The following is a 72,089-nucleotide window of genomic DNA, read 5'->3' on the forward strand; positions in this document are numbered from 1 at the left end:
AAGGAGGCTACAAGGATGCTGAAAAAGGACTCTTCATCATAGAATCATAGAATTATAGAATCATAGAATCACAGAATCACAGAATAGTTTGGGTTGGAAAGGACCTGAAGATCATCTAGTTCCAACCTCCTTGCCATGGTCAGGGTCACCTTGCAATAAACCACGTCACCCAAGACTCCACTCAAGCAGGCCTTGAACACTGTGAGGGATGGAGCACTCACAACCTCCATGCACAACCTGTGCCAGCGCTTCAGCACCCTCACAGTAAAGAACTTCTTTCTTAGATCTAACCTGAATTTCCCGTGTTTCAGTCTGAACCCATCACCCCTTGTCCTGTCACTACAGTCACTAATGAAGAGTCCCTCTCCAGCATCCTTGTAGCCCCCTTCAGACACTGGAAGCTGCTCTGAGGTCTCCATGCAGCTTCTCTTCTCCAGGCTGAACAGCCCCAATGTTCTCAGCCTGGCTCCATACAGGAGCTGCTCCAGCCCCTGATCATCCTTGTGGCCTCCTCTGGACTTGCTCCAACAGCTCCATGTCCTTTTTATGCTGAGGACACCAGAACTGCACACAGTGCTGCAAGTGGGGTGTCACGAGAGCAGAGTAGAGGGGCAGGATCACCTCCATCGATCTGCTGGTCACACCATGCTTATTTTAATGCAGCCTGGAATCAGAGACTATAGTGTTAGGACAAGGGGTGATAGGTTTAAACTGAAACAGGGGAAGTTCAGATTGGAGATAAGGAAGAAGTTCTTTATTGTCAGGGTGCTGAGGTGCTGGCACAGGGTGCCCAGAGAAGCTGTGGCTGCCTCATCCCTGGCAGTGTTCAAGGCCAGGTTGGACAGAGCCTTGGGTGACATGGTCTAGTGTGAGGTGTCTCTGCCTGTGGCAGGGGGTTGGAACTGGGTGATACTAAGGTGCTTTCCAACCCAAGCCATTCTATGATTTTATGATTCTATGTGGAGGTCACAGCTCTGAAGAGCTCCTCATGTAAGGGTTCAATCCTCTATCTGTGAGGGTGGTGAGGTACGGGAATGGGTTGCCCAGGGAGGTTGTGAATGCTCCATCCCTGGCAGTGTTCAAGACCAGGTTGGATGAAGCCTTGGGTGATATGGTTTAGTGTGAGGTGTCCCTGCCCATGGCAGGGGGGTTGGAACTAGATGATCTTGAGGTCCTTTCCAATCCTAACTATTCTATGATTCTATGATTCTATAAAGAATTCCACTAATGGTAAATACTTAAACTGAAAACAGATGGAAAATGTCTGTTTTGTAAATTAGAAATTATTCCTGAGCTTTTATTAGTTTCACAAATTATTTGCTCTCAGACAGACAAAAAATCTCAGCAGGAAAAACAAGATCCTCAGAAGCAAAAGCATCTCATTTAAAAATAAAATCTTTTGATTTGCAGATTAGAAATGACATTTGTACAATGAAAACTGTTTTTTAACAGAAAAAAAATAACTGAGCACTGAATTGAAACATTCCCTTTGAGTGAAAGCATTATCTCCTCTTCAGTTCACCACAGAAAAAACAATGTTTGATCAGACCCTATATGAAATATGTTATTGGGCTTCTTGTTGCCCACAAATGCTGCAGGCCACAAGAAAAACAACAAATCAATTTTCCACACAGCTCTCACATTAAGGAGGTTAACATCTGTTTGCAATAAGTCTGTATCAGAAATGAAGACGCAGGATGTAAATCATAGAAGCATAGAATCATAGAATGGTTTGGATTGGAAAGGTCCTTAAGACCATCCAGTTCCAACCCCCTGCCATGGGCAGGGTCATCTCACACTAGACCATGGTACCCAAGGCTCTGTCCAACCTGGCCTTGAACACTGCCAGGGATGGAGCATTCACCACTTCTCTGGGCACCCTGCGCCTCAGCACCCTCACAGTAAAGAACTTCTTCCTTATCTCCAAACTGAACTTCCCCTGTTCCACTTTGAACCCATCATCCCTTATCCTATCGCTACAGTCCCTGATGAAGAGACATCAGTCTGTCTAACTTGTAGTGTTGGGTCTTTAAGAGTTACTACATTATGGATAAAAATATCTCATCTCTCAACTGCCATCAAAATATGCCTTAGTTAAATTTGTTACCATGCTAAATTGGACTCAGGAATTAAAATCTACAGTCTATGCTCTGCCCTTAGTAAGCTCCAGTAAGTCTTCGATAAGAAATCTTGCTGCAACATGTTCTTCGTTCACTCATTTCTCTACTGAATTTGATCCTTTAATTATGAGTCTCTTCATCTGGGGAGGCGTAAATGGGAATTCAGTTTCTGTTCTGTGAGAACTGAAGGCAGAAGATGGGTGTAAAAGGATAGATAGGTCTGTGATTTACACATACATGGTCTCCCAAGTAGTATGTACACTCAAGCTACAGTCCAGAGATATGATGTGATTCTTATAGATCTCTGTGATTCACATTAAAGCCAGATGGCTCAACTCCCAGTAGCAAGTTGGCTATACCATTGTGAACTCCAGCATTAAACTCATGAATAAACAGTCTATATTCCAATTCACTGCAACTGAAATCTGCAGCTTAAATCTAGCTTTTGCAGCTAGTTGTCTTACATATGGTGTTTTTCTAGTGCCCTTAGCTTTATGTCAATTGAGTTAATATCAAAGAAGGATCATTTGGAGAGTCTTCTAAATGTAATTTATCTGCTGTTCCAGCTTTAATAGAAATTCTGTCGTCTGATTAGCAGTTGATTGCATTAAACAGAACGGACTCAATCCAACCCTACAAGCAGAAAGGACATACCAAGTTAAAGAAACAGCTTCCAAGTTCCCTTGTTAAACTCCTGGGACTCTCTCTTTATAAACCCCAGGAGGAATATGGTTCTGAAATAATGGCTATTGATTGCTGTTTACTGATAGGTTTCTAATTCCTCCTCTGGACAAAGAGGACTTCTCCAGGAACAGGACTGTTGCCTATGATTCTTGTACCCTAAAATGTGTCTGGACTTTTAAGGCAACCTTATAGCATCAGACTTCTGTCCTGTAACAGAGAAGGAAGGCAGTCACAGCAGTTTTTTGCTGGTATGTGCCTGGCAGAAGCTGTACAACTGTAAGTAAAGGTGGTGATGTTTAAGGTGTCTCTGCATCACTAACATCAAGGGGAGAGGTATATTTAAAACACTCGTCAATGGGAGGGATTCGTTGTCTATGTGAAGCTATCCAACTACATGATATTTATTCTCTGCTGGTCCTGTGGTCTCTCTTTTAATTCAGCAGAGGGAAGCGACTGTGAGATGATCAACACTTTCCTAGCAACGGAATCAAGCTGACCAGTAAGTGCCAGTTCTTTCCCATCAAAGCCAGGAGCTCAATGGTTCACACACTTTGTTGTCCAAAATGGAAGAGTTGCTAGAAACACTTGAACTTGGACAACCAGACCACTCCTTCCTTTCTCCCTCCCTCCCTTCTTTCCTTTCTTCCTGACCTATAAATCCTGAGAGCTTCTGATTCAGTAATGAACTCTGATTTTTAAGGACTTTATTGTTGCATGTGCAACAGCTCAGTTTTTGGGCTCAGTCAACTGTGGCAGGCGAGAGAATCAAAGGTGCATAAGTGCAGATAGCTATACCAAGCATTTGCATATCCTTAGTTTTACAGCCAGGCTAGCAGACAAATGACAATGACGGGACATTGCAGACATTACCCTCTGATCTAGAGTTTAAAGCACTTTGGTCTTGGCAGGGGTTTGTGCCATGCAGCTGGAACTTCTCAGCCTGAGCAGGATTTCACCCACCTCTGTCTTGACTTAGTTTGCATCCAGCCTACATAAAAAATGAAGAAATGGGGAGCAGGGGGAACATTTCTGTCTTTAGGGAAGGCCATAACTTATTTGCCTGTTGTCTTTTGTATCTGGACAGTCATACTCTTAGGGGTAAAATGAACAACAAGATCCTTGCTGATGGAAATCCTCTATGAGACTTAAAGTTGCTTTCTAAGCAGTCATCTGGCACCTTTTCAGATGTTCTTCTGCCTTTCTGCAATATAATACAAGAATCAGGATGGACTATGTCCCTGGAATTAATAACTTAGAGACACTTGGACTGGGATACACTTTGTCTCATGTTGGAGAACTCCATCTGAGGTGATCACATTGAATATCTCCTTTATAACAGACTCGTAGAATAATAGAATAGTTGGAGATGGAAGTGACCTTTAAAGGTCTTCTAGTCTACCGCCCTGCAATGAGCAGGGATATCTTCAACTAGACTAGGTTACTCAGAGCCCCATCCAACCTGGCCTTGAATGTGTCCTGTGATGTGTCATATACAACCTCTCTGGGTAACCTGGTCCAGTGTTTACCATCTTGTAAAAACTTCTTCCTTATATCTAATCTAAATCTACTTTCTTTTAGTTTAAAACCATTCCCTTTAGTAGGGTCTTTTTGCAACAGACCCTACTAAAAAGTCTGCCTCTGTCTTTCTTATGATCCTCCTTTACATATTGAAAGGCCTCAATAAGGTCTTCCCAGAGCCCTCTCTTCTCCAGGGTGAACAGCCTCCACTCTCTCACCCTTTCCTCATAGGAGTGGTGTTCCATCCCTCTGAAGGAATAAGAAGAGAGACATTTTTAGGGTGTGATTCCTCTAACCTACATCAGCTATCTGGTGAACAAAGAGATAAATTGTGCCTTCAGTCCTGTGGCATCTCTCCCTATTAACTGTAGAAGAAGCTAAGAGTGACTGACTCAGAGATACTTACCTTGGTCAAGAGCAGAGCTAAGATTGCTCTGACTGCAATTACCCCAGAATTAGGAAGGTTGGAGGTTCTGATCCAGAATCACTCAAGTATGATGCACTTGGCTTAGCTTGATCAAAGATACAGTCATCCTATGGGCAGTTACTGCTTTAGGAGAGCTAAAATACCTCAAAGAGCCCTGTCCCAGCGGCCAGCTAATGCAGCCACAGCCTGGGAGGGTGAATTTGCAGTGTTGTACTGCCCCATATGCATTTACCAGCACACGTCTCCAGACCTGGGTGTTTTCTACAAGCGCTGAATTTCACCACTGGTCTATAACCAAAATCCACCTGCAGGTTTCCAGTAGCATTAGTGCCTTTCCAAATGCACCAGCTAAAGCACTTACCTATGGGAAAGACCTTCCCCATCATAATTCAGGCTCTTGGTATGCTGGGAATCATATACGTCTCCTCCATATTCTGACCCTACAATGTTCTTGCCCCAGAATGAGCTGAAGGAACCATGTAGGTGAGAACTGGAAGGAATCCATTTAATACCCAGTTCTGAGGTTTACAGACTCATCTCTTGTTTCTTGTCCTAACACACCGGGTATACTTAAACAACCTCGAAGATAACAGTGTCTGTTAGACTTGCTGAAGCTTCAGAGGGAAACACTTGTCAGTCACCCACCAGGAAGGTTGCCCTCGCACAACAAAGCAATGTGCCATGCCCTACATCTCATGTACCCACCTACACCACTGTGTGGGCTACGTCTTCTCCTGGGGGAAGCCCAGCAGATGCGTGTGGGTATTATCCCAATTAGTTTTCACATTGTCACAGTGAGTGCGATACAGAGACGTGCTGGCATGTCCTGCATGACAGCCAACAAGAGACTCCCCCTGGTAGAGGGAAAATATCATCTCTCCACAAATATGTCCACAGCTTTACAGATAATTGTGTTGTTTCGTGAAAAGAGTGAGTTTTATTTTAGCTATAAAATAAAATGCTGCCTCCAAGCATGTGTAACAATATCCCTCTCTACATACAATACTTGGCTGGCATTTTTCAGATTCAGCCGCTTCAACAACAGAAGGTTGGTTCTTTATAATCCGTATGTGTCATTAGATAACAGCCTGTATCCTGCCATTTTAGAGAGGAAAAAGCTCCCAGTTGAAAGCCCAGTCCCTTTCTCACAGGCTGAGTCAGCAGGAGATTGCTATTTTTGTGTTGCTGAAGGGAGAGAGTGGACTTGTACTGCCCATGCCACCCAGAGGGAATCACAGAATCCCAAGGGTTGGAAGGGACCTTGAAAGATCATCTAGTTCAACCCCCCTGCAAGAGGAGGGTAACCTGTTCACACAGGAACTTGTCCAGGTGGGCCTTGAATAGCTCCAATGTAGGAGACTCCACAACCTCCCTGGGCAACCTGTTCCAGTGCTCTGTCACTCTTACAGTAAAGTTCTTCCTAATGTTAACGTGGAACCTCCTATGCTCCAGTTTACACCCATTGCCCCTTGTCCTATCACTGGATATCACTGAATAAAGCCTAGCTCCATCATCCTGACACCCACCCTTTACATATTTGTAAACACTGATGAGGTCACCCCTCAGTCTCCTCTTCTCCAAGCTAAAGAGACCCAGCTCCCTCAGCCTCTCCTCATAAGGGAGGTGTTCCACTCCCTTAATCATCTTTGTGGCTCTGTGCTGGACTCTTCCAAGCAATTCCTTGTCCTTCTTGAACTGAGGGGCCCAGAACTGGACGCAATGGTGAATGCTCCATAGAATCCACAGTATCCTCACTGGGTATGCTGGGTCATTCCCAGCGCTGCAGAAACAACACCCTGCTGAGGACAAGGCCCAGAATCCCAAGTAGAGTTGGTCATGGTTTGTGGGTTTCACTCTTATACTTTGCCATCCAGGGGAGATATAGTTGTCGATAGGAGCTGACAAATCTTCTGGCCCTTAGAGCCTTAATGGACAAAACTACCCCCTGCCAATCACTTTTAATTGCATGAGGATGGTAGGAAAATTAGGGGCTTTCTACATCTTGGAGAGACGTTAAAGAACACAACTTAAAAGGCTGGCTAAAAAAAGCCATGCAGGCAAAGTTCTGCAGTTAGTTGGGGCCTGTTACTTAAGACTGGGAACAGAACGAAACACGACAGCAAATGCAGTTCCCACTGCAGAGAGGAGCAGATGGGGAAAGACTCAGCAAAAACAGTTTCTTGTTTCCAAAACTTTTCAACAACATCTTTTTTTCCTTTATTTATCCATCCCCTCTGGCTGTTTCTGGATGATCAGTAGTTACATGTGAAGTTGTGGATGCCCCATCCCTGGCAGTGCTCAAGGCAAGGATGGATGGAGCTTTGAGCAACCTGATCTAGTGGAAGGTGTCCCTGCCCATGGCAAGGGGCTGGAACTCAAGGAGCTTTAAGGTCCCTTCCAACCCAAACCATTCAATGATTCTATGATCTTATGTTTGGCATAACTTTACAATGTAATACACATGCAGATTTGAAGTTCGTGTGAGTTTGGGGAGAGGGTATTTCTTCCCTTGGCTCTGTCCTGTTAGCCATCAGGAGGACATTTATTGGGGTTACAATTGAAATTCACTCTTTAATCTAGGGCAAAATACTTTACCAACAGAAATACAGGGTTATATATAGAAATATAAGGTTTGGTGCTGAAATAATTAGCAAATTTAGACTGAGAACAAAACATTCCCCCCCAGTTTAATATATATTAAAATAAAAACAAACCCTTTGCTTCATAACCCTATATTTACACTCCTTTTCCTAGATATGGGAATCCTCAGTTCAAATATTTTCCTTTCTTTTAGGGAAGGGGTGACAATCTGAATTCCTATGTGACACAAAACAACCCTTTGCTACCAGCTCTAAGGCATTTCAATGGGGACAGCTCTCAATATGAGCCATGGGTATTAAAGGAGGCACAAATAAACCAGGGAGAAATGGAGATGGACAAAGGTTGTTCACAGATTTAGCTCTGTCTATTTGCATAATAGTTCTCAGTGATGTTGGTCTGTAGCTAAAGCCCTGAAATCTCCCCCTCACACTGCTCTTGGGTTGACCACTGATCCTGAAATAACTTCTATATAGGGAAAAACTGTCGATGCATCAGGAGGTCTGACCACCCTCTTACCAACCTCAGGTGGATCAGGTTTTTGTCAGAGTATCATAGAGTCAGACTGGTTTGGGTTGGAAGAGATCTTAAAGCTCATCCAGTTCCAATCCCCTGCCACAGGCAGGGACACCTTCCACTGGAGCAGCTTGCTCCAAGCTCCTGTGTCCAACCTGGCCTTGAACACTGCCAGGGATGGGGCAGCCACAGCTTCTCTGGGCACCCTGTGCCAGCGCCTCAGCACCCTCACAGTAAAGAACTTTTCCTTGTATCCAACTTAAGTCTCCCTTGTTTCAGTATAAACCCATCACCCCTTGTCCTATTCCTATATGCTTCTGTAAAAAGCCCCTCTCCAGGTTTCTTGTAGCTCCTTTAGTTACTGTAAGGCTGCTCTAAGGTCTCCCTGGCACCTTCTATTCTGTCTGAACAAGCACCCCCAAAAGGACTCTGTATCACAGACTTCCCAGAGCTGCAGAGACTGATGTGAGCTTCTTCCCCATGTTTCACCTCTCTAAAACCCTGCTGGGATAAGAGATCGTTTGCATGCCAGATGAGCAGAAGCCGGCAGGTGGCTTTACCTCCTATATGGGGACATTTCTAACTCCTCGGGGTTTCCTGACTCACAGGCAGTGCCTGGGGGAACCGCACAACCCACCTCCTCTGCGGGGGAAGGAAGGTGGGCAAAGACAGAGCCCCGGCCCCGCTGGGAGAGAGATGCTTTTAGTCGTGACTCATCCGTGTGCTGCCTTCGGAGGGAGAGGCAGCAGCTTCAGTGAGTGGGAGTCGCTGTGCTATTTTCTGTTTACAGGTTTTCTCTCTGTCTTTTCCCACCTGGGGGTAAAAGACACGTTTTGAAAGCCACAGTGCAGTTGTTTTGTGGTTAGAACAACACTTTATGGCTTTTCTTCCCCATTTCCTGATGAAGGTTGCAAGTTTGGTGTCTGCAGGAGAAACTGGGAGATGGAGAAGGGGAAAGGTGGAAAGGAAAACTCACAAAGCAGGGATGTGCTATGCACATTCTTAGTTTACATCCAGCACATCCATAGGGTTTATTGGCACTAGAAAGTGGTAACATGTCAACTTGAGAAATATAGAGAAAGGTAAAGGGAAGAGCAAGGCTTCTTTGCCTCCAGATGTTTGATCCCAGACAACACAGCCAATGTCAGTCCTGCCACACAGATAATATACCATGAATCCTTTTGGGTCAGTGCTTCTATGCCTTAACCTGTCAATCTTCCCATCAAACTCAGTTGTCACTCAGGTCCATTTCACGCTGGATGCATTAGCCATGGTAAATCAATTGGGGCTGGATCATTAGTGCCATTATCTTGTTTACTGCTTGTGGCTCTCCCTAGCTTTAAAGCAATGCCCTTCTAGCATCCTAGTGAAAGAAAAGTTCAATTATTCCCATGTTTCATTTGTCAAAATGATGGTGGGAGCTGGATCCACTAAGGGTCTTTGCCAGGCTTATGCTCTCTGCAGGGCTTGATCCTGTCCATGTTCTCATGGAATGTCCTTCAACCTGATCTTCTCATTGAACACAGTTGCTGGAGGCCAGTATCACTCACAACTTCCAAGGGTCAAATCCTTGTCCAAAAAGCTGGATCACTGGTCAGAAAACTCTTGAAGGAATCCCTTAGGCAAGGGTAGAACATATTCTGCACTTAACTGAGGTCCTTCTTTTTGAAGCCATGGACTAAATGGATGTGATTGCCAAGAAACTGTTGCATTAGCCCATAGCTGACTATGAAGTAAGAGTCCCACCATGGGAGCTGTCCTTGGAAAGCTCATGAAATAGCTTTGACCCCCAAATCTATTGCTTGGCCATATCTGGCATCAAGATAAAGCAACAGTTTAAAGCTTGACATGATGAATGGGTGTTTAATAATGGTGAACCAGCTTCAGATGGGCAAGCTGAAGTCCTCCAGGGTACCTGAAGAAGAACCTCAGAGCCCCATCCAACCTGGCTCTTTCCCCCATCTCCACATGCTTGCTCTGGAGCTTTGCAGGACCCTGCTATAAACTTAGGTGGACTTTATGGTATCCTTCTGAGCTGAGGGAAGCCAAGTATAACCAGTATACCCCTGTCTTGGTGATGTCCATTGTCTACATTCTCACATCCACCCTCACACTACACTCATCACGTAGCTTTTGCCCATGCTTTGGATAAGGGCTGATCCATTATGTGACCTCTGAAACAGCCCCTGCACAAAGGGCTGCTTGTGGAGCTGGATCTGATTTACTGAGCAATAGCATAACCAAACAACATACACCTTGTTCTTTCCAGTTCTGGGGACTGTGATAAAAATTAACATTCAGAATTAGAAATTGTTCTTTTTTTTTTGTCCCAAACCCTCTACATTTAAGCACAGATTTACCCTCCGGTCATTTCTAACTGCCTTTCTATTTAAAACAGTTGAAGACAGAGAAAATTATGTGTGACCTAGGTTCATATTGTGGAACATAACTCCTATTTATTTAAGAGGCAGTGATGAGCTACATATGTTGCACTAGTATATGGAAGATAGTAAGATTGCTGTGGTTTGGAATAAGAAAGTGTCAGCATTTGGAGAGAAGAAGGATTACTGGAGGTGATTTGTGTAGTTTATAGTGATTTAAGTCTAGTTAAATGATTGAACATCGTGGTGCAATATATGCCATAATTAGCCAAGAGAACTGAAGTTCTCAAGTCTGCTTTCTATACCAGGCTCCCAGCTGATGCTCCACCAAAGAAACCCATTGGGGTCTGTCTTTTGTGGGGAGAGGATGCTCCTGGCCTGTGTTTTCCTGATGTTTTTTCTCTCTTGCTTTGTTGTTTGGTCCATCACTTACCCCATGATGTTTCATTCATGAGTCTGAGTGGGCTTTACACCATTGAAAGAGCTATTAAATGAGCTTGTGTCACCAACCATCCTAGCTCAGCTTCTTTATGTGTATGGGCATCAGTTCTTTTACTTTTATTCTTTCATTGCCCATTGTTTTTCACATTATTGAAAATCAGGGCAGACTGCAGCTAACAGGCTAAAGGTAAGGAGAGCTGGGAAGAGATGTTCAGGAAAAGATATTGATGTTTCAGAACATCAGTGCTTAGGAGCACATGTGTTTTCAAGGTGCTTTTGAGGATGGGGAATAGCTAAAAAGCCACTTATTGCTCAGACTGAGGGCTGACAGTGCTTCTTAGATCTGAGTGCTTTCCTATCTCCGCTGAGAGCTTCCACCTGCTAGAACAGAGAGATGGTCCTTTTGCTGATGGGGGAATTGAGGTACAAGGGAACCAGTGGATTAATTTTGTTTTATTTTCCTTGTTTTACTGAGCACTTCTGGGGAAAACACAGCAAATACCAAACTGGCTCCTGAAAACTTATATGTTAGCATAGCCATCTGGAACGTCATGGATTCCTACTATGAAGGCAGGAGTCCCCTCCCAAAAGTCTGCACCCAGAAAGGGAGAAAGAGTTCTTACACTAGAACTGTCGTTTGGAATAGCCCCTTCTCTGCTCTCATGTTCAGCTCAGGAAAGGCAGAGGAGTTTAGCAATGCAGCTCTGAGATGGTAAACATGCATCTGTATGGTTTGCATGATCTCTGGATGGGAACACAGCACAAAGGGTGAAATCAGGGGTAGGCTGTGCGCCAGAGGACCTCAAAGCACATGAGTCTAAGCCATAGGAGTGTCAGCAGGATCTCTCCAGGGATGGGAAGTGGGCTGAACAGCTTCAGGTTGAAGGACAGGGATGCAGAGAAATAAGACTCTGTAATCACTCTCCTGTGAGTGACTAATATTGTGATTGCAGAAGATCTATGTGATATGCACTGGTATCATCCTGCCTGAAACAGCAGTAAGGTGCAGGGGAACAGCATCTGGGCACTAAGGCAAAGGCAATATTGGTTTACAAATGGTTTCCACTGACACAGACCCCTCTTTTCCTCTAGTAGAGGTACTTGGAGGAGCTTAACTTCAGAGACAGTGTTTACATGTTGTGGTTCCTGTGCTGTCTGGGGACTTAAACAGAGACAGGGTTAAACAGTGAGCGTTTTGGTCAGTTAGTAAAGCACACATTGTCCCTGCTTCAAACTCCAGCTAATGATCCCAACATCTGATAAACCCTCCCCACAGCTCCTCAGGCTGTCCTTGTCTTGGCTTGCAGAGTCCTATCCACAACACCATACATCCATCCTGTCAAGTTAGCTGGTCCACCAAGGTCTGTAGGCAGTGTGTAGATAGAAGATGCTCAGTTCATCTTCCCCAGCACCACATAGCTCCCAGGCTAGAGGACAGAGGCAGAGGAGTCTGCTCATCAAGCTAAATCCTGCCTGCAGGTTACTGGTGTGACAATTAAGAGACTTGAACTTGTCCTGTCTAGTTCTCCTTGGATATCCATCCTGCCTCCCCATTCCCATGCCTCAGGTGGTGTTGTTTGTAGGGGTTTGATTATTCCTGGAGTCACTACAAAGTGAAGCATCAATAAAATGAGCCCAGGAAGCTAAAGTGAGAATTGAATGCACCTTCCCATGACTCTTGCACACCTTATGATCACTCCTTCAAGGCATGCTGGGGCTCAGCATCTTATTGCTTAGCTCCTCAGGGTGTTTCTCCAAAGCCTTGTGCTGGAACTCTTGGGTTCAATGTAAGAGATCACAGAATCACAGACTGGTTTGTTTGGAAGGGACCTTAAACCCCATCCAGTTCCAACCCCTGCCACAGGCAGGGTCACCTTCCACTGGAGCAGATTGCTCCAAGCCCCATCATTACCAGCAGAGCTTAGCTCCTTGCTAGAATAATGATTCAAACCTGCTTAATTGAAGGTTTCTCCCCTTTGCCTTTAATATTAATCCCTTTCTCAGCCATGAAATTGCACAGGGGTTTTGCGAGCTGCTGCCTTGCCTGTGGTGATGTTTCAGCTCAGTGAGGCACTGAAACTGGGACCAGATCTCCCCATACCTTCACTTGCACCATCTCCCCTAGAACAGCTGAAACAATGCGTCAGCATCACGTAACATACATTTCTTTGATGGTTTTGGGTACCTGTAAGAACTGCCAACCCTTGCACTTGTCTTTATCTTGGGAAGAAATGGGAAAGAATCTTGGAAATACCTTTTCAACCTCAGAGAAACTAAAGAAATAAAGCAAGTCTGACTGAGACACTTCAAAACCTATGATTCATCGATGGTAAAGTTGAGATGAGATCAAAGAAAGACCGAGACCCTGTTCTAACCACTGTAATGCTCCTGCAAACAAAAGGCAGCAGGAGTGCTGTGGTGAGCAAGACTGTGATGAGGAGATAGGTGTAGGAGCTGGGAAAATAATACAGTCAGGGAATAAAGTCATCCCTTGACACCAGGACAGGCTTCACTACTCATTCCTGCCCACTCCTGATTATTAATGATGTGAAGGGATTGTAGGGGTTGCCAAGTGGGAACTTATGTCAGGCAGTGCTTTAAGACATTATCACTTCTTTTGCAGAGCTACAATCTGCTTCCAGACGCTGCTGAGCTGCAATACTATGTGGAGGCTGCAATGCAGAGATCCTGTCTCACCTCTCATTTGCAAGTGTGAACTAAGGAGAGAACCCACAGAATCTGGTCCCTCACTGCCTCTCATTATTTGTTGTTTTGTGCCTGGCTCTTCATAATCCAAAAATCTGGGATAATTTCCTCTCCAGACACACTCTGAGCATACAGAAGGTGAAACAAAAACCCTGCTCCAGTAGCTTCAGGGATTGCCGAGAGTGGATTTAAGCAGGAAACAGAATTCATTTTCTGGGGCGGTCTCATATGTGACTGGGGAAAAGGGAATAGGCTGACGGAGGGTTGGTCGTAAAGCAAGCAGAAAAGAGAGACTTACATCAGAGCTCCTGATTTCCATCTCTACGTCACCTAGCAACACTCCCGTTAAGGACTTCACTTCCGAGAAATTAATTCCCTGGGAATTTTCCCATTAGATGGCACCACTGGCATTGAGACAGCTTTCTCTGCTCTCTTTCTCTCCTCTGCTCCGAGTCCCTCATGCTGGATAGACCTAATTCCCAATGCACAGACCCCCCCCCCACCTCAAAAGCTCAGGATGAGCTGAAAGATGAGTGGTGTTTGTGCAGACTCAGTGAGATGGGCTGTTCTAATTACATTTGGAGATAACCTTTTGACAGGACCCTATATTTGCAATGGGCATAACACAGATTCTGGAAAACCCTACAGAGTGACTCCATAGCATGGCTTTTTTGGGTGAAAAAGTGTTATGGCTTCATTAAAACTGTACAAGAGGTGTTGAGTTGGTCCCTGAGGTGCACAAAATGCTTCAGAACAGCTCATGCAGACTGTGGCTTTCTAGCAGCTGGTGGGCAACAAACCAAGATGCTCATGTAGTGACACCACCATCCTCACAGTGCTCACACAAGGGTAATTTCTAGGGAAAACCAATGCTTCAGCTGAAATCAGTGATGGAAAATTCCTTTTCTCATTGTCACTGGGTATTATAATTTCTGCTGTGGGTACAAAGAACTGAGTTGTAACTTGCGACAGTGTTGGTTTTGATGGATATATGAACTTCAGCTAGAAAGAGGATGCTTAGTTTGCCAAACTTGTGTGTTGATAACATCCATGATGTTATATAGAGACCTCCAGAGTTCATGTGCAGTTTTTGGGTTGGTTTGGTTCTGTTTGGTTGGATTCTGATAGGAGATTCAATTGGGAAACTCAACACCAGTGTTCAAGATTTCTGTGGGCTCTCTGTAGTAGTTAAGTCAGGTTTAAGACTTGCCTTTTTGGCCTTTGAGAACTCAGGTAAGACGAATCCCAGTCCAGGAACCTTTTCCAAACTGCTAAGCTTTGCAAATTAAAAGTCCTGCCAGGTTCAGCAGGTCTCTGTTACCTATTAGACTGATGTCCCCATGTGGCCTTCTAAGAATGGGGTTATCATCAACAGTTCTGGTAATGCTAAATAGCTTCCAGCTCTTCAGAGAAGAGAAAACAGTGTTCTTTCAACAGAATTAGAGGCACTAATGATTCCAGATAGACAGAGTCTTTAAAGAAAGAATAAACCTGGAGCAAGTCCACAGTCCAGACATTAGTAACCCTTCAAAACGAAGCTTTACATACAAGTAAACACTTATGATGGACCCCTACAATAATAATCTAATAAATCAACTGCCTTGCAATCCTTTTTCTCATGGTCTTCAGCATTCAAATGAGGAAAAACATACCAGAAAGTGCTTTCTGTTTCTGCAGGCTGATCCAAGCTGTGTTTGTAGGATCCTTAGTCACTTAGAAATTGCTCCTATAAGCATCTTCTGTAGATAAATATAACCAGACATGCTCTGAACATGCAGTCGTAGCTTGTGGATGATTTGCAGGGGGAGATTTCTTCTTCATCCTCTTCCATGGATAACTGGAAAGACTTACTGAGGCCAATCACCAACTACCTTCTTATGAATCCTGAGGTCTAGATGAAGGTGAAAGAGTCAATAGGATAGGTAAAAGGGATTGCTCATTTTCACCTCAGGTCTGAGACCTAAATACTCTTCCGTGGCTCAAAATCCCTGAGTAATATCCTAGGTTCCTCTCATATCAGCATCTCTACCAGACACAGAATGCAACAGAGAAATGTTTTTGGTTGAGTCGTCTTGTGATCATGGTCTTTAATGATGCCCTGGATCTGTTATGTGCACCTATTCTCAGCACCACAGGAGCTTTCAGGGACTAGATCTAGCATGTTTCTAGGTCACATATAGGAAACAATTTGTAAGTGTAAATGGACAAAAAGCAGAAACTCTGTAGCAGTGTTCAACTGTGCAAAGAGGCTCCCACCTCCTAAACAAAGCAATGTTGAGACCCTCAGCCACGTATGTGTGATCAGCTCCTGAGTGGTCCTGGGCAGGATCACCATTGGGATCCAGTAGCCGAAGTGGCTTTGCAGAAAGAAAACCCACTGAAGGTACAGTCCTGATGTCTGAACTTTGCAAGAGGTTCCATAACCTAGTTTGGGAGCCCTAAATACCAGGAACTGTTATCTAATAAATCTCTGTGAGGAAATATCTGCTGCTGTCAAGCTGAATGTTCAAACCCAGATTGAATGTATTTTTGACACCTTTCACTACTGATTTTTTTAGCAGACATAGAAAACTTACTGTGCATTTCCCATATGTATTCTGGTGAGATGTGAATTTGGGGCTGGTGAAAGATGGTAGATCATCAGTCCTGGTAGAGAATTATCTGCAGAATAAGTTGGTGGGCTGGGCAAACATCTCCCATATCACTACAGGAATATGCCTGGCTTCCATTCCCTAGCTGCAGAGAGACAGATTGATGTGAAAGGATTAGCCAGGCTCCATGGATAACTCCAGATCCTTCAGTGGGCTCTGAAATGTCTGTTCTATGGTAAAGTTCTTGGCTGGTTCTCCCATCATAGTTGCTGTGTAACCCCAGAGTTTAACTCTGATTTATGATATGGACCTTGGTCTTTAGGTACAGCAAGGAGTCCCACTTGTTTCTTACCAGCAGACCCAAACCTATCCCTGAGGAGAGGGGGATTTCGTATTTTGGATATATTGATCAGATCAGTTTGGAAACACAATCAGCACATTCTCTCTGATGTTATTATTTGGTTTATTGACACAGATGCAAACACTTCTGCTCCACTCAGTTCTTATCTCCACTCTACAATAAGCAGCATGTGTCCTGAACCAAGGAATGGCTGTGGCATCCCAGATGAGTCTAACCCTATGGAAGAGAAGCACATTAGTCAACACAATTGGTATCCAAGTCTGACACCCTTAACAGAGCTAAAAGGAAAGGTCTAAGGAGTGAAACAAGACAGTGTCTTCAACACCAGAAGCACAGAAAGCAGTCTATGTTTGACTGCTCTTTTTACCCTCTTCCCATTCACAGTAATTTCTTGAATCCTCCATACAATCAATTTGCCTTCATCCTCCATCACCCTTGTCACTTCACAGTCACGCTTCCTTGTCAGTAACTTTGAATCTAGAGACATACTTCCATCTGCTTAGTTTCCTTGCAATGATTTGAGTGACAGAGCTCTTCTTAAGTCTCAAAGTAACTGTAGTCTCCTGTCAGTCTTTCAGGAATACCTTTTCTATTCCCCTGTTCGACTTCTTTACATCCTTCAGAGTCACATTATTAATGAAGTCTTCCATATATACAGAGGCCACATACATTGACAGGGAGGCTGTGTTGGTTGCCTTGGGCCATTGCTTTTTGAGCCCAGCTTGTCTGTGTGCTGTTCTCTGAAATCTCTTATTTGACTCACAGCTGATGTCAAATGAGCTTGTCTGAACAGGCTGAAAGGTAATTATATTGCAACAGGTATTGTGAAAAGCAGTGTCCCAGCAGGGCTGAAGTAGCTCAGCTGGGAGAGCGTTAGACTGAAGATCTAAAGGTCCCTGGTTCAATCCCGGGCTTCAGCAGTGTTTTCCTGTAGCTTTTTGTGCTCATTGCTGGGCATTTCAGTACAAGAGAGACATGGAGATCCTGGAGAGAGTCCAGGAGGATGATGAAGGGACTGGAACAATCCTCATATGAGGATAGGATGAGAGACCTGGCATCTGGTTGCCCTGAGACTTTGGGGAGTCTCCATCCTTAGAAACATTCAAAGGCTGCCTGGATGTGGTCCTGCACAATGGGCTTCAGGTGATCCTGCTGGAGCAGGAAGATGGACCAGATACTAGGACCCTTCCAACTAGCCTGTGTGTAGAGGACAAAGATGGAAGTGTATGTCTAGAGCAGGGAAAAGCAAAGCTAATGCTAGCCTATACACTGCCATCAGCAGTGGCCATCTGGCCAATCAGCATAACCATCTAGGCTGACAAACATCTGGGCTTAAGATTTGCTTATCAGAATCATAGAATCATGGAATAACAAAGTGGTTTGTGTTGGAAAGGACCTTATGATCATCCAGTTCCAACCCCCTGCCATGGGTAGGAATGCCTCACACTAGACCAAGTCTCCCAACCAACATATAAATAAATGCAGGTTAATACATTCTTATTCTTACAGACCCATTTATTGGGTTCAACCTTTTCTCTGTATATCTTTTTCCCCCTCCAGACAAGCTAATATCTTTATGGACAAATAGGTCTAAGCTTCAAATTCTCCTCCTCACCCGCTCTTAAATCCCAGTGTCTGTCATCTGCTGCAAGATCTGCAACCCTACGTCACGAGCAGAGCCCCCACATAAACTTCCGTTCTCATTTAAGGCACCATCTGTGTCCCATTTCTGCAGCGCTTGGCAGGGATCGCTTCCCTTCTATGGTATGTTTGTTCCCCTCACTTAGCTGCAGCTTTCTTTGGAGGTGGGAATGTCAGCGGGTGGAAAGGATGCCAGCTCTGTGCCAGTGGAGATCGCTTCTCTGTGACAGTGTCCTTGGGTTGCAGGCTGCTTTTGGTGGTGCTTTTGGTGTTCAACCAGGAGTGGTCCTGGAGCAGATTCCAGGGCAACCCACAGAAGAATTAGAGCCAATACTAGGTCATATGTGGTTGCAAGAAGGGGAAGAGGCTTCAGAGCGATGTTGGCTGTTAATGAGGATAAGAACAGTGCACTGGAACACCTAATTGCTCTGTGTGCTTTTACCAAGTAATTGATGGAGTTCATAGAATCACAGAATGGTTTGGGTTGGAAAAGGACCTTAAGGTCATCCAGTTCCAACCCCCCTGCCATGGGCAAGAACACCTCACACTAGACCATGTCACCCAAGGCTCTGTCCAACCTGGCCTTGAACATTGCCAGGGATGGAGCATTCACAGCTTCCTTTGGGCACCCTGTGTCAGTGCCTCAGCACCCTCACAGTAAAGAACTTCTTCCTTATATCTAACCTGAACTTCCCTTGTTTCAGTTTGAACCCATTCCCTCTTGTTCTATCACTACAGTCCCTACTGTGGAATTAAATTAAGCTTTATTGCATCATTCAGAGAGCTGCAACCCACAACAAAGCATAAGCAGCCTTAGCTTAGGCTGCCCATCAAACCAGCTGAATGACTTATGCAAGTTGCATCGCTGTGCCTCAGTTTCCCTAGTTGTTGCAGTGCCACATGCTATCCTTTACCTTCCCCAAGTGTGGTGAGAGCTAACTTGCAGGTGAAAGTACTCTGTGTTCTCAGCTTGTTTTCATGTGTTATCCCTGCATGTGTCCCTGCAGATGATGCTGTATTACTCACACACCTTTCAAGTCCTCCTTTCTCTTCTAATTCCTTTTATTTGCGAAACTGGCAAACAGTCATGCTATCCAGGAAAACACAGCCTTCATAATGCTGGCATCAGCGTCAGAGCCGTGTTCAGGAGAGATTGTTCCTTAGGAACTTCCATCACTTTCAGGTGAATTTACCTCAAACTGGATCGGAAACGGGGAGGGGGAAGCATTAAGAAAGAACAGCTCATCTCAGAAAAACAATGAAAGATGACATAAATAATCAGGAAACAGTGTAGGAAAGAGGATGATGGACTGGAGGTGATGTATGAAACTAGCAGAAAGTCAACACTGATACAGACCATTTTAAATGGGCAAGAAGAACTTTGGGGTTCATTTGGAAAGGGAGAGTAGATGAAGGTGAGGAAATCTTGGACCACTTTGCCAGTCATGGTAAAGGCTAGATTGAGTGTTGTCTGTGTATCTGGAGGAGATAAACACCTAGGATGAAGAATATATGGTTGAGCTAGAAGGCAGCATTATAAGTAATGAGCTTACATAGGTTTAGGATATGTGCTAGCTGTAAATTCAAAGGTTTCTATCAGTCAATATACAGCATCTCTCCGCAAGCTCTTTCATGTCCTTGCTGCCAGAGAAGTCTTGTAGAAGGTCTCTAGGAAAGGAGTTTTACCACATGTGATGGCTGAGAATCACCCTCTCATCCTTGTATCTCATTTTGCTGCACAACTATCTGTTGCCACAGTATCTGATCACACTGAGGATACTCAGGGTTTAATACACATCACTAAGTGGAAGATGAGGTCATGATGAGTCAAAGCCTTCTCTATTGTCCTTCCCCAAGTAACTTTCTTAATCACCTTCCTTAAAGAAAAGCTGAGGTCTTGTATAAGCCACAAAACCCAGGGAAACACCTAGGTTTTAACCTACTTTTGAAGTTGTTGTAATTCCCTTTGCTTTTGAGCTTAGAGTCCCAAACTCCTTGGATACTGCTTGCTTACCTTCAAGCAACCAGGTGTGCCAGCTTCCAGAAACTAATTCATGTCATGAAAACTGCCATGTTATTTATCATCCCTCCTTGACAAAGATGAAAGGTCTGGAGAGCAACAGCAGACATGCAGGACATGGGAAGAGAAGACCAACAAAGGATGTTGTTGTCCATAAATTCTTGGTCTCACTTAGAATGGATTATCATGCCTGACTCTGGCTGGCACCAGCCCATGACCATGGTAGACAGTGACACGAAATGGATACAGGTCCACCAGACCCTGGATCAATCAGCAGAGGGTGGTGTGAGAAACCTCTGATATAGGGAGCTATGGAACAACCTTTCCTTTGGTTATCCCAGATGCCAAAACCAGAGGTGCTGAGACATATTCAGCTGCCTGTTGCCTTGTTGCTACCATATTTAATAACCCTGATGTATCTGTCCATGGAGATCTTGCCTAAAACAGTTAAAACTTTCTTGGTTAGTTGTTGGTTGATGGTGCCTGTTACTGGTTGTGGATACTTCTGGTGCCATCGCTCATTCTGGCAAGGGAAGTGGCCATCACATGGAAGCAGGGACAAAATAGAGTTTTCCCCAGATGTATCTCCAGAAAGCTGAATTGATTTAAGGCTCTATTCTTCCTTTTCTGTATTCACTGTGACCCACATTTCATAAATTGATAGAATGGTTTGGGTTGGAAGGGATCTTAAAGCTCATCCACTTCCACCCCCCTTCCAGACAGGGACACCTTCCACTGGAGCAGCTTGCTCCAAGCCCCTGTGTCCAACCTGGCCTTGAGCACTGCCAGGGATGGGGCAGCCACAGCTTCTCTGGGCACCCTGTGCCAGCGCCTCAGCACCCTCACAGGGAACAGCTTCTGCCTAAGAGCTCATCTCAGTCTCCCCTTGGGCAGGTTCAAGCCATTCCCCTTGGTCAGTCCCTACAGGCCCTTGTCCCAAGCCCCTCTCCATGTTTCCTGCAGCCCCTTTAGGCACTGGAGCTGCTCTCAGGTCTCCCCTTCAGGAGCCTTCTCTTGTCCAGACTGCCCCAGCCCAGCTCTCTCAGCCTGGCTCCAGAGAAGAGCTGCTCCAGCCCTCCCAGCATCTCCATGGCCCCCTCTGGAACCTTGCTCCAACAGTTCCATGTCCCTCTTATGTTGTTGCCCCAGAGCTGGATCAGGACTGCGGGGGGGGGGGGGGGGGGGGTGTCTCTCCAGAGTGCAGTAGAGGGGGAGAATCCCCTCCTTTGACCTGCTGGCCACATTCCTTTTGATGCAGCCTTGAATCCCGGTTATATGGATGCTCACTGGACAGGCTGTGTGTATATTCAGCTAATCTGCTCCCATATTAAATCAGATTTCTCAGCTTTTCAGAGTAGCCTGTGGAAAATGTCATTCAAAGCCAGAAGTTTCATGAAAATATCCAGCATAGAGCAAAAAAAACACAGTAATATAATTATGTTCAGCTTTTCTTCAACTCTCCATTGGACTGTTCTCCACCTCTTCCCAACTGTTCTTCTGTCCCCCACGATATTAAAATGGGCTAGCAAGGGTGGCTGCCATGGAGGAGGTGGACATGGAGGGGATGTCTTGGCTCTAGGAATGACAGCAGAAACCCTCAAGCAGGGAATAGGAATAACTAGTAACACGTATAGAGAACAGTGACTTGCTCGCTGTCAGTGCTGTCCACCTCCTCAGCTCGGGGGGGCCCACCAGCTCCAGGCTGAGCACTCCCACTTGAGAGAGGGAGCCAGCCTGAACAGCAGTGAGGGAAAAGTTCATCTGCAGGGGAAAGCAATCTGTCCCTGGGGGAGGTGAGAATGGGGGATCTTGTGAAGTACCAGGGCTGCAGTTTGAGAGGGGCTTTCTGGACTGAACCTGATCCTGGAGTATGCAAGACAGGAGGAGGATGAGGACAAAGGGAGCTTGAATGTGTTAGCATCCTTACCGATGTGGTACAGACAGGAACAGCTCGTCCTGAAAGCTAAGCTCATGTAGACTAATGATTCTATCGCATATTCCTCAGGGAAAGTCCTTTTGACATTCACAACCATTGTTTGACTTGGCTATAGTGAGGCTGTCATTTAACTGTTTATCTAGACAGCTGCCAGCCCTGGAATGGGACAGATATCCCAGCAATGCTGAAGGATTAATGCTGCAGATGGCTACAGGCATATTTGCAAGTGTTGAAATGTCTGTGATGTTTTACCTCCTTCTCCTGACATCACAGAATCAGGGAATACCTTGATAATACCAGATTATCAAGGATCATCTGGTCCAACCTTTCCTTTCAAAGCATGACCTAAACTAATGGCCCAGCACCCTGTCCAGACGAACCTTAAAGGTGTCCAATGCTGAGGAATCATTCACTTCCCTGAGGAGATTATTCCAGAGACTGATTGTTCTCACTGGGAATATGTGTCCAGTCGGAGTCTCCCCAGGAGTGACTTGTGCCCATCAGCCCTCATCTTTTCCACATGACTGCCTGTAAAAAGGGAGTCTCCATCTTCTTTGTAGCCACCCTTTAAGTACTGGAATATGCTGATAAAGTCTCCCCTTCTTTTCCCTAGGCTGAACAGATCCATTTCTCTCAGCCTTTCCTCAGTTTCCCAGTTCTTGGATCATCTTTGTGGCCCTTCTCTGCACTCTCTCCAGCCTGTCCATATCTTTTTTGTATAGCAGGGACCAAAACTGAACACACTGCTCCAGATGTGGCCTGACAAGCACTGGGTACAGTGGGACAATGATTTCTTTCTCTCTGCTGGTAATGCTCTTAATGAGAAACCTCCTCTCCCACTTTTTTGCTTTATTTATGTTCAATCTCCTCTAAGAGGACACTTTTGACCCACCTGGGGAAGTCATGGTTCACTTCCCACACCACCACACATAGCCTCACAGGGATGCTGGTACCAGATCCCCACATGTGTCACTTGGGTTCCTCATCAGCACAAGCTGATCAATCACGTTTCTAGAGGAATGGTCTCTTGATGTCAGGTCCTGCTCCCTTAGAAAGACATCTTTGGGAAGGTCCTAGCATGCAGCTCCAGGCTCCAGCTGCCTTGCTGTGCTGTGTCACTGTTCCCCCTCTTATGCACCAATGCAGGCACCTTTACAGGGATGGCAGGAAAAGGGTTTTCTGCATTAGCACTTCTCAACCAGCCACAACTGAGAAGGTCTGAGAAAAGAGAAGCTCTCCTATCTTAGTGGGTGACCACAATGAACTTGGTGAGGACTTGGTCCTGAGCTAGAAACAAACATGCTCTTTATCCTGCTGCAGACTCAATAGCTGGTGATGGCTGGGATTGAGAGAACTGAAAGCCTGGTTTTAGAAGCCTGTTCCCAGAGTGCTTTCAGTTCCAGAGAGCTGTCAGTGTCAGGGTTTATATTTCCTAGATGCCAATACCCTTCCCATAAGGTTGTGTGTATATATATACACAGATACAGATATGCAAAGCTTACAAACCAAGCACTGACACAAGCTGAGTTGCAAGAGCTGCATGCCTATGAATTCCGGTCATTAACAAACCCAAGGCAATGTGCATTACCTGAGCACATGGTAAGGCTAAGGTTGTGTGCAGGTATCTCACATAGCTCCAAAAGTATTAGGCAACTGAGAGGTACTAATCTATTTAGTGAGGAAAGCAACCAAACCCTCAGCTCACAAGTCTTTCCTTAGGAAAGCACTAGAATTGCAAAGTAGCTGACATTTACCTCTTCTGACTATGCTGAGAGGCTGAGGGGAAGAAAAGGAGCTCTTAACTTAGAAACTTCAGTTAAATGTTTAAAGCTAGAAGTGATGATCTGAGACCTTAATGCCTAAAAACTCTTGGGCTGAAAAAGAAACGCATCCTCATTGACTTTGCAGGTCTTGTAGTCATGATTTTCTTTGCATACACTATTATTTTCATTATTATTATTATTATTACTATTAGTATTATCATCATCATTATCTCCACCTCTAAGGAGCTTATTCTATGGTCAATCTGTAACCAAGGTAGAGTTTGAACTCTTTTTCAAGCCTTTAGGTTGACACCATAAAGCACAATGGACTTCCCTTAAGAAACAGGCAATCCAGAACATCTGTGGCCACCCAGCAAGGTCCTTAATGGGGTGGCTTTAAAACCAGCAGGAAACTGTGCTGAATCTCCCTCAGTCCTGAGTAAAAAGCTGCTGCCGTTTTCTATGCTAACTTTATGGTTTCAAAAGCCCATTTCATTTCTCCTCCTCCTCCATATACTTCTCCCTCTCTTCTTCTCCCTCTTTTCCTCCTGCGGAGGTGCCAAAGCCTCCTTCATCAATTTGTGCGAACTTCTGCTTGAAAACTAGAGCAGAGGATCACCCACGTAACCAGGCTGGCAGGAAAATATCGGAGGCAGAGACACTGACTCAAAATGACTCGAGGAGTTTCCCCATGTCAGGATGAGAGAAATAGGAGCCTGGAATCAACTCCACCAAAGTCCTTGGGATACCTGTCCATTGTCCTCTGACCATGCCTGCATCATGGACTTCTGACCATGACAGGTCTCTTCTGTTTGCTGCTTGACTGAGACTCGTGGTATTCCCAGATCTGGGTGTTTTATCCATGAGAAAACACAATGTACCAATCCGCCTTCTAGATATTTCCAAGTGCTTGTAGGGGTTATGAGACATAGTGGAATTTCTGCAGGCTAAAGCAAAAGAGAAGTTTCCAACTCGTATGGCACAAGTCAAGTAGCTTAAAAAGATGATATAAGTGTAGTTTAATGCCTTACGTGCTATCTAGTTGTTAATATCACTCCTGTACTGGATTCTTGTTCTTTTTTACATTACATTCTGTCCTGAAATTGCAGAGCTTTGCTGAGGATGTTTAATGTGCTGCAGATGCTGGTTGGGAACCAAACTGAAATCTACATCCTTTTCCTCATGGACTCATAAACTCTCTTCAATCTGCCACATCCTAGGTGCTCCTAAAGGCTGAAAGAAGGGTATTCCCTCTTGCCCCAGACTCAGTCCCACTCTGGACATGGAAATCTCCCTGTATCATAAGTGACAGCAGAGCTCCACAACCCTCTTTCTCTGGGCTTTTTTCTGAACACATTTAAATAGCCTACTTCCACTTGTACCAAGCAATGCTTCCTGTTCTCTCCTTTTCCTTCACTAACACCCTGGAGTCGCAGATAAAAACAGGTTTTGCTGCTCACACTGGTAATAAAGGAGAGCCCATTGCCCCAAAGTTAACAGCCCAAATAGTTAACAACCCGAATAACTATCTAAATTGCAATTAATTAATCAGTCACAGGTACTAAAGCCAAGACCCTTCAAAGTTATTTTGATTGTCTATTTACTTTAGTACCTCTGAGGAACTGAGCTGATCCAGAAAGTTTGTGGTTACTCTCTAGTATAAGCATTCAGAACAGGTCCTGGATGGTCACTGCATTCGAACAAGGAATATTTGTCTTTTCCTTATTTATTTTGAGCATGACACATGACCAAGCCCCAAGAAACCCTAACTCATCATTTTGTTGGGTGACCTGAATGGGAGAATTGCTCCCATCCTTATATCTGCCATCTAAAGACCAGCATTGTGTAAGTCATGTGCAGCGTTACATTCACCATGTGAATTAGGACCCTGTGCCTTTCACAATCCAAACAGCTCCCATTGCAAAAGGCAGGCAAGGATGGATCTGTAGCTCTAAGCTTAGTGTTTGGAAAAGCTGAGCTGTTAGGAACAGATGGAATCCACTATGGATGGTGAAGGGTTAGCTTCAAGGTTGTAGACTGCTGCCTGAGGCTCTGCATGGCAGAACTTCATCTGCTCAGCAGTGAAGACCTTGGTTACCTCAGGCTCCTTCTAAAGTCAATGGGAATAATTGGTGCCTTAAAGCATGATTCAAGCTTCAGCTGCCAAGATGTTAGAGGCCAGCTTTAGCAGCTCAGGTGGGATGAGAAAGGGCAGGGATGAACATGTGCAGAACTAACTTGCTGTCAGAGGGGCTGGATGGCAGCTCACCCACTGATGCAAGGACTGCAGAGTGCATCTCTTAATGCAATGATGGGTTATCTTCATCACAGTCTGGACTCTACACAAGGGCACAAAACATGCGTTACCTTTACAACCGCACATAAGCTGTCTGTTCCTGGCACAGTGCTGCTACACCTCTAAGAGCTCTGCACTGCAACACGAACCAAGCTTTAACATCTTTATGCCTCAGTAGTAATCACAGGATTATTGCTCCCATGGCATGCAAATAATACTCCTTTCTTTTCCTCATCTTGTAGCTGCTGTGTAATTTAGCAAACTAATCTTTAGGGCTGGCAATGTCTTTTATTGTCTGTGTGTGTTGGCTGCCTCTGTCTCTGCCATGGCTAGCTCTCTCTGTCAGATCTCAGAGCACTTTCCAAAGGACTCTGGAGTATTTTGTCCAGTTTTCTGATGGAGGAAACTGAGGCATGAATAAAAGAATTGCTTTGTCCTCAAGCTAGCAAGAGCAGAGGGACAGAGACATGGAGTCCAATTAGCCTATATATTACAGCAGGTTTGGACAAACTGGTCTAGTGGATGGTGTCCTTGACTGTGGCAGGGAGGCTTGAACTCAATGATCACTAAGGCCCCTTCCAAATCAAACAATTCTATGGCTCTGTGAGTCTCTGAAAAAGAAAGCAATAGCAGAAGCATTCCACAGGAGTGCAAACTATAAGAAAAAGCAACCAGCAAACAGAGAAGGCAATGCTGGGAATATTCATGCCTCACTCCATCACCTTTTCATCAGGGCAGCAGCATAGCCCCTGCAGCAGTGATTCACAGTGACTGCAAATCAGAGGTCCACGGTCTTCTGTCTGACTTCATAAACCAACTGAGCAAGCACTGTGTGACAGTAACTGCATTCAGTAGCTTCAGTGGGAACATCCCCAGGTATACTAACAAACCCAGTGATGCTCTTACAGTGACAATGGTGACAGTGCAGGGATTTTTTTCCTCTTCACCCTGATTTGGTTGTTCTGGTTTCATTTGGTTTTGGGGGTTTTGTTCATTTTATTCTGTAGGAAAAGGTTTAAAGCTCCTGCTGAGGATTTCCTTTGTGCTTAGCTGGCTGATCTTTCCGTGCAGGCTCCCGCACCTCAGCAGCAGTGAGATACAGCTCTGGTGCTGTACAGTCAAGGTGAATGCATGCGGACCGATCCCTGCCAGCCCTCTTGGTGGGAGAGGTGGAGAGAGGTATCCCGAGGATGGGGGAGAAGGACAGCAGCAGCAAATCAGGAGTGGAGGCATTAAGCGAAAGAGGCAGGAATCACTAGGAAAAGCAGAGCTGAAGAACACTGGGAGAGCTGTGAGTACATGATGGGGGGGAGAGCTGCGGGCTGGAGCAGCGCTGCGCCGGGGCTCAGGGCACGATGGTTATCATGGTCTGACATGCGCTGATTGATCAAGGTGGGGGCCCCGGTGTCGAAGGGACCTGAACGGTGGCGAGAGGAGGGATCTGTGTGTATGTGTGGGCTGGGTGAAGGTGCTGGCAGGGCAGCTGCCCCCGCTGCCTGCCACCCACTGCTGTTATTCATCCTGCACCTTCCCTCCACGCCTCCCCAATGAGCAAGCGCCAACGAGCATGGAACAGCTTTAACCCTTCTCTTAGCTAAGCACAGGGAAACTTGGCAAGTTTTGGCACTGAGGCTTGAGCCAAAGCAGTTTCAGCCGGGAGGGGATGAGGTCACAGGGGGAAGGAGCAGGGAAATAAGCTGCTGTCATTGCTTTTGGCAGCGCTGCATTATGGTCTCTGGGGTTTCTTTACATCCTGCAGTGTGACGTGGTTACTAGCATCAGTGGGAGCCTAAACTTTGCCTTCCCATAGCTGTGGATCAGGCTTCAAAGCAATTTGATGGCAGATACCTCCTTGTGCTGGACTGCAGCTGGGTTAGGGGTGAGCTGCCACTGGCATCTCCATGAGACTGAGCATCCTCCAATACTGTGCATGAACAGATAACCAGTGAGGAATAAGATCAGGGAAAGCACACATGGATTCCCCCTCCAGATCTGTTCTACCCTTAAATATCTTTCTCACCATTTGACTATTTTCAGCTCAGGGGATTTCCTCACCTGTTTGATTTATTTGTTCAGCAAACCATAATAAAACTAGTCCCAATGCTTATTGTATCAAGCATTTCTAGACTGCCTGAGGTAATGATGCTGGTGGCTGGCCACTAAGGAGAGAGGTGATGGGAAACACCAGGTCCTTTGCAGGGACTGTTGTAGCAAACACAACTGGTCTGTCCTGCTCAGTGGGACTAAGGCACGATCTAAAACCTCTTCCCCTCTCTGCCTAACAGAAATAGATCTATTATGTCCAAAACACCTCCTGAGAATGATTTCTGCCCCCTGCTATTTCCTGAACTGTGCTTGGGAGGACACAAATTGGCCCATTTAAGCACTATGGAGGGGCACTGAGCAATGCCCAAGCCCAACCCACTGGCCTTATTCAGATTTCCAGCACACCTGTTAAACCATGAGCTCAGCCTCAGGTCAGAATATAGTTGTCAGGACTGCTTGAACTCTGTGCCATCCTTCTGCTCCCTGACTCATGACTAATGAGCCTGGAATCTGATTTTCTTCTGCCCTTGGTGCCCAAGGCTGCATGTCTCCACTGTGGTAGATGAGGTCAGAGCAGTTCAGCACAGGCACAGTGGGTAAACAGGTCTTAAACCTGAGGGCAACACCTGCTATGTGCATACACAATGAACAGAGGTCTGTTTTCATAACAAAATGAAGCCCAAGACATACATCAAATTTGATATCATTTAATCCTGCATATGGACCATGCAGGGGCCTCTGACTTACTCGTATCCAATCTGGGGACAAGGAAGCTCATGCCTTATTTAGATGCAGGCATAGACAGTAGGAGTAAAGGGGTGTTTTCTGCTTGGTGTATCCTTGAGGTAGAGGATGCTACCTGAGTGCATGATCAGATCTGCAAAGGGCTCTACTGAAGAAGGTAGATTTAGGTTGGATATAAGGAAGAAGTTCTTTACTGTGAGGGTGCTGAGGCACTGGCACAGGGTGCCCAGAGAAGCTGTGGCTGCCCCATCCCTGGCAGTGCTTAAGGCCAGGTTGGACACAGGGTCTTGGAGCACCCTGCTCCAGTGGAAGGTGTCCCTGCCCATGGAAGGGTTTTGGAACTCGATGAGTTTAAATGTCCTTTCCAGTCCCTTCCAACACAAACCATTCTATGGTTCAATGGGTGAGCAACTTATACTTACTGTTGTTCTAGCTAAGCAGGAGGACAATGCATGTTCTGTCCCTACCTGTTAGTTGATGATGGCTGATAAAAACATTTGCCCAGAGGGACCCATGGTATCTGATCAAGACTTAAGCATGTCAAAATATCATTGAGTTACACACATCCTGATCAGGGAAGTCATCTTCCTGCAGGGAGATACAGGGAAGTGCTGTATGATCTGATAAGCTTATGTCCACCAGAATAAAAGGGAAAAAGTGTACATCTCTGCCCTGTTATGAAGAAGAGACTGGATGATTACTGGGGTTGATCTCTGAGAAATCAATAGTCAAAGTTTCTCTACTTCTCACTTCTTTCTCTGGACAGCTGGTAATTCAGGTCTTGTCTCTGCTCTTTGCCTGAAGGGCTCCACAGAGCAGGAATTAATCAGAAAAGGATGGGGAACCAAACACAAAACACAGTTACTCAGTTGCACAACTCTTTGGCATGCCCACACATTGAGTATTATCATTTTATAAAGGTCAGTGTAAGAGCTGAAAAGGTTCAGAAAAGGGTAGAAAACTTTATCAGAGATGTGGAGATGTTCCCCTGTGAACAATAGGTAGACACGGCAGAACTTTTCAGCCTATAAAAAGAGATTATAGGGAGAGGATTTGCTTCAAGTCAGTTGTGATTCAGACTAAAGATAACTGGTTTTTTTTATAGGGTATTTTTTGTTTTCCCAAATCACAGTTTTGATTCCCTGCATGGCTCCATACACCAGTGGGTCAGCATTAGTATCTCTTTATGGAGCAGGCCATGCCATAGGACTAAGAAGCAGTTGAAAGTTGAGGGAACAAAAAACCCCAACCCCTTATATCACTATTTTTGCTGAAGACTTTGTATTGTAAAGCTGTGTCCTTGTTTCATAGGGAATAGGTGAAGTTGGCAGGGACCTCTTGAGGTTGTCTTGTCCAACCCCCTGCTAAAGAAAGGCCACCAACTACCTTGCCTAAGACTTCATTCCGGCAGCTTTTGAGCATCCACAAGGATGATGGCTCCATATCTCTGAGCAACCTGTGCCAGTGCTCAGTCATTCACACAGTCAAAAGTATTTCCTGGTGGTCAGAGGGATTTTGTGCCCATTGTCTCTTGCCCTGCTACTGAGGATCACTGAAAAGAGCCTGGCTCTGCCCTGTTTGAGCTCTCATTTCAGGTATTCATATATATTGATATGATACCCCTTATACTTCTCCAGGCTGAACAGGTCTCTCAGTCTTTCCTCATAGGAGAGATGCTCCAGTCCCTTCATCATATTACTGGACCTCCTCCTGTATACCCATGTCTCTCTTATACAACACTAAGCACAAAAGCCTGCAGGAAAACACTGCTGAAGCCCGGGATTGAACCAGGGACCTTTAGATCTTCAGTCTAACGCTCTCCCAGCTGAGCTACTTCAGCCCTGCTGAGGCACTGATTTTCACAATACCTGTTGGAATATAGAGATCCTTCAGACTTTCACTCTTCAAACTGGCTCAGTGGACACTTGGCTTCTGTCCTGTCACTGGGGACCACTGACAAGAGCCTAACTCCACCTTCTTTATGCCCTCCCTTCAGATACTTATATACGTTGATAAGACCACAAGGAGTCTTCTCCTCTCCAGGCATTCCAAGGGACTGTGTGTGACTGAACTACAAAGGATTTCAGAAGAGAGAAGAGCAGAATGTGTCATCATTGTTACACACAGGTTGCCCTAAAACCTGTCTTCTGCCCTAGATTGAGAAGTCTTTAATCTACAGTCTGCTAGGAACTGGGGAGATACAATAGTGATATTATTCTGTGATTTTCTTCTTGGCATTGTAGTTCTTTCCCCTGATTCACTGCTGCCCCAATTTCCCTTCTTAGTCTGCTGTGCAGAAGCAATGTCCTCACAAATAATGCAGCCATAGACTAGTGACTACCAGGATAGGGAAACCCCTATAGCTTCTGGGATTTGGGTGGAGTTTGACCTCTCTATTGTCCTGCAGGCAATTGAACCATACCTTTTGTCTCAATCATGTCACAAGGACTCCATTCAGGCTGCTGAAATACATACATTCAGTACTGTTTGTGATGTGTTTTAGGATACCCCAGCTATTCCACTGTTACTGCTCCAAAGGACTGTAGCCTTTCTTCATGACCCATATCACATCTTTCAGCCCTGTAATGACAGTTTTAATGCTCTTGAGCTTCTTAACAGTCAGCAGGTACCTAAGAAAATAAAATGTGCCCTCCTAGGTCAAACCAGTGGTCCATCAGTCCAGTTTTTTATCTCTGAAAATGGCTCAGGGAGATGCTCCATAGGAGATCATATGAGTGTGGCTGCAAACCATTCCCCTTGTGCCATATTCAAGAAGGTGGAAGGAACATCTCCACTTGGTTGTTCAGTATCTGTTACTGAATCTATCACCAATGCTTAAGCCGATGCTTAAACACATGGCCCAAACATCAACTGTCAGAGAATAGTAAGGTCAACAATTAAATCTTTAGATAAGAATGGCTGTGGTAGACAAATACACATAAAAGGGATAATTCTTAGAGCCACATTTTCACTAGAAACACCTGTCCAAGCAGATTTTCTCAGGGTCTGGACTAAAGTGTCACTCCATAAAACCTGTATCATCTATGCCCTGCTGGCTGTAAGTGAGTGGGCAACAAGAAGCCATCTGCAGGTTCTTCATAGGAAAGGGAGACTTGCCAAATCAACTTGTCTGGAAGCCTGGCTCAACACTGACATAGCTCTGCCCTTCCAGCTGTCCCATTTTTGCTTCACCAGTTTTCTCCTTGTCAAGGAAAGAGACTGTAGAAACCAAAGCAGTTCTGTTTCTCGCCAGCTTTCCTCAGACAGGAAGAAACGATCCCAAATGGGAACTGTGGGATTTGACAACCCACATTGCTGGAAATACTCAAGCTTCAGCTGGGTACAAAATTCCTACTGAAAGATGTTCTACACTACTTTGCAAATGCTAGCAGCACTGGTGGAAATGAAGTGAAGGATCCGATAAAGCACATGACTTGGAGGAAGTGCTACATTGCAGTTAAATTAGAACTCTCAGAAGCTGACTTTCTGGGAAGTTCACTTATTCAGATGGTGAAAACATCACAACTGAAAGTCTCTGAGCAAAGTTGTCGGAAGGAAGACTTTTGTTGCCAGTTTGAGGTGTCATATGGAAGAAGCTGGAAGCTTAAACTTCCTGTCATTGAAGGCGAGTTAGTTAAACCTGCCTTCTGGCTCAATTTAGACCTAAGGGCTGGCATTCCATAGATAGCTGTGCTATAGGGAGTGAATGAAGCGGATTAAGTGAAGTTGGGATGACTGCTCTGGTTGCCTCCTAGGCAGGTCAAAACTGCAGCTTTTAGCAGATGCTGCTGTTTTCAAGTCTTCAAGGCCAGGTTGGAATGGGCTTGGAGCAACCTGGTGTAATGGAAAGTGTTCCTGCCCATGGCAGGGGGCTGGAACTGGATGAGCATTAATGTCCCTTCCAACTCAAACCATTCTATGACTCTATGAAAAATACTCTGTTGCTATGACACTTATGTCTTCTCATGGTTTCCTCAGGCCACTTGTGTGTCCTTTGCACCAGGGGATCTGTAGAGTTTGGGCTGCCCAACTCAAAGTTCCCTTTTGTCTTCTCTTATCTGCCCTCATTTCCCCTGCAAAACTCCTGTTTCAATTTCATCTTGAACCGTGTCTGGTTTGGTTTGATGTCCTCATCCCAGGAAGGATGTGAAACCTAACCAGTGGGAAGGTGTAATAGTCACTTCTGCACATGCTGTGTAGACAGTATTCAGTTTGGGGGAGAAAATAAAAGGGTAAAAGGAAGGATATTAGAGGATCTAAAGAGGAGTTATTAGGGGTTGACTTCTTACTGACTCTTCTGATGAAGAAACTAAGGGTTAGCAGTTGAAATATGCAAATGCCAAGCTCAGAACAAATTAAAAGGAGGAGTTTCTTCACACAAGATATGGTTACCTGTTCAGCTCCCTGCCACAGGGCATTATAGGACCCCCAAATACACAGGCATTCAAAATATGACTGGGCAGATTTATGGAAGAAAAGCATCAATGAAGAGGGTGCAAATATGAAACTAGATACTTTTTGCTGTTATTATACTCTTTTATAAGTATTAGCTCATGGAAAATGTTGCAGAGTGGGTTCTGAGCTAGATGTTCTTCTATGCATGTTTCTGGCACCTCCGTGTACTCATGCTCTGGCTTGAGACATCAGGATAAGTGTCAGCCTGTTAAACCATATTAGCACAATGTACTGGAGGTGTTAATTCATGCCATCAACCAATTGTTTGATCTACCACTCCCACATAGGTGTTTGAGGCTTCGGTCATGTCAAACTTATAGCAGGAGATCCCTCTGTCCCCAGTCTCCCTCCTCCCATTCTTCCAGTTTTCCTATCACACAGGGCTGATCTGCCTGTGCTTGTTTGAGTATTCATCTGGCATCAGCCAGATGCAGCTTCCAAATGTTATTGCATTACATCCATGCAGAAACCTATCACTGAACACTTATCCCAACAGCTGGCATGCCTGGCCATGTCAGGAGGCATGAAGATGGCCATTATGGGCCAACGTGGGTTCACCACCCCTTGCTGAGTGCCCTCTCCATTTAAATGGGGGTCAATGCTCCAACCAGGTGGAGATGCAGCAAGATGACCTTTTCTACCCAACTCAGCACATCAGATTTGTCACAAATCTTAGTTGTTATTGCAAATTTCCTGGCACAAACCATGCCACTGGTGGGATTTTACCCTGTATCTCCACTCTTCTTCCAGCTATCTGCACCAGGGGAGTGACAGAAAACTGCAGGGTTGAGATGCTCTTGCTTTTCACCTACTGACTTGGCTCTGATGTGTCAAATAAAACGCATGTTCCTCCTTTAGGTTTCTTGATGTTTTTCTGTCTCATTACATTGAGTGGGCTTCTGGTTTACTTGAAAAGCAGTGTTAGTGATTATCTCTATTTTGCTGTCGCTATTTTCTCTTCTTTCTCCAGACTTCTCTGAAAATGATCTAATTAAGAACATGGAACTCCTGTTTCTGAGAAAAGAAAAGGAAAAAAGAAAAAGAAAGGTTCCTTGAGGTTTGCAAAGGTCTCCCAGCAGGAAAGTTGACTTGTCTCCATTACCCCTGCAGTTCAACAGACCCCCAAGTGAGCACATTAGCAAAAATGGGCCACAAAATATGCAACAGCAGCAGCAGTAGCTCTGCAATGTAAGGCTCCAGTAGGCAACAAACTATGTTTGCAAACCTCATCTTTGATGGTAGTTTCATATGTTAGGGAAAGAATGAAATAATGGCACAAAGGGGACTGTGGGTGCTTGCTACCTATTGCAATAGCTGTGAGGGGTGTGCTAAAGAGGATGGACTATGTGGCCTGAGATAATTGTTATGCTGGAGACATAAATGCATCTTTGAAAAACAGAGTTAATGAAGCCTGGCTGCCAAACTGTACTTGTTACACAGCCCTTTCGTGCTCCCTCCTTAAGTGTGATGTGTAAAAGGTGCTGAGATTGCAAGCCCATCCTTCAGTGGGGGGGGTCTGACTAAGGGGTTCTTTAAAGCATTTAAGGTTTGGCTCTTAAGAATGCAAGCTATGAACAACAGCACTGCTGCACCTATAAGCACTGGGCTGTAAAGCATGTACCTGGGATAGAGGGATGCAGCCTGTGGTCCTGCTGCTGCCTAGGAGAAATTATATGCACCCAAGTAATATCTGCAATGTCTGCCCTATAGCAAATTGCCCACATACTGATAGGGAGACACAGGGAAAAGAGCAAAACCCTACCTGGCATTTAAGTTCACCCCAAGTCTGAATCACTCTCTCTCTGAGAAAACTCTTTCAGTGTTTGCTCTAGTGACTCTGTTACATAAAGAGAGAAACCTGATTGATCTTGGATGTGTTTCACTCAGACTGATGGGGCAATTTGGAAAAGCAGAGGTCTGTGTTCATCCAATTCTTGTTTTCAGATAAAGGAAGGTATTTGAGACGGAACTTTCTAAGCTTTAGGAGGGTATCCCAGGTACTGTGCAGATAAGAGTGGGTAATAACCATCTCCTTGGTTGTGTCCTGCATGGACCCAGGTTGACCAGACAGCATGAGAACAGCTAGTCTGAGAGTCTTGTCTTGGAGCTAAGCACTGAGAGGCACAATTTTGTGCCATTTACTGAATATTGCAGTGCTGCAGTTACGCTCAGCACACGAGTCCTGTTGCTTTTCCCAGGCTTAATAACATTTGCAGCTCCTGCTCTGCCTCCACAAACTCCCAATGAACTGTGCCTTCTTTCGAGACGGTTCGCCCACTGCCATTCCAACCCATCTGAACTTCGGAGGGATAAACCAAATGCATTCAGGAATCACTTTAATAACTTTCAACAGACCAGAACAATCAAATGGTTACTAAGAAGTCAGAAAACAGTGCCATTTGTACAGTGCTATTCGTAAAAATAACAGGTGTATTAAAGTGTGTAGGGGTATGTAGGGATGTTTGTAAGACAGTGATATACAAACCAGGTGGCACACTACCTCATTAGCAAGCTACTTGTTCTTGCCAAACAGGCTTTGGTAAGATTCCCTGAGAGGTTTCCCAGAAACTCATAAAACTAGTAGTAAACAACCCTTGTTAGGGGTTTTGAAGGACTTTCTGACTCTGTCTCACATCACAGCATCCTTATGAAGTTTTCCTCTGTTTAGCAAAGCATTCAGAAGTTACTGGGAGAAAGAACAGGGAACTAAAGAGGGGGAATAAGGCAGAATCCCCAGTTTTCCTATGAAAAGCATAAGAATTGCTTGGACAGTGATGGTATCTTGCTGTATAAATGGGTTTGTTACTTAACTCTGGTGATTCATACTCTCAGGCACAGGGATGAGGCAGCTGCCAAATTCGATGCTGGGAAGGAATTTTCTCTCCCAGAACAGATTGGTAGGGGATTTGCAAAGCTGGAGAGGTCAAGGGAATGAGCCAGATATTGTTATGATGAACATGAGAACACACAGGGGAATGTCCCGGAGCACAACAGCACTATCACGTTCCTATACCATGGTACCAAGTGTACCCTGAGAATCAGTGCGCAACCCTTTAGGCCTTTTTCCCACACCTCCACTAGACCTGTAATCCCTAATGGGATGATTTTGGTGGACTAAGTGTACTGCCCTGTTTCCTAGAGATGAATGCTAAAGCAATGAATTTATTCATACTTTTCACATCATCTATTTCATCCATGTTTCTAAATAAAGCCTAACCTGAAGCTCCATGAGTCCTATCTGTTGGGTGTTTGGGGTCGGACTGCTTTTTTCTCTTGTTTTTAAAGAGTGTCTAAAGAACATGTTCCAGCTGCCTGGAAGGAAAGAGCCAGAAAGCAAAAAGAGAACAAAGGAAAACAGTGGAGACATTTAATTGAGATAATTTTAGCTGTTCCAAATGCCACAGGCAATCTGCACAAATATTTGGAGAGAGGAGATGAGGAAGGAAAAAGTAAAAAGTTCTGTGTTGATCGGTCAGTCCCAAAATGAAGAAGAAAATGTCCTTTTAGAGACTAAGCAGGACCCTACCTGGCAGCTCTTGGGTAATTGCCTTTCATAGAATCATGGAAGCATAGAATGGTTTGGGTTGGGAAGGACCTTAAGATCATCCAGTTCCAACCCCCTGCCATGACATTAACCATGCCACCCAAGGCCCTGTCCAACCTGGCCTTAAACCTGGCTTTTCTCTGTGGTTTCCTCTGCATTCTATCAAACCACAATTCAAACTCATCCAGACCTAACAGGACATGATGGGGAAACCCTCTGTTTATGGGGCTGAGCAAAGGAATAAGGCATTTTCAATGTGGGTGAACAGGAATGGCCTGTTCTGTATGGTGTGATTCCAAACTCATGGTCTGAAGCCTTGTGTCTTAGGTGAACACCTGATGAGACCCTTCTGGGTAAGGACAAGATATGGGGGTTGGAACTGGATGATCTTAAGGTCCTTAATACGCACAGATGGAGATGGTGTTAGCTATGCTCTGACATATGGGATGCATGAGGCATATATTCCAAGATTTAAACTGACAAATCTATACCTTGGTCTGGTGGATGTTTGATCAGTTATCCAATGTTACCAGAAAATGGCTAATTTGCTATGTGTAGGTTAGAGCTCTTCAATTGTAAAGAAATCACAATTCATGTCCTAGTTAAAAGAGAGGTGTTTTGAACATGCTTTTAGCAACTCCCAGGAAGAGCATGACCTACCCCATGACTATTCTATATAATGCCAGCCTCCTTGTTAGTAATGTAAGTGAGAAACATGATTTTAAGACACATACACTCCTCAAACTAGAGCTTTGGGTAGTGGTTGATGTTCAGTGAGGTTCCTGCACAACTACTGGCAGGAACACAGGGCTACCCTGATGGGATTCTGTTGCCCTCACAAGACATGACATTTCAGACAGATGGTGCTTTTCAATGCATCACTTGCAAAACATGGGGAAGGAGCTGGAGGATTTTGGAGATCAATAAGTGGATGTCAAGGAGGGTTCTTCATGTGTTCATTGTGGGGGCCATAAAGCTCTAAATCTTAGTGTTTCCCCCTCTTTTAGTCCCTAAGCAGCATTTCATACAGCCTTCCTGCCTCTGAGCAAAGCAGCACTGCAGGGACTCTCCCCAACTCCATTGCAAAGCCTGGTGAGGAGCAGAAATGGCTATAACCCCCCTCCCAGGAGCAGGCACCACACTTGGGCAGCCATTGCCACAGCATCCCTATTCCAGCAGTGCCCTGTGGGTACTGCCCTGCCCCATTTCCCCCCCATTGCAAAGCTCACCTGGCAGCTTTTCTCCCTCCCCTGTTTGCAGGTAGGAGGGGAAAGGCAGGAGCATGCAGCAGATCCAACACACTCGTTGCTCATCTTTTTCCCTACCCCTCTCCCTGCTCCCACTCACCCCTTCTCCCCCACACACCCACCCACCTCGGTGTCTCATTATAGGGATGGCTCAGCACGCCTCAGGTAGCCGCGGGGATGGATACTAACCTCTGCCAGGCTTTTCAATAGGGAACCCGTTAACATGGAGCTGCTGCCTTTCCCTCCCCTTCCTCTCTGCAGCCAAACACGACTGCTGGAAACAGGCAGAAAATGGGGGAGTGAGGTGGGAAATCCAGGACTCTGCGTCCTCCCCCACAGCGTGGGATGGGGTTTCTTTGAGAAGGTCACTGGTGAGGCCACCATCTGTGTCAAGCAGGGAGAAGCAGCGGTAATGGGCAGAGCAGCGCTGGCTCCGTTGGACAGATGCTCCTGCATCTCCCCCCAGATCCTTCCCTATCGCTGTTGCAACATTCCTGCCAAGAGCCATGGAGATCTTAAATCCTATTGTGATGGGAGGGAGCTGCCATGGCTGAAATCGGGAGCGCAGTAACAGGGATGTGCTGCCTATCCCATCCCCTTAGTCCTGTAGCAAGATCATCTCTCCCTAGGTCAAGTCTGAGAGACGTTAAGAATCTTCAGTCTTTAGGGATCTTTCACTAAAATCAAGTATAAATAACCCTGGCTACAACTGTAGCTTCTGGGGTTTCCTTTTTTCTTTTTCCCTTTTTTCTTTTCCTTTTTTCCCCCCTTTTTCTTTTTTTTTTTTATTTTATTTTCTCCTTTTCTTTTTTTTCTTTTCTTTTTTCTTTTTTTTCTTCTGTTTTCCCCCATTTTGGCATTGCTGATGTTGAACACATCTGTAGGGATAAATGTTCCCTTCTCAGCAGTCTTCCTTCCAGCTGAGACCAGCCTTCTTGAGAGATAACCTCTGCAAAAAGAGAGATTGAGTAAATTCCCATGATCATATAGGGAGACACTAGCAAAGGGAAGACTGGTTTCAGGATCACTTCTGCCCCAGATGTATCTTTCTTAATCCTGTCGTTAGAGGGTCCTTTTCCCCCCATCCTTGTCCCTCTTATTGTCCCAGAGCAGACCGCAGCTGCTATGGGACCTGCATCCCCTGCTCCATGGATGTTCCAAGTCTCAAGCTCTAAACAGGTTCTATACACACACCTTCGCCTAACCCCCCTAATCGCTGCATGCTCCCAAACACACACCTTTCTTAGTGCAGAGATATGAAGCCTCTGCACTGCTTTGCTCCTATGGACATGGTGATCTCCAGCCTGAGACCACCAAGCAGCTGTGTTCAGTGTTAGGGTAATGGTGTACCAGAGAACAGTGGCACTGTGCTGAAGTTTGGGGAGAAGGAAATATATACAGCAACTCACTCCCCAGCTCCTTCTAACCCTCTTCTAATGTGTCTTTTAGTGATGTTTGGGGCCTCATACATTTGGAAAGAAGAAATTAGTACAGTTTGCTGCTTGCTTCTCACGTTCCTCTGTTTCCTCTGTGCTTCCCTGCTGTCCCTAATTACCCATCTCTCATTTACAGGGACTTAAATAATGGAAATGGGAAAGCTGGTTGAATTAGACTGGGATGAAGATGCACTGAATGAGGCTCCATTCCCTTCAGAAGCAACCTAACATTACCCTTTCTGTTATTAATGCTGCAGCCACCCCATTGCTACATGAGGCAGCTGCTCTGTCGTTATCTTGAGCTGAGGGGACAAAACTTCACACTGACTCAAGCTGTGGCTCCCCATGGCTAGGAAATATTAGCAGCGAAGAGCGAGGATGCTTAGGGGGAATCCTTTGTTAACAGCAATGCTTGGGGAAGACAGGAATAAGAGAAATAGCTTAGAAGGAGGAAAAGCAAAAGAAGTTGGAAAAAGGTAAATCGAGTCACCACTGAATGATAGAATTGTTAAAACCAGGCGAGCTGTGGCCTGATTTATGGCTTCAAGGCAATGATGGATGTGAACGCAGCTAGCTGGGAACTGACAGATATTAGCACACACAGCTCTGGAGACATGGATTTGGCTGACAACAGCAACATCATGTCCCAGTGTGACCATGGAAGTGTCCCGTGTCCCTTTGGACAAAGTTAGCTGGAGGTATCCAAACAAACATGGCTTTTGTTGCTGTTACACTGCATATACCACAATATAGGGTGAAAAGAGGCTTTGGCATCCCCTCCAAATCTGAGCACTCCTTAGCTTCCTCTGACATTTCCCCTCAAGGGTCAGAGCTGTTGCCACTCACAGGATGGGTAAGAATATGTAATTTCATGGGGAAAAGGGGCTGTGGTTTATTCTCCATGGGACTGGGTCTGGCTGCTCACAACCACAAAGCAGTATTTCCTGTAATGGCCTCAGGAATTTCCCATGGATTCCTGCTGCCTACAGCCCATAATAGGGAGTCTGGTACTTGGAAATCTTCCCATAGAATCATAGAATAGTTAGGGTTGGAAAGGACCTTAAGATCATCCAGTTCCAACCCCCCTGCCATGGGCAGGGACACCTCACACTAAACCATATCACCCAAGGCTTCATCCAACCTGGCCTTGAACACTGCCAGGGATGGAGCATTCACAACCTCCCTGGGCAACCCATTCCAGTGCCTCAGCACCCTCACAGTAAAGAACTTCTTCCTTATATCCAATCTAAACCTCCCCTGTTTAAGTTTCAACCCGTTACCCCTTGTCCTATCACTACAGTCCCTAATGAATAGTCCTTCACCAGCATCCCTGTAGGCCCCCTTCAGACACTGGAAGGCTGCTATGAGGTCTCCAAGCAGCCTTCTCTTCTCCAGGCTGAACAGCCCCAACTTTCTCAGCCTGTTTTCCAGGTGCTCCAGTCCCCTGATCATCCTTGTGGCCTCCTGTGGACTTGTTCCAACAGTTCCATGTCCTTTTTATGTTGAGGACACCAGAACTGCACACAATGCTCCAAGTGAGGTCTCACGAGAGCAGAGCAGAGGGGCAGGATCACCTCCTTTGAATTTCACTGATGGAAAACCAGGCTCCAACCACCACTAGCACCCTTCCCACTCCCATAGTCCACAAGGAAAATGTGGGTGCTTGTGTGAGGAGAGACTTAACACAGCTTCACCTATAGGAACTACATGATGTTTCAGGAGCAGGTAAGCTATAGAGCAGTCTGAGCCAATCTCATCATAGTGTGTGTAGCTGGTACTGCCAAAGGCATGTGCCTGCACAGCTTCTTCTGGCTTACTACATGACCAAGGGTATGGTTTGACAGCCCAGCAACCTGCTGCCAAAAAGGACAATGACCCATTTTTCCTGTGTGAATGGGATCTCCCAGTTCTCCTCTGCCATCACCATCACCATTGGGCCTCATCTCACGCTGCCATCAGGGTGCTAACATGGAGCCCAAATAGAAATGGTAAAGCAGAACCAGGGCTGCGGGGGAAGCAGGTAAGCCTTAGATCAGCACATCATCCTTGCAGAGGTGAGGAGCTGATGGGACTCTGTCAACCAAGCCACACCAGGAGATGAACCAGGGCTTCACAGCCACCCCACTGTGTTTCCTTCTTTAGCAGACCTGTGATTTTCAGTGTGTATTGCTAAAAAAGCACTAAATTCAGAAACTTTTACTAGAACTCTTAAGGGATCACCCTAAAGGGGGGCAAGTGGACTCAAATGTGTGGGCAAACATGGGCCAGATTCAGCGCTCAGCCATGTGGCATAAAGGCAGATGAAACTTCATAAACCAGGTCCGAATCAGGCCCTTCAGCATGGAGCTTGCTTGCTTTGCTAGCAACAAACATACACTACCATCTTGTGTGTTGGGTGATATGGTTTAGTGTGAGGTGTCCCTGCCCATGGCAGGGGGGTTGGAACTAGATGATCTTGAGGTCCTTTCCAATCCTAACTATTCTATGATTCTATGTGCATGGGAGGAAAATGATGTTCATTTGGATATGTCTTTCTATTTGTGTTAACCTCATGAGGGTCATGACAGCAAACACCAGAGTTCAGGTTCGTGCCATGAAAAACACTGATGCATCCTTTGACTTTCTTGATCTAGCCTCAGGAGGGCTTGGAGAGGCAAGAGCAGCACAAGGAGGCAGTCATTAACATTTCCTCTGCCCGATGAGAGAACGAAAGTAATAAACATCCCATTAAGTAAGGAGAGAGAAAAAGCAACCCTATGAAATTCAGAAGGTATTTTTAGTCTGAAAACAAAGCAATCCATCCTCCCCGCAAAGTAGAGCTTTTCAGATGAAAAGGAGAAAAGAAAGAGAACTTGCGCCAGAAGGAGTGGCACTGATAATAATTATTAGGATTATTGTTACTGTTAATATTGATAGCAGCCTGTCCTCATTCTCCCAATCACTTCCCTCCACCCTCCCAACAAGTGACGTATGGGCCTCAGCCATGGAAGATGATGGGTGGCCAAGAACAATGCAGCCACTGACGTGAACCGTGTTTTGAATGTGAAACTCTGCATTGTGAGTGCCAGCTCCAGTGCAATAAAGTGTTCCAGTGCTGGTGATGGATGAATAGAGATGTATGGTGTAAAATTAAATGTGCTATTTTTTCCCCCATCCTATTTCTTTAATGCATTAAAAAGCACAACAACTTGGTTTCTCTTAATTTTATTCCTTTCTTAAGGGATTTGCTACCAAACAAATGACTGGCCAGCTTTGTCTGGCAATGGATAGGAGAATCTATAGGGACTGAAAAGGCATGGGAGCAGAGAGGAAGAATTGTGGCTTCTGTTTCTTTCTTCTTGTAGAAGGAGGAAGCAATTCTGGAAATGAAAAGGAAATTATAGCACAGCACATGTAGGATAACACAGAAAATTCCTTATTTACCAGAAGGAAAAATCAGTTCCTGCAAGAGGATGGGATTAATTCCACACAGGCCTTTAGACTTCTAAGTTTAGGCACTTCATAGAGTCCTTGGTGAAAGGCAAGGTCTTCCAGACAGTGATTCAGAGAAGGAGCAGAAGGCACATTGCAATTGGAGAGGGACCCTGGCACCACGATAGGATAATACAGCATCCAGCAGAGCTCTACTGAGCATAAGCCACTAAAAGACAGCACAACTTGGCTGCACCATAAACTTTCCCAAACCCTGGGATCTCCCCCTTCTCACTCACCCACCAGGTTCATCTGGCTCACTGCTCAGGCTCATCTCCAAGAAGTGTCATGTCTTGACATAAGGCAGGTCTGAGTGAAACGCTCAGCCAGATGAGGTGTCAAAAGGATTTCAACCCTAAAAAAACCCAATCCAAACCCGATCAAATCTGCTCTAAAGTGCAGCAAAAACCCACATCCTGAATGGTTGCAAGGGGTAAATGCCACCTGGCTCTGGGTGCATCTTGTCCTCAGCAAAGCACTGTTGTGACAGCACTGGGGAAGGTGCCAGTGCTATGACTGAGTGTTCCTTTAATCTGGTCCCTCACCCTCCACAGGGGTTTTCTGCTTGCTGCCACACAGTCCTGACTGCCTACAATTAGTCTGTTGGCTTTTCTCTTTCTGTCTCCCCATTTTTGGAGGGGTCTGATCCTAATCTGCTGTGGTTTAAATCTGTTCAGGAAGTGCTAGGGAGACAGCCCACATTGATGCTACCCCTGCTGGGCTACGAGATGTGGCTCTTGCTGTTTTCTCTCCTTTTCTTGCTCCTATTTAGCTGTTTCAGAGGAATCTACCCCTCCTCAATGATCACCCTTTTTCTTCCTCCCTCATACTCACTTCCCACCTCCTTTTCTGCTCTTCTTGCCACCCTCTTAAACCTCCTGTGGCCATCGAGAGGACCATATGCCCTGCAGTCTCCATCCATCCCCTTGCCAGCTGCCCTGAGGCCAGGCAGCTGATTTCAATAGAAGCCTATCTGCCTCTTTGTGAAGCCCTGGGATAAAGCTGCTGTGGCTATGAAAGCCTTCCCCCCAGGCTGTCCCAGTCAATGGCTCTTGTCCTTCCATGCCTGTCTATCTGTGCCCGGAAACTGTCTGTCTGCCTTAAATTACCTCTCCTTGTCAGCTCCCAGTGCTCTACATATCTCTCCTCCCTTTGCTTCCGGCTCCCCTCTCTCCTCCTCCTCTACCCACGCTCCTTACTTGAATTAGAAATACAATGAAAATGCTTATTGCTATGTCTTAATCAGCAAGTCATTCCCCGGCAGGTCCAGAAGGAAAACCCCCATTCCTCCTTGCTTCTCCCCCACCACCTCCACAGAAGAAGAGTGCACAGATTAGGAGGAGAGCCCTGTGGGATGGTTGTTGAGTAAGATTAACTTAGAGACCTGGAAAGGGTCAACTGAAACCTTATGATATTCAAAAAGGACAAATTCTGTGCCTGGAAGAGTCTCTGGCAGCAACTGATTGGCATAAATAGGCCTGAGGGTGCAGGGCACAGAAGGCTGAGTGTGATCCAACATAATCCAGTATGATCCAGTGTGTCCTGGCAGTAAAATAATATATCCTGGACTGATTATGGGAACATGAGAACAGCCAGGAGAACAATAGACATGATTATCCCCCTCTACTCAGGGCATTTTAGCACATACCTAGCTCTTACAACTGTGTTTAGCCCACTTAGTACAAGATATTGATCAACTGGAATGAGTTAAGCACAGGCCATTGAGATGATCAGGGCTAGTGCACTTGGCTGGTGCCTGGTGTAGAATTAAAGTTTGTTGCTTTGGGGTTCCTATCTACAATATCCCATATCTGTGGGGAGGTTATCAAGGAGATAGAGCCAGGTTCTTCATAGGGGTGGTTGGTGAGAGGACAAGGGACATTGGACATTGTGTATAAACAGAAACAAGACAGTCTTGGTATAAGGAAAAAGGTTTTCCCTCTGAAAAGTTATGGAGTGGAGCAGATTGTGCAAAGAAGGATGTGCAATACCCATCCCTGGGGTTTTCAGTATCTAAAACATGAGCTACCTCATCTGACCCAGTAGCTGACTCACCTTAGAGTAGGAGGTTGAGCTAGAAACCTCCTGAAGTCCCTTGATAATCCTGGGATACTGTGCCAAGACCTAAGTGCCAAATGAGGCCATTCAGACTGATGATTCCCCCCCCCTGCCCCTACCGAAAACTAACAGAGGAGAAAAGAAACAAATTTAATGGGATTGGGTTTATAGCCTGCTCACCCCAGACTCTGGCATTAGATGGAACAAGGTGATGTTGAAAAGAGGTCACTTTGCAAAGTTAAATCCAGTCTATAACCTGTCATCACCCACTGGAAATCTCCTAAAGGCCATTTCTGAGTGAAAAGCTTTCTGGAGAATCTCATAGCACTAATACAGATACACAGAAATGACACAGTCTCTTCTAATTCATGTGATCTCTTACTGGCAATGCAGGTTTAAGCTGGATGCTTGCAGGTATAGAGACCACAGCATAAAAGGCACCAGATCTGTCCCAAACCCTTACTTGATTTATATTTGACCCTTCCTTCAAACACAGATGCACTATACACCCGTGCTTAGGAAAGCTAGATGAAAGTAGAGAAGTAAGCAGGACAGAGGACATTGCTCTCTGATGGTTATATCCCTACCATGTTATGTATAGGGTCAAGTGGCACTGGAAGGGTCTGCTGGATTAGGAATCCTGTGTTTACACTCTCAGGCTTCTGTCCCTCTCCCTACTCACCATCTCTCCTCATCTATAACCAAACCATGCAGCCCTTCTATCTCAGCTTGCTGCTGCCCTAAATAACCCTTCTGTTTCCATACAGCAGTAGTGTTTGTCCATGTGCCACCATCTGGTAAGGAACAGCCACACAACTTCCTGCAGCACATGGATATGGAAGGGGGAAAGGGAGTCCTGACCCCTGTCCCTCATCCCCTTCATCTTAACCACCACCAGTTTGCTCCAAGGGGAATCTGCTTTAATGCCTGGGGCTACTCAGACCTCCTTTCAGCAGGACTGCACTGAAAGACCACACATCTCCTCACTGCTAACAGGCTGGCTGCGATCCCACCAGGAAACACATGGCCAGGAGCCGTGGGAGACCCATCCTAAGCTTCCCTGGCACACTGCCCGTCACCTTGAGCAGAGGCAAGGCATTTCCAACAGGCTTGAAACCCCTTTTTAGGTAATATTCATGAATCAGCATCCCACTGCCCCCATTCACTATTATTGGGAGAGGATGAGAAGCCCCAGATGTCCTCAGTACCCCTCTGAGGATGTTCCGGCAGGGAACTCTCTCAGATTAGGGAATCCTTTATCCCTGGCTTATATAAGACCCGGGGATTCCTTTTATGGTTGGCTTTTCCTGCTTTGTGAAGAGCGAAGAACAAATGTAGCTTCATCTGCGCTTGTGGGTTGGCTAACTGATTAAGCATCTGATTCAAGCTAAGTAAGGAACAGGCTTTCGTTGGGTGGATTTAATTTGGTGTAAGGAACCAGGATGCCATCCCCCTCCCTTACTGAATATTCCCAAGATAGAGGTTGGTCGGGTGCAATTAGGCAGCAGGGATGACTCCCACCTACCAATGCTGTATAAAGTCCAGTTTGTACTGAAGTGGCTGGCTCCTGTGGGTGTTTCCCCCTCTCCTTCTTGCCCCCCCCCCTTCTTTTCATTGCCCTCCCTTCATTCCTTTATTTTCCCTCCTTTCCCTGCTGATTTGCCACCATTCCCAAAGCATTTGCATTAACAGTGAGCTCACTGTGTGTATGTGGATGTGTGCGGGGGCCCCGTGGGTGTCTGTCTTCGGGTGACACACCGCATTCCTCCTCATCTCCCCCTCTGCGAGTCCTGCCATGGGAAGCATGCTAATGATGACCTTGCTGAGTAAATAGTTGTGGAATGAATAAGTGTGGTTTTCATCCCCCCCCTCCCCTTCCCTTTTCCCTGCGATCTGAAAGGCGGAAGGTGCGATTACTCATCCATCTACCCAACTGTCTCCAGCACCTTTCAAGTGCTTCTCGCGTCGAGTCTGGGGGTGTGTGCGAGGGGGTGGGAAGCGAGGGGAGGCTGCCAAGATCTGGGTTGCCACAGACACCGGCCTCGCTTCTCCTCCAATGAACGCTGCGCTGAGAGTGCGAGAGGAGGCAGGGCACCACCCACATGTTGAGCTGTGTGGGGTATAAGTAGATGGAAGAGCCCGGACTAGTGGCAGTTCAGCCAGGGAAGAGAAGCAGCTCTTTGCATCTCTAGTGAAAGCATTTCTCTGCTCACCCAAGTTTACCAGAGGAGGAAGCACGGGGATTTCTTTATTGCTGCAGCTTCTGTGTGCATCTCTCTGTGTTTCTCTCCAGCGTGGGATCTGCGGCTGTTCAACTCCGGACAAGCAGGTAGCAGGAGACATCCAACCAACTCCTTTCTCCTTCTTCCTGGATCCTGGCTCTCTGTGGGACACCCTGAGCACGTGAGACCGGCGTTTCCAGCTGGAATTTGCCTACAACTCTGGGATCCTGGGGACCGAACAGCTCACTCTGCGGTGATATCTGATTTGGTTGTGTTTGTGTTGGAAAGTCCTTTGAGGGGGGTTTAGAAGTCTCTGTGTGTCTTGGAAGTGCTGTGGTGGGGGTTCGTTGAGAGCCAGCTCTAGTGCCAGGGCTTTACAACACAGTTCTGTGTTTGACACTCGCACGGTCGGAGCCATGCAGCTGGACAATGTCACCAACGCTGGCATCCACTCCTTCCAGGGGCACCGTGGAGTTGCCAACAAGCCCAATGTGATCCTGCAGATAGGGAAGTGCAGGGCAGAAATGCTGGAGCACGTCAGGAGGACCCACCGGCACCTCCTGACTGAGGTCTCCAAGCAGGTGGAGCGTGAGCTGAAAGGCTTGCAGAAGTCAGTGGGGAAGTTAGAGAATAACTTAGAGGACCATGTCCCAACTGATAACCAAAGGTGGAAGAAGTCCATCAAGGCCTGCCTGGCCAGATGCCAGGAGACCATTGCCCACCTGGAAAGGTGGGTCAAGAGAGAGATGAATGTTTGGAAGGAGGTCTTTTTCCGTCTGGAGAAGTGGGCAGACAGACTGGAGTCCATGGGAGGCAAATACTGCCCTGCGGAACATGGCAAGCAGACTGTGTCTGTTGGGGTGGGAGGCCCAGAGATAAGGCCGAGTGAGGGTGAGATTTATGACTATGCCCTTGATATGAGCCAAATGTATGCACTGACCCCTCCTCCTGGGGAAGTGCCCAGCATCCCCCAGGGCCATGATTCCTACCAGTGGGTCTCTGTGTCAGAGGATGCTCCAACCTCCCCAGTGGAGACTCAGGTCTTTGAGGATCCCCGGGAGTTCTTGAGCCACTTGGAGGAATACTTAAAGCAGGTGGGTGGAACGGAGGAGTACTGGCTGTCTCAGATCCAAAACCACATGAACGGCCCAGCTAAAAAGTGGTGGGAATACAAGCAGGACTCTGTCAAGAACTGGGTTGAGTTCAAGAAGGAGTTCCTGCAGTACAGCGAAGGGACTCTGACTAGGGATGCTATCAAAAGGGAGCTGGATTTGCCACAGAAAGAGGGGGAACCCCTGGATCAGTTCCTCTGGCGCAAGAGGGACTTGTACCAGACTCTCTATGTAGATGCAGATGAGGAGGAAATCATCCAGTATGTGGTAGGCACCCTCCAGCCTAAACTGAAGCGCTTCTTGAGCTACCCCTTGCCCAAGACCTTAGAGCAGCTGATTCAAAGAGGGAAGGAAGTCCAAGGCAACATGGACCACTCTGAGGAGCCCAGCCCACAGAGGACCCCTGAGATTCAACCAGGAGACTCTGTGGAGACCGCGCCTCCTTCAAGCACTGCCAGTCCTGTGCCAAGCAATGGGACTCAACCTGAGCCCCCTAGCCCACCAGCTACTGTCATATGAGCTAGTCCATGGGAGGCAGCGGTCTGGGTTATATGAAAGGGAGAAAGGGGCTTATTTAGGAAGCTTCTCCTTGGGGAGAAGTTCTGGCTGAGATGAGACATGAGGTGTGCTCAGTTCAACAGCCCATAGCAGAGCAATTAACTTTGCTTGTGGGGGGAGGGAGGTGATGGGGTACCTTAGGATGTGGTTGCCCACCTCACCTGAGCCATGCAGTACGGTGGTGCTGGAGATACTGCTTGCACCACTGTGGGGAACAGGCAATTTTATGGGATCCCTGACAAGAAACTAGAGACAATTCCTAACTTCAGAAGCAGCTGCTTAGCACAGGCAGCTTGCAAGGACTTCATATGAGTGCAGCAATTGGCTGAGGGTTCCTACCCATCTGGATCTTTCCTTCTCCTTCTCTCCTCCCTCTTCTGAAGAGGTGCCCTTGCCCTGAGGAGACATCTTTCTTTTGACCCCTGCCCTTTTCTGGTTTATCATTGGGCTTTTTTTGCTTGACAATCTCCTGCTTTTATTGCTCCAAAGGTTTAAATATGTTTTACAGGTTTTCTTTAAAGGAATTCCTATGACTTCAGGAACTGAAAACTCTTAAGGATCTGGATTATTTTTAGTGGGGTTTTTTCTTTTCACTGCACCTAATACCTGCTTTAATGTTTTTCCTCTCAAGAGGCTTTTACTGGTTTATTTCTTGCCTTAGTTTCGGTTCACTCCAATCAAGGCCACTGCAGTGCAGAGGAAAATCTCACCCTTTCTCTGCACATTATTCTGTGCATTCAGCAGGAAACAGGAGTTTCAAATTTAATTCTGAGCTCATTTATTAAAGGGGAAGTCTCTTTCCTTTCAGAGAAGAGAGGGTATTGAGGTGGACAGAGGAGGCACCAGAGCTATTTTAAGAGGGTGGGGGGAAGAGAAGGGAAATAAATCCTTATACTTTGAATTAAAGAAACAAACACAACCTAAATCCAGAGCAAAATATCCCCAGAGCAGCAAATCAAATCCATGCTGATGTGTGGAGACAACAGGAGCTTTTGCTATGTAAAAGCAAAAAGAAGTGAAGAGGAGCTGTGTGTCCCAGCACAGTTTCAGCCTGTGCATCACAAGGAAGAGTTTCTGCTTACACAGACAGATACAAAATGCTCTTGGAAAGCCCAACACCCTTGTCCTGGAGCACCTGAGGACAGAGCCTTGTTTGTTCACAAAGAGCTTTCTATGGCATCTTCCTGTGGATGAAGATGGACTTGGCCTCTGTGACATTTTCCATGTTGAGACAGTAATACTCAGCGTTCTCCTTGCTTTGGCCAACATCTGATGATAGGACTTTGAGACGACACTTCTGTAAGGCATATTCATGAAGTCTGGCTCTTCAAAGCTTCTCGAGGCTGGACACATCTCAAGCATCATCTGCATTCACCACCAGACCAAATAAACAGCACCTCTGTCAGACAAGCAGCAGGGATGCAGCAACAGGAATGCCCCTGGGATGCTCCTGGCACTACTACAGCAGTGACATGTGGCACTGATGGCTTGGAAGGCCTTTTGGTGTGCCTCCTTCCAAGAGGCTGAAGGTAAGGCAACTCTCTGACACTCCTCAGATCTAAATTAGCTCTAGCCCCTCCAGTAGGAACCTGGCAATGGGATAAAAACAATACCTGAAATGAGACATGAAGCATAGTAAGTGACAGATTAGGGTTGTGAGGAAGGGGGAGAACCAGCAAAAGGGAAATAAAGGACAGTGAGTGGGAAAAGTTTCCAAACAGAACAGTATATTGTACTTTCTGATTGATATGGGGAGGAAATAGGAATTTTCATTAGCCTAGCCCAAGGATTTGCACCATGATCCATGCACAGCTTGAAGGAGATGCATGTTTGCTCTGCACCCTTGCTAAGTGTGAGTAGATCTCAGAATCAGTAGGAGAATCTTCTCTTGCTTGCTCAGAGTTAGTTAGCAGTGGCTGTGTCTGCAGAGAGAAGGGAGATTTCTCACTAACGACCTGGGATGAGTGATGGGGGTGTGGGTGTCATTGCTGAGTATGAGCTGGCCGCTCATTACAAGCATTATCTTCTCTTGGTTGCAGTGACTCACTCAGATCCTCCTCTGAGAAGGACTCACTTCACAGTGCTCAGGGTTTGGAAAATAAGCCAAAGAGAAAAAGCTTCAAAACCAAGGATTCAACATCAGAACTGCTGTCAGGATCCCCAGCCACAGACTGCTGGATCCACTGTCTGAAGGAATGCCTGGCACAGGTAATTACCTCCCATCCTACCCTTGTGGGCCTTTCTTAGCATCCCCAGGGCCCTCACATGAAATATTGAATAGCCCAGGTCTTTGGACCTCAAACCCAGTGGTTTCAAAAGCCTGGTTAGGTGGGATTTCAGCTTCTTGATGTAGGAACCCAAGGACCAGCCCCAGTGATTAATGCTCTGGGGACAGTGCACATCATGCCTTTCTTTCTGATGGACCACTGGCAAATGCTTAGATGACAATGAGTGGGATTTCCAGGGTGCAAACTCCCAGTGGGCATAGATGAATTTAACCCCCTGTCCTGAGAAATCCCCTGTGTTCTCCACTTGAGATATCTAACTGGAGCTATTGCATTGTATTTTCTTCAACAGGGATCCCTGCTGCTGTTGCTGCATTTCCTTCTCTGTGCCCAAGAGTTCTGCTTTCCCAGGGGAGAAGCTAGTGCTGCAGGATGACAGAGGGCAAATCACTCACCAAAGAGCCTCTCATGCAGCACAATGCAGTTCAAGGTGCTGAGAGCCAGAATGAAAGGGGGAAACCACTTCCAACAGGACAAAGAAAAGTCTGAGCTGGTCCAGGTACTCCAAGCAAAGAAGAAAGCCTTAAGAATGAAAAGAGAAACCAAAAGGCAGAACAGAAGAACCAAGTCTCAGCTTTGTGGACAGCAAGGATGCTGGTCTTGTGCTGACTGTCTGTTGAGATGATACCATACCTCTGCAGTTTGGGGCCACTGGGACTCCCCTATAGACATCTTCACTTAGGTTATCAGCTAAAAGAAACTTTCCTGATTAACTTTGCCAAATGACTGACCCTATTTAGGCTACGAACCCTCCATGCTGTTAATGCTGTAACTCATTTTTCCTGAGTTGAGGGTAGCTTCATTTCATGCGGGTATTAGTTTCAAACCTCAAAGGGCTCTGGAGGTTCGGAGAAGCATCCTGCAGTTCCAGATGCTTGTCTGAACTGCTTGAGCCTGCACAACTGTCTTGCCAGAAATGATAGTCTTGTAAGACAGAAAGCACTTCTTGGATCTGCATGGGCCAGAGTTACCGCAAGAACTGGGGTTCTTGTGCTGGTGGGACTGTTTCCATCCAGACCCAGGGAGTGCAAACAGCGTGCAAAAGGAAGAGCTTGAATGAGTGAACAAGGCAGTTTTGGTTCATATCTCAGCTGAAGAGGTCCAGTTGGTTCCTCTCTCTTCCAGAGCCAACTGTCCTGGGTATGCATGTGCGCGTGTCAGTGCAGGTGTATGTGTGTTGAGCAATCCAATCCACCTCACTAAATTCTGTGGTGTTCTGTTACATTTGAATTAAGCCAATGGGACCTGATGTGCATTCCAACAATGCTCAGCAAAAATGTCCAGGACTAGAACACTGGGTAAAACAATGTCAAGGCAGACTTCACAGGCATCCTCTCAAGGTCAAAGTGATGTTTGAGGTGCTTAACTTTCACAATCCCTTACAAAGGACTTGGCAGCCTCAATAGGCATTTTGTTTTTCCATAGGCTTTCCTGCCTTTTTAATGAATTATCCTGTCTGTGCTACTTGCTCATTTGGTCCTGAGGTTTATACATTTTCAGCTGGCTTTTTGGAGTGTACAGAACTGAATCTCCTGGACTGATTTTATTTCAATTACTGCTCCTGGCAGATCGGAGCTTTACTTGTAGCACCCTGGTTTATATTGCCAGCCTCTCCAGGAAGGGCTGGTAGTTTATTTTCCTGGGGCAAAGGCACATGAATGAAGAAGTGTGTATGTGTTGTGACTGTGCAATTTTGGTGGATTTCAACCACTGGGGTATTTTTCTTTCTTTTCCTTAGGCAATTTTACAATTGACTCTGACAAAACTACTTTAGAGGTTTTATTTTTACTAGAGATATTATTAATTCAAGGAACCTTGTATAAAAGGCAAATGCATTGAATTGCTACAGGTTATAGGGGTTGAAGCCAAAAGGTCTTTGTAAGCCGACATCACTCGCCCTAGATCTGACTGTATCAGGCAGTTTATTCCTCATGTGTCATGTTGGAGTTACAAGATCACACCAAGCCACTAGAACCTGTCAATAGAATAGTGCTACGCTCTATTTGCTATTGTAGCAAAACTTTTGTAGATTTATACAATAAATCTTTGAACTATCTGCTTCAATTGCTTTGTGACTTGTTTTCTGGTCTTTCTTCCTTGGGTCATGAAAGACTCAAATGTCTATTGCCCTCTGAAGAGATGTTCTTGTGAGTTGCTTGGGCTTATTTGACTTATGAAATCTTCCTTCTCAGCAAAAACTAGATGATTGACATACCATGCTCTGAATAAGAGGGTTTGGATATAGAGAATATGGAGATGCTTTAAGGGGGTTGTTTAGCATCTCACATTGAGTCAAATGTAGCCCATGAGGCTGAAAGAAACAGTCCTTTGTTGGACTGTGGATTGTGCAGAGCTCTTGTTGAGTGCAGCTAAGAGAAACAGAGAGCAATAACATTCTCATCCATGCTTGAGAGATAACATTCATGTAAGAGCAGAGGCAAATCAGGGCAAGGTAAAAGAATCACTAAGCCTGAATCAGCTCTATTTAATATCCAAAGACACTTCAGAAGTCAGAAGAACAGCACTCAGCAGCATGGAGAGCTGGAAGCAACTATCAGGCTGGTGCTTTGCTACGTGATGCATTCCCATACAGCAGGGTTATTTCTTGGATTAGTTACCTATAAAACACTCTTGGGTCATTGGGGCTGGAGACAGGGAACATAGCAGGGTGTTTTAAATTGAAATGAGTGTTTTTACAATAGTCTGGGCTCAAAGATATGTCCCAAAAGACATTCAGTCTATGGGAATACAGGATTCTGCTCTGTGTCTACAGATCTCTGCTATTCTACAAAGGTTTTGAACTCAGATGGATTTAGCTCCCATTCCATGCTCTGTCCCTACTCTCTCTCCAACAAGGAAGGTTGTAAGACTATCAGTCCAGGATGTGATACAACTGGTAACGTGAACTTAGGTTGGTCATCTGGAGAAACAAATGGACTTCTTTCACAACAGGCACTAAATGTCCACTGACAAATGAACCTCCCAAATAACCCTTTTGAGCTCAGGTTGGGAAGGCAGAGCATGATCTGGTGGCCAAAGATACCTAAGGGACAACTGCTAATTTTTTAATTTTCAGCTTTTTACAGCTCATTCAACCACAAAATCTCATCAAGAGTGATAAAGAAACTTTGAAGATGCAATTTGGGTCCATATCTAAACTTTGTGCCCTTAACTACTGTGAACAGTAAAAAAAGAGGTGAAAAATAAGCACTGAGGGGACAGTAACAGGGCTGTAGACAGTTTCATCCCATTTTAGGATATTATATAGGAAACTGCACAGGAGAGCAGAGTTAGACATTGCATAGCCTACGGGCATGGCCAAAGGACCAACCTGATGCAGAATGAAAAGTAAAGCTGTTCAGCTGGAGGTGCTGAGCTCTTCCAGCAGAGGGGGGCAGAACTCCACTGAACACTGTGGGAATTCAAATTAAAAGAGGCTATAATGAGAAAAGTCTATCCTCATCTTCTCCCATCCCCTACTCATTGGTACAAGATCAATGGTTGCTTCAATGGAGAAGGTCTGAGGGCAAGAAGAGAAAAGGAAATGAAAGGTCAATGTTGAGATATAAGGAGGTCTGATGGCCAAGTTACAGTGGAAGAAGATGGACAGGATAGGGATGCCCTGCTGAAGGAGGTGGGAAGGCTTGATGAGACTGGGAAATGCTCATCTGTGACTGAGACAAACTTAGTGACTGTGTTGGATAAACATAGAAGGTTTCCAGTTTTGTCCTAAAACCTTCCAGATTTGAATCTGATAATTGTAATTTACCTTCTTTCTGACAGTTCTGGATGAAATTTCATGGAGTCACTGGGTCTATACCTTAATTTAATAAAGAAAAGCCTTATTACTGCTCCTGGCTGTATCAGTAGGGAATAACTGTGGATAGATACAGCCCAGTAACTGGCTCAAGCTAGTTGAAACTCCTTCCAAAGCAAAGTGGGAACCATCCTTATGTTTTTCTTTACTGTAAGGGTGTTAAGGCACTAGTAAATGCCCCATCCCTGGCAGTATTCAAGGCCAGGTTGGACACAGCCTTGGGTGACATGGTCTACTATGAGGCATCCTGCCGGTGGCAGGGGGTTGGAACTGGATGATCTTAAGGTCCTTTCCAAACCAAACCATTCTATGATCCTATGATTCTATGATCCAAAATGCAGAGATATTCATAAGCATGAATAGTGGAGAAGGTCTGTAGGATCAAGAACTTGTAGAACTGAGAGGAGAATAATTAGTTCACACTTACTTCATAATGTTTTCTTTTCCTTCTCTTTTTATCTTGGCTATAATGATGAGTTCCTTAATTTGCTTATTCAGGACAGCTTAAAGGAAGTGTTAATATCTACCTTCTTGGAGTATTGCATTAATATATGATATATTTGTTCTCTTGTCTTCTTCTTTTTCCCCTTCTGTCTCCTGTTTTAATCAAAGTGATTGCACCAGTTAATCATGTAAATCACATATATTGACTTTTTCAGGCAGGCATATGTTTGTGCACAGCCTAACTGCTCCCCTGGAGCCACTTCTTCCAGCAAAGCAATGTATAATTAGGGAGGCTGTGAAACTTTCCTTATTGATACAATCCTCTATAATGGCTCCACTTATCACGTCAATATGATGCTCTGGTGAGCTCTGAGTTCTTGCTCTGGTCATGGAGCAGGATGTTGTCTCAGGCCTGTTTTTGCTGATAGTAATTTTTATTCCCTACAAATCTCCTATGATGTGCTACTATCTAAACATTTAAAAATTCAAAGGGGTATTGTGGTGAGGAAAATCTGGATCAATTCAACAAACAAGTCCAAAGGAGGACACGAGGATGAACAGAGGCTGGAGCACCTCCCATATGGAGACAGGCTGAGAACACTGGGGCTGTTCAACCTGGAGAAGAGAAGCTGTGTGGAGACCTCAGAGCAGCTTCCAGTGTCTGAAGGGGGCTACAAGGATGCTGAGGTGGGACTCTTCATCGGGGACTGTAGTGATAGGACAAGGGGTGATGGGTTCAAACTGAAACAGGGGAAGTTTAGGTTAGATCTAATTAAGAAGTTCTTTACTGTGAAGGTGCTGAGGCACTGGCACAGGGTTCCCAAAGAAGTGGTGAATGCTCCATCCATGGCAGTGTTCAAGGCCAGGCTGGACAGAGCTTTGGGTGACATGGTCTAGCGTGAGGTGTCCCTGCCCATGGCAGGGGGTTGGAAGTGAATGATCTTAAGGTTCTTTCTAACCCAAACCATTCCATGATTCAATGAAGCAGTTTTGGGTGACCAAAAATTGTAGCTGATTATTTTCAAAGCCATTTTCATTGCTTTTTAGGCTACATTTAGGAACCTTTAGGACTTAACTTTTCTGAAAGTTAGTGTGGTCATGCAGTGTTAGTGTGCTTTACAGTCTTTTCCCCTTGCATGTTTATTGGCCTTCAACCTATTAACTTGTTAACAGGGACTTCCAAAGTCACTAAAATCCTAGTTTTTCTGATATGGAGTCACTGAACTGTTGCTGACTGTTGTTCCATTGCTCCCACATAGGCATAGACTGACAGTGCTCAGCCAAAGTTAGATAAAAGAACTGCAACACAAACCAGAAGTCCCTAGAAAATCAGATTTCATTTATTCCTGAAGCTTACAGACCCACTTGCTGCCATAAAGTGTGTTTTCTTTTCTAAAGGAATAAAATCTTGACATTTCCAAAATGAACTTTTTTGCCTTTTTGTTTCCATGAAGAATCACTTAGGAAGTGATTTCAATTGAAACAAAACAGCACAAAAGAAAGAGGGAAAAGGAGAAAGGTTAGAAAACTCAAAATAGAAATGGAATGAAGTGTTTCAGGGCTCAAGAGGCATGTGCTCAGTTGGTGCAAGAAGGAATCTCTTTATTTATCTTCAATTTAACCAATTGAGATATCAGGAGAGTTTATCTTCCAGATTGACTTGATCTGTTTTGGCATCTCCTGATTTGACTATTCAACTAAAGAAACCCTCCATTATTTCCCTTTTTGCAAGAGGTATCACTTCTATGCTACTCAGCTGCATGTTTCAGTGACACAGAATTCTCCATGTGTCATTGGAACGGTGCATTTCCTTACCCTAAATGAAATTAATTTCCCAACAGGGTCAAGGAACAATCCATCTTTTTAATCAGGATTATGGAGCCTATGTCATATACTGGAAATATTACAAATACACTCGCTGGAGGGCCCAAATTCCCTGCTAATTTTGACACTAGCAGAAGACAAAGAAGGTTGTTACCTTAAAGGCTGTCCTCAGTTTAGACAGGGATATCAGTGCAGTACTTAATATAGTCTACAGTGATGTTCAGTTATAGCCTGCCTCAGGGTCCATCTGTGCTTGCTGCATCTCCAAGTAGAAACAAAGGGAACAAGAACAATGGGATTTGCCAAGAGGCTGTGGATGGCAAAGGTGAGAATATTGTGCTGTGGAGACAAATGCAGACTAACAGCAACTGGAGTTTGTATTGTTATCTCCCACTGGCTCAGGATCTCAGCTATGTCCTATCCACCCTGTGCACCCATGTAGCTACCCCTCCAGCTGGCTGTGTTGGGTCCCTGCATCACAACCATGGTTAAGGGCAAGATAACAACAGTGTAAATCATAGAATGGTTTGGGTTTGAAGGGACCTTAAGATCATCCAGTTCCAACCCCCTGTCATGGGCAGGGGCACCTTCCACTAGACCAAGCTACTGCAAGTCCCATCCAACCTGGCCTTGAAGACTTCCAGGGAGGGGGAAGCTACAGCTAAAAGGACCCTCAATGAAGGTGGGAACAGTAGACACCAGGCAAAGCACTTGCAATCAGCACCCCAGCTAAATAAACAGTTTCCAGACCCAGTCCTGACCTACCATGCTCTGCTAGGAAACCAGAGACTAATTCACATCAAAGACTGCCCTGTGCCTATGTGGCTTTTGGGACTTGCATGGCTACTTTACCCCTATAACAGTGGCCAAAGATACCCAAAGGACTTAATAAATACAGACACATCTACCTGACACAGTAACTGGCTAAATTTTCCAACTGAATAATCCTCTTTCTGGGTAGAGAATAAGGTTTGGCTTTAACACAAGTCTGAAGTGATACCTAACAGCTGTATACCTGTGACTACTCCTTTTAAACATGCAGATAACATGCTTTCACTGCTCAGCTATCAGTTCCCTCTGCAATCACTATCATTTCTTTCTCATAGCCATTTAATATTCCTAAATCTCCTGGCAATCAAATAGAAAATGGACCCTCATTTACCCTGTTCCAAAGACCCTCACCTCTGAAGCCTTTCAGGAAAGCAAACCCAAGATAAATCAAGGTATCGCTGTGTAGGAACTTACTTGGAAGACTTTGTGACCTGTATCTTCAGTCTGCTTTAGAATTAGGGTGACCTTAATGGAGTGTGGCTCACTTCCCTTTGGCTTGATCAAATAGGCATGTCTGGAAATGAGTTAAGCTTGAGGGGATTAATGCCTTATTAGGTTTGTACTCACTAAGTATTTAGGCCATCCTATGCTATCCACCATAAGAGTAAACACCATAAGCTTGCCTGCACATCTCCATGTAAGCAAAAGATATAGTTGGTCTGGCACTTCTCTGCCTCTCAGACCAAGCAGGACTGCATGTTTCCTAAGGCTGGTTGTACCCCATAGTCCTGCTCAGGTTGATTGGTACTGCAGCATTTACAGGCAGATGCCTCCAGTACCATGGACCATGGTTGCCAGTCACAAGCAGTGGCATTCAATTCATCAATAACAGTCCATCCAAAGTGATAGTCCCATGGGGAGGTGCAGACACCCCAACAAGTTATAAAATGAAAGCATTGAAACCTCTTTTTGTGGGACAACAGAGACACTGTGTAAGCGTTCTTCCTACATGGACATTTTTTTTCTTCCTTCTCTGTTAAAGAGAGTAATGAGGGGACCAGAAGGCTGAAAATCTGTCCAGAAACTGCTGGAAAAACAGGTATCCAAGCCCGGACAATACTTCTGCTAAAACCTACACCAGCAAGTTCTGCTTCCAGGCAGTTCTGGTGTCCTCAACATAAGAAGGACATGGAGCTGTTGGATGGAGCAAGTCCAGAGGAGGCCATGAGGGTGATCAGGGGCTGGAGCACCTCCCATATGGAGACAGGCTGAGAAAGCTGGGGCTGTTCAGCCTGGAGAAGAGAAGCTGCATGGAGACTAAGTAAAGAGACTGGATCCTTTCAACACTCATATTAGATGTTATCTCCTAGCCCAAACTGGATGACCCTAGAGGAGACCACCAAGGGTCTCTGCAAAGCAGGAAGACATTGGTGCAGCTGATTTCTTCTGGAGCTACCCACAGGAAAACTGGGATGTTTGTCACCTGTGTCAGCAGAAATCACTGTCTGACAACCTCTGCAGCAAAAGAGTGGAGCTGCTAAAAACATACAGCGTAAAATAGGGTCTTGAAGTAATAAAACAAATAGGAAGAGTCTGCTTGGTAGTATTATTCTTTATTCATTTTACTCAGGCAACTCACCCAGAGATGTCTCTTCAGGAACTGGACATACTTAAGTGTCTAATGTCCAAATCCAGCATCACACTGGGGGTCAGGAGACCAATCATCAAGCCCATCTACGATCCATGAATGAAAAGCAGCTCCACTCAATGGGCCTAATTCATCCCAAACAGTGCAATGTATCAAGGGTACAGAGGAAAACCCAATAGTCTGACCTTTCCTGCACAGTCATGGCTTTAGGTGATGACCTCTTTGTGCTTTTGTGGAAGATTCTTCAAAAGCTCCCCACAGTTCATGAAGTCATTGCTTAATCTGGAGTCTCTTGCAATGCTTGAAGACACTTTTGATTTCCTTCCTATTCAGCCTTTTCTCTCACAGGATGCAGGCTGGCCATTTGTCTGCAGTTTTACTTGGCTGCTGAAATCAAGATGTGATCACAAACTACAAAGCTGTCAAGCCAGCCTCTTTTTAATGGCATAAAATAAGCTGGGGGAAAGAAAAAGACTCATTTGAAATAGTAATAAAATCAGGAAACCCTGAAAAGCTCAACCCCCTGCCATGAGGGACTTTAATAAACATTCACAGCTTGTTTCTATGACGCTGAGGCTCTACCTCTCATAAGGTACCAAGTGTCAATCAGGATTTTCACTGCTGGAAGCAGGAACCCAAGTCTCTATGGAAACGAGACGGAGGTGATGGTGCCTATTGAGAGGTTTTCTGCATAGATTCCCATCCTGATAGTTTACATGTGCTGAAGACATTAGTATCTCTGTAGTTCTGGAAGAGATAAAGAGTGTTTTAGCTTTCCTGGACTGCAGCCCATGACACTGTTGTTCCATCTCCCTCCTTCTTTCCCCTCTAGCCTCACTGAACTATATCCTTTCGGCTGATCTTACTTATTTGCTATCCTGTTATAAATGATTTAATTATTGATGTAGGTGAAAAATCAATCTAATGGATTTCCCTCCCTGGAGGACATTGGGATATAATGAGATTTGCAGCCTCTGGGATGGATTTAAGCAAGGAAGTACAAGCAGAGGGGATGCTTTTGAAGTAGACAGGGTCCCTCAATGCAGCATATGCATTTGTGAGAGAACAAGATAGAGAAGTCTCCTGAGTATAGAGAATATCATGATTGCACCCAGGACTGACTTCTCTGAAACAAAACCCAAAACTGCATTTTAGGTAAGTGATCTCAGCACCCTTCAGCATCTCATCTTGAGCATCCGCCAGAAGAGCATCCCTCTCACTGTTCCTTTGCTTTTCCTGCCATAAGCCAGCCAGGAAGAAAAGCCATCAGAGGTGCTCTGTTGATGGGGGGTTTCCCTTCCTCTTTTGTTGCTCAGTTACTTACTCCTGGGCTATAGGAAAAGAGTAATTGGTGAATTATCCAATATTCAGCTCAACACAGGGAGCTGAATTCACCACTGGAAGAAGTTTGTGAGCTTCTCTGTACTTGGCATTGTGGAGTCTGTGATCTGAAATGAAGTTTGGCTGTGCACAGGGTTGAAAGGTTGGAGACAAATAATCAAACTAAAAAGTTCCCACACAGTAAATATGTTGGGGGCAGGACTGCGGAGTGCCTCCAACATAGTGAAGGGACAATTGTCAGGCTCCTAGGGATAAAAAGCAGTGTGATGTGGCTATGACTGCCATGCAGTGAAGGTGGAGGTGTCTGTCCACTAAAACCTTGGCCCTGTTCATCACAGACTCAGTAAATCCCTGCCAAAACTGACTGCAAGTCAAGCAGGAGCTGTCACTCCTATAGTAGTGGTTGAATGTGTCTCTGCATGAGTTGTTGAGAATAGTGTTGGTTATGAATCCTGCTGTTCTTTGGTCCTGAAACCTGCTAAAGTCTTGCAAAGGCTTTCCTATAGCTCATCCATTGCTATAAAAGGAAGTGACCACCAACACGTTTGCTGTGTTATCCTCTGCAGGAGGGACAATTTGTACTGGGATATTCAGTGACACTGAAGAGGGAATTCTGGGAAGCTGCTTCACTTGTTGGGTGAAGCACATTGTGTTGCAGGATCATATTGCCACCCGCTTCAGAAGAACATTATTTGTTGGCACACTGAAACTCACAGATCATGTTCCAACTTGTTTTAAAGCTTTTCTAGTGCTGGAGACCTCACAGTTTCTCCAATCAGTACAGCTCAGAGCTTTTTACCAGTGGCTAGAGACAAGAAGACAGTCCTCTCCTGCTTGCAGAAGCCTTTTCTGTACTGAAGGGCTCTTATTTAGGCTCATGCCACTGAGAGAGTTGGAGTTGTTCAGCCAGGAGAGGAGAAGGCTCCAGGGAGAACTTACTGAAGACTTTCAATGCTTGAAGAGGCTTATAAGAAAGATAGGGTCAGACTTTTCAATAGACCTTGTAATGGTAGGACAAGGGATAGTGGTTTTAAACTAAAAGAGGGTAGATTTAGACTATATATAAGGAAGAAATTTTATATTGTAAGGGTAGTAAACCACTGCACCAGGGTGCCCAGAGAAGCTGTGGATGCCCCATCCCTGGAAACATTCAAGGTCAGGTTGGACAGGGCTTGGAGCAACCTGGTCTAGTTGAAGATACCGCTTCTTAAGCCTGTTATCTATTGGAATAGATAATCTTTAAAGGTCCCTTCCAACCCAAACCGTTCTATGATTCTGTGACTCTCAGCATGTAGCTTCAGATAATGGGAATTTGGGTGGCAAAAATTGCTGCAGAAACTTCTCACATTCCTGTGACTGACACTGTCTTCCAGATCCAGGAGGTTCAGTTTCACTGCTTCTCTGTTCACTCACACAACTGTCCATGGGAACATGCTTTAAATAGGGTTGCTGCTGTGATCCAATCTGTTTTCCTCAGATGGGTTTTATTAATCCATTAAACACACTTTCTGCACCAGGACTTTCTTATTGCACACCCCTTTCTTGTCTAGTCTGTCTTCCCACTCACCAGGCTTATTTTACTCCCAGTAATGTCATCCTTTAAATTATCTAAGTCTCTCAACTCCACTGAGACCTTCTCTAGGTCTCATCAATAGGTCAGTAGCCAGAGACAGAGATTGTCATGGGACTGTATTTTGCTGCCAGGATATTTGGCAGCATGTATCAGCTATAGTTGTGGAAAGTATTTGTCTATACCCTACAAGCAAATCCCTATATTGTAATAGCCAATGTCAATCTTGAGGAAAAATGGACCTCTGAGGAAAAGCTTCTCCCTTTCTAAGAATGAATTTCAGGGCAGGAATTATATCACTAGAGAAGATCACCATTGCAAATGTCCCTGTATCTATTCTCTGCATAATTAAAGAATATTCTTCCTTCCTTATCTTTGCTGTGTCTTTTTTCTGAACACTGAACTAAGTTTTCAACAGGTTCATTTTCCAGTGAGGAATCTGAATGATTTCTTATTGGGGTGAGTTCAAAGATTCTATATATAATACATAATAATTGTATAATAATAATTATATATATCTATATAACAATCTATACTGCAAGACAAGTAAAATAATGCAAGAAGACAACTTATCCCTTGGGCAGGACACTGCTGGGAGTGCAAGGGACATGAATGGGTTGAAGAGCTAATCAAATCCGAGTGCTTCCATTGCTGTTGTTGCTAAGGAGATTGCTTCCTTGGCATCTGCATGATGAGGACTCCCAATCTATTAACTTCTTTAGAAATTAGGCTCCTAGTTACTAAGTCATGAGAGAAAGACAGAACCAGAATGTTAAAAGGGAAAATACCTTTACAGACTCCAACAGGCAAACAAACCCAAAGCTCTTTTCATATGCTTTTGATTAAGCAGGAGTTTCCACACTGGTGCTGTCCTTGTGATGGAGTCTCTGCAGCAAATATATCGATCAGTAACTGAGCATCTCTGCATCCAGGTGGACTTTGCCTTTTCTACTCTTCCCAGCAAGACATTTTAACCCTGACCTATTCGGGTGGCTAAGGAGGACAAATGATCTCTACACATTTACCCTCCATTCCAGAACCTTACACACAACTATACAAAGATTCACATTGTGTGAAACAGGGTCAAGGCTCTTCTCCTTCATTACCTCTAATGAAAATGTGATTACACATGTGTATAGGTGTGGGACTGACTATACAAACTCAATATTCAGTAGAGATATAGGACAGATATGGCTCTGCTGCCTGTAGGAGATGAAGCAACATGAGTACAGAGAAGTTACTTAGGAATTCATACCTGAAACTGCATCTCAAGGGGGTTCCATACCTCAGAGAACTTATCTCTGTAAGGGGTCTTTCCAAAAGGGTCCTGTCCCCCGGATCTATCTGTCTGTCTTTTCCTATTCTACTGCTGTTACCATCCTTTAGACCAGCTCAAAAGTCTTCAAGAAACAGTAGCTATCAATGTTAATAGGGCATGCTCTAGGTTTTTTCCACTTATCTGGACATGCTGAGCATTTTAAAACATCTCCAATAAGTGAGTCCAAATCTGCCCTTGGAAGAGAACATTTCAAACTCTCTAATGTATGTATTTATCTTTGCTTTGGGTTTGGATTTTTCCAAGGTAAAACAACGCATTGTTCTACAGCTCCTGCCTGCCTGTGTTCCCACTTTCAATCAAACATCCATTCTATCACCTCTAATTCTCAGCCATAGTGGTCTTATTTGCATTTTGCCCTTTTTCTCTAATGACACAGTAAAAGCATTTTCTCATTATTTCTCCCTCTCTCCCCTATCATTAATGCTGTCATGACGACTTAGTTGTAGACAGGAATTTCTGGCTTGGTACCCCAGGTTCCCCACCTGACTCTGAACCACTTTGCTGCCTGTTTACTCTGATGTGAGGTGCTGCTTTGTTAACCTGTTAATCACACACCTTTCCCAGTGTTGATCCACTGGGATGGTTTCCAATCTGGGAAAATGATGCTGAGAAGACTCCATGCACATTGACTGCTTGCGAGCTATTCACAGTGATGCTGAGAAAGTGGTGTTCAAATCACAGCACCCAGGCTGGCAGTCTGGTGTCTCCTTCAGCTCTGCTCATCCTCAACCTGTTCTTTTCTAAGTCAGGTGCTCTGGGATGGGAAAATACAGTAAAAGTGACTTGTTTATCCTCAGTAGTCTTAGCACAAGGCTGAAAACAGCCTACTTCATTTCCAAATAAACCCCAAATAGTAATCAAACAGGGCTGGAAGGATGGGTTAGGACATTCCATTTGCTGGCTATGCTGATAATTTGCCTTGGCTGAATTTGCTTTGGTCGCCTATGGTTAATCAGGACATGCTCCACTGAATTCATAGAATTAATAATAGCACACCTTCACCCGATTCAGGACACGAAGGTGTTTCTATCTCCTTAGATAAAAATATCAGCTGCAGCATAAATGGGGTGTAGGTACCAGACAACAACTCGCTGGAGTTGAGAGCCTTACTATGCAGACTGCAAGCCTCTGGTGGAAGGGGGAATCTTCATAGGTGGATTATAGAGCGGAGATTACAATAGTCCCAGCTCTGGGAAAGGAGTAAGATGGGCAGGCTACTGGGTGCTGCACAGCTCTGCAAAGCTCAGAAGCTCCTGGTGGTTTGTTTCCTTCCAAAGTTGGGTATTTAAGTTATTCAGCAACCCCATGCCAATGCAGCCCTGTTGTTAGTGCAGATATACAAAGCTAAGACCTGTGTGCTTGCATTGCAGCCTTATTTGAACAGCATTTGAGCTGCTGCATGTAATGATTGGTTTCTCCTCCCTCCACCTACATGGTTGTAATAAAAAGAATATCAAAAGAGTAAAAAAATAATGTAAAAAGATGTTGCTATTTGTCTAGAAGTAAACCAACTGATGTGATTTAGACATCCTGGGTTTTTTCTCTGGACAATAGAGAGAGAAAGGCATCTCCCAAGGACTTTGTGTCACATAGCAATGCTGACTAAGAATGCAGTAAGTTTCACAAGGTATCAAGTTCTCAGCTTTTTGGTAGCTAAACCCAGATGAGAAGAAATACTATTTCCAGAATATTATATATATACACAACATTTTGCATTTTACAGCTTTCCTGAAACAAAAGATACTATTCTATGTGCTTTCACTGGATACAGGGACAAATTAGAAGAGGTTGAGGTTAGGTCAACTGGTGGCTTGTGGGCACCCCAAAATAGGAGAGAGTCAGTGATGTCACCTACAAATACCTAATATCCAGTCCTGTCTATGTGGGACTGTGAAATGGAAAGTGACTGCAAACATCTCACTGTTTGTAAGATTGCTTTTCCAGTGTGAATAGATGTGTTCCTTGCCAGACAAAACCAATATGGTTGAGGATGCAACATGGCAAACACCTAGTGTGGCAGGGACTAAGAGTTACCTAGGGTAGCCTAAAACTCTATATCCCTTTGAAACAGAGCAGCCCAACTCTCCTGCTTGGAGTCTTGCATCCCACTAATAATGTCTTTGAGTGGCATCCCAGACTGTAGGCTTCCCGTTATGTCTCTGAGGCATTCTTCACTTCAGGGGGGCTTTTATTTGTCTGTTCCTTTGAAGCTCACCGTCTGCTGCCTGTTCCCATCTCACTCTGCTCTCTCTGCCTGGCATATGTGAAGCCTGAACACTTTCTCTCACTGCCTGCTTATTGCAGACTAAAAAGAAATCAAGGCAGGCAATAGCCATGATTAGCAGCCTCATGCAAAGACAAAGCACTAGTCTGTAATTTGTTGCCCAGCTTGCCTGTACCAACACAATGACTAAGCCCTGCTCTTACAGTTCTCTTCTTTTCTGTGTACATGTTGCCTTTTAATGCTTTTCTTTCTTAGCTTGCTCCAGCAGTCCATCGTTATATTCCGAAACTCTTCCCTCCTTCCTCCTGGGACTGATGGAGATTAACAAAGCAATAAAGGAGAATACAGGCAACATTAGTTCAGCTCTGTTAATGAAAAAGCATCTCTGTATTTAATTGGATATGTCCACATGGAAGAGGGCTGGCAGAAGAAAGGGGAAGAGAGATCAGGATGAGAGAAAGGAGGTCTTACCCCAGTCCTAGAAACTGTTCCCTTCAGAGCTGTTCACCAAAATGGATAGAGGCCAAAGCCAAGCAGGGAGAGCCCAAAGGATGCCCTTAAGTTGGGCATCTCCTAGCATAAAGGCTCAGAGCAGCAACAACAGATGATAAACGATGTCATCTGACAGCCTTGGATGCCTCCAGGCCAAGGTCCAGACCCAGCATTCCTTGTTTGTCTCCCAGTTTCATCTTGTTCTCAGCTGAGCAAGAGAAAGAGCAGCATAGGAGCAGATGGAGCTGCAGAGGGAACAAGCAAATCTTCCCTCACCATGAGGACACATATGGGCCAGTGCAGCAGGAGCTGAATGGAGTGCTGAAGGGTTTGCCTCTTTTGCTAGCTCTGCTGCCACTCTGCTCCAAAACCTTGGGCAAAATACTCCATTCCTCAGCTCTTCATTTACTCCTTGCATCTTTTCTACTCCGATGGCTCTGTAGGGCAAAGAGGGCCTTTTCATTACACGTCATCTGAACCAGCAGAAGCTCCATTTTGTGATGGGCTATGGGATGGTCTTGCAACACCATCAGCATCAATGTTATTACTGTAACTTGAAAGCCCATCAGATATAGCAGAGATGCTTAAATATTACAGTAACGAAAGCTAAAGAGATTCTGTGACTGTAAAAAACAATGAAAAGAAGTAGTTTTGATGTCCTTGGCTTGATACAGAGCCATTTAACCTCACACCCAGTGTTGGCATTTATTAGTGCAGCTTTATCCACCAGTGTCTTGGTGAAATGAGTATCTGCTAGCTGAGGGTCATAAGTGAAAGCATTAGGTTATTGACTGAACGTGTATCAGCTCTGGTGCTTCTCACCAACAAAATATGCTGGTATGAAAAGGCAAAAAGGAATAAACCCCCACCAAACAACAAAAGCAGACTGGACTTCATTAGAGATGTGTACAGGAATCATATGGAAGAAGTAAAATGACTTTCTAGTGAGTAGACAGCCTGTGAGCTAGCAAAAACCCAACAGAGCTCAGTATGCAATAGTTAAAGAGCTCACATTAGTTTTAAAATGATTTTGGTGGAGAGGAGAAGAAAGTTAAGACAAAGTTCCTATCTTGTCTCCCTTTCATACTCATTCCCTCTGGAGACAAATAAAATTGCAATACAAATGCCTGCCACAGCCTAACTGTGCCTGATTCTGACTGCAGAGCTGGATTCCTTCAGAAGGCAATTTTTATTCGTCTATTTATATCTGTATCATCTCTATAGCTATCTCTATCTCTTCTTGTTCAGCCAAGGTAGCCAGGCTCAGCGGGATATTAGTATGGCTAATATAGTATCAAAGGGACCTGTTTTGCAAGAGGCATTTCAATCTAATGGGTGGGGAAAAGGAAAAGCATGGGAGCCAGGAGGTGCAAACTGAGCTGTTGTTAGCCAGAATATTATCTTTGGGTGAATCCTAATCAAAATTGAATCTAATTGTTGCTTTCTGAGTTTTCCTTCACAGTTTTACACAGTATTATATATGCGTTCCCTTTCAGCTCCCTTAAGGAAAGTCATTGGTAGTACATAGTGAAAGGCACGTAACCTTGATTCAGAATGTTTTGAGAACAATTGATATCCATACTTATGAAATGGTTTGTAATTCCTGCAAATTGTAGGAAAATGTGCCTGAAGGTAAGGTTTGTATTCAAAAGGAAAGAAGGAAAGTGTGAATCTGGCCCCGTAATGTCTTTTCTTGAGGAGGAAGGACAGTCAACATGAAAGTGCACTAATGAGATAAATAGAAAAAGAGAAAGGAATAGTACACTTTGTTCCAGGATGGATATAGACATTCTTAAGGAAAGAAAAATACATGTTGTGCTAATAATTTGGATGTCAGTACCCAACACACACTTCCAGCTGGCATCTTATGCATAGGGACAGATAGGGACTGTTTGGTACAAGTGAAGGCAGTAAAGCAAATTATTATTATTGTAGCCTTTTCAAATTTGACAGATCTCAGAGGAAAAATTAATCAAACATTTTGCACTCCATTTCCAACATGAACTTTAGATTTTCCTCTCTAAAAAAATGCTTTGATTATTTTTCTCTGCCATGTCATGCTCCATCATTTTATTCCTATTTTAACTAGTGAGCTTTCTGGAAAGTCAACCATAGAACTGGAGTTGATTTTACATTAGGTGATGTCATTGTCAATACCTTTTCACTCCAAACTGAGGAGTGAAGGTGAGCTCAGCTGGCAGTTACACAGAAAAGTCCCTGATCTAGGGCTTTCCTTGCAGAAAGCAATCAGTGCTCACTCCAGGGAGTCAATTCAGTTGCCACCCACAACATTCTTGACTAGCAATGCAGGACAACACAATATCCTTGGCATTCTAAATGGTATCCGACATCTGAATCAACTGTTTAATCTCTACTGACTGTAATGAAACAGTTATGAATATATAAAGCCTAAGCTCACCTCAGTTGTAATATTCCATAAAGATAAATTCATCCTTTTTAGTGATGAATCAGGGCAGTGGTGTAATATGGATTTGATTTCCATTTTCTGAACAAAAAGGTGGATTTGATTCATGCATATTAGCAGAGGTCTTGGCAAAGACCAAGGTCATTTTGAAGCTATTCTATTAAAAGGCATCCTATATGAACTGGTTTTATCCAGGCCAAGGAAAGTGCAAAGCTAGAAAAGACTTGCTGACTTCAGAACAGCCTCTCCTAGCTTTTTCAGTTTTGGGCCTGACCTACTTCATGATACAGGTTATTACATTCTCCCAACAATTCCTATATCTACCCAACAGAGAATGCTTCTGTAATAATTACCTTTCAGAATGCTCCCAGCCTTTTCAGAAAGATCTAGCTGGTAGAAAAGTTATTCTATTCCCATGGTTATTTATCCTAATAACCTATGTTTGTACCGTATATTGGTCTGCATCTATGCCTGGCTTCCAAACCCTGGCTTTGGATCCAGCTTCATGCAACAAATGAAAGATCCCTCTCCCCACTGAGCTGTACTAGGACCTGTCTTAAGTCTAGTTTAGCATTAAATCACTGATCATTTCCCCACCTCCCAACACTTCCTAAGGCAAGTTAGAGTAAAAAGTTAATGGGAAAATCTACTAATTACATATCATTGAAACTATTTAGCAGGAGTTCTAGTCTGTTAGAGGGGCCTTCAGTTTGTGCATCCTGTTTCTAATGGGGTAATGCAGGTGAGTGAAAAGGGATGTCACTCCTGAGCTATATTCCTCCCACAGTAAATGGGATTTGAAGGAGGCTGTCCTGGATGCTTCACAGACCAAGAGCTGCATGGTTTGACACTTCCTGACCTTTGCTTTTTAATTGCATTATGTGATCACTGTCAGCTCTGGGCATCCCATATGTGCTCAGCTGAAACATAGCTCATCCCCAGAGCTGCTCACCTCCATAATAGCCCTGCCACCTCTCATTTGCACCTTCCCAAAGGTAATCCAAGCAGACACCACCATCCTGCTGCAGCCCAATATGGGTCATTTCCATGAAACAGCAGAATTCATTATAAATGAGCTCTGGAGAAACCCGCAGCAGGTAGAAGATAGAGAAGGAAATGGGGAGAGACTTTAGAGCACACCTCATGCATCTATAATACAGTTGCTTGCCAAAGGGAATGACAGCTTTGATGTGGTATTTTTCCACCCTTGGTACAGTAAGTTGCAGACTCAAACCACAGCACAGCACCTTCCATAGGCTCTGAAACGAAGATGAAAGCAAATGACAGCCCAGACAAGGGTTTGCAAAGAGATAGGACTCAAAAGCTGGGATGACACATGCTTTGACATTCCTCTAGGCTTAGCAGTCCTGAGGTAAAGATTGGACTTGATGATCTTAAAGGTCTTTTCCAACCTATTTGATTCTATGATGCTAGACTGAAAGCATCTTTTTACACAACATTATATATATGTTCTCTTTCAGCTCTTTCAAGGGAAGTCATTCTTAGTGCATAGTGAAAGGCAAGGAAAAGACAGTGAGCCTATAGCTGCTTGTGAAGGAGCTGCTTCTCTTTCCAGTTTCAGCCAAGTCTCAGTGCAAATTGACTGTGATGCTATTAAGAATTGCAAGGAAAGATAAAATTACATATATATGTAATCTAAGAGATCCTATGGATAATTCCCTATTATTTAAACTTATATATTGGAGAGTTTGAAGGAAGCCTCTCCTGCTCTGGAGAGACAAGGTTACAAAACTAACCAGGCTAATCAGGTCAACCCAATAAAGACATGCAAAATGTTAACACTCTTCCTCTCTACTTCATTAAGCTCACATCATATCCCAGGGTCCTCAGACAAAGACTTATCCTCAAGTGAGATTCCCTGGTGCTATTGTTGATACTTTTGTGATTGTTTGACTGTGTAATTGGGCTCTGGGCTGCAATGATGTTAGAAGCAGAGAGTGTGCAGCCTTTCTTTAGCATGCAGCTGGGGTAGTGGATTTCTCCTTAGGCAGCAAGTGAGTGTCTGGGGATGTTTTAAAGTGTTTGTGTGGCCTGAAAAGACACCCATTTACCAAACGGCTCTGAAAGAGACTTGTCAGGAAGGAACTTCCCAAGCAATTAACATAGCTATTTCTCATTAAAATGTGCAATAAAAGGGCACCTCAGCTCTACCAGGAAGGCAAGGGGATTGCCCAGGTATTAGCAGTACTTATTGGCCACACCAAGCTCTTGCTTAAGGCACCCTCAAGCATTTTGCAGCTCTCTCCCATCCATCCTGCTCAAGCCCAGTAACTTATTCCTGATTTTCCCATTGGGAAGCCGGTGCTCAGAGCTCTTTTTCTTTGCCTTCAAGGACACTGTTCCTAAGTTCCTGTTCTCCTATTCACTACCCTGCTTTCTTTAAGAATGCCAAACTGCATTGTTGACCTAGCAGCAAGTCAGGATCTTGCAGTTTTTTAGGTACCTGAGCTTTTAGACATCCATATTTGCACCCTTTGCTTTTTCTAGGGCTAACCAGAGAGATGGGCTATAGGAAATAACCAGTTCTGCTTGCTTTATTCAAGAGGACAGAGCCAAAATCTCCTTGTAAGCTTGCACCAAGTGCCTACCCCAAAGGAACAGAGTATAATTATTTCACATTTGCAAACTGCTTTGAGTAGCCTGAATGGAAAATATTTCCCAAGGAGAAGAAAAGCAGTTTTGGATGAATTTAACACTTTGGGAATAGACAACTAAACAATCATCTGCCACTTACTCACTGTGTGGCCTATAGAAAATGCTGTCACATCCTAATTCAGTCCCTCTGAAAGGAGAGGGATGTGACTCAGCTCTAATACTTGTAAAGGAATGCACTGTGGACTTCTGTTCCTTAGCTAGCCCCCTTACTAGAAGGAGAAACCCAGGCATTTTAAAACATGATTCATCTCTCATCTTTTAGCTGACTACTTTAACAGAAGAGGAATTACCCTCTGGAAGTGCCTGTTGATTGTAAAAGGAGTTCAGGGTGACTGTCACAG

The 72,089-nt window shown here is 44.9% G+C and overlaps 1 protein-coding gene and 2 non-coding genes across 3 annotated transcripts; 2 read left to right on the forward strand and 1 right to left on the reverse strand.

Moving 5' to 3' along the window:
• Positions 1-17,190: 17,190 nt before the first annotated feature.
• Positions 17,191-17,263, forward strand: TRNAF-GAA (transfer RNA phenylalanine (anticodon GAA)). The gene has a single exon. It is a non-coding gene; the product is annotated as a tRNA-Phe (tRNA).
• Positions 17,264-30,556: 13,293 nt separating this feature from the next.
• On the reverse strand, positions 30,557-30,629 carry TRNAF-GAA (transfer RNA phenylalanine (anticodon GAA)). Its single transcript has one exon. It is a non-coding gene; the product is annotated as a tRNA-Phe (tRNA).
• A 16,923-nt stretch (positions 30,630-47,552) lies between these two features.
• ARC (activity regulated cytoskeleton associated protein) lies at positions 47,553-48,888 on the forward strand. Its single transcript, XM_005141200.3, has one exon. It carries the CDS (start codon positions 47,639-47,641, stop codon positions 48,851-48,853), a length of 1,215 nt encoding a protein of 404 aa, XP_005141257.1. The 5' UTR covers positions 47,553-47,638; the 3' UTR covers positions 48,854-48,888.
• The last annotated feature ends 23,201 nt before the right edge of the window (positions 48,889-72,089 follow it).

Source organism: Melopsittacus undulatus, chromosome 1, assembly GCF_012275295.1.
Source record: "Melopsittacus undulatus isolate bMelUnd1 chromosome 1, bMelUnd1.mat.Z, whole genome shotgun sequence".
In the NCBI taxonomy this organism is placed as follows: Eukaryota; Metazoa; Chordata; class Aves; order Psittaciformes; family Psittaculidae; genus Melopsittacus; species Melopsittacus undulatus.

Coding starts and splice junctions, on each gene's coding strand:
- ARC (XM_005141200.3), top strand. CDS start 47,639: ATGCAGCTGGACAATGTCACCAACGCTGGCATCCACTCCTTCCAGGGG.